The 72,089-nt window shown below is 37.4% G+C and overlaps 1 protein-coding gene and 1 long non-coding RNA gene across 3 annotated transcripts, besides 2 other annotated features; both read left to right on the top strand.

The window, feature by feature from the left end:
* The first annotated feature begins 33,875 nt into the window (after positions 1–33,875).
* On the top strand, positions 33,876–37,069 carry NLRP2B (NLR family pyrin domain containing 2B). Its single transcript, NM_001319967.1, has one exon. It carries the CDS (start codon positions 33,876–33,878, stop codon positions 34,011–34,013), a length of 138 nt encoding a protein of 45 aa, NP_001306896.1. The 3' UTR covers positions 34,014–37,069.
* A 9,116-nt stretch (positions 37,070–46,185) lies between these two features.
* On the top strand, positions 46,186–55,705 carry LOC107985708 (uncharacterized). Of its 2 annotated transcripts, XR_001755858.2 has the most exons (4): positions 46,186–46,631; positions 51,251–51,377; positions 51,936–52,122; positions 54,067–55,705. It is a non-coding gene; the product is annotated as an uncharacterized LOC107985708 (long non-coding RNA). The 2 variants fall into 2 exon arrangements; XR_001755859.2 differs by lacking the exon at positions 51,251–51,377.
* Positions 62,523–63,024: an enhancer, noted in NCBI's record as "NANOG hESC enhancer chrX:57677545-57678046 (GRCh37/hg19 assembly coordinates)". NCBI's record gives its function as "activates a minimal SCP1, AML or CMV promoter by ChIP-STARR-seq in primed H9 embryonic stem cells {active_cell/tissue: H9 hESC(primed)}" and the evidence as "EXISTENCE:reporter gene assay evidence [ECO:0000049][PMID:30033119]".
* Positions 66,592–67,312: an enhancer, noted in NCBI's record as "OCT4-NANOG hESC enhancer chrX:57673257-57673977 (GRCh37/hg19 assembly coordinates)". NCBI's record gives its function as "activates a minimal SCP1, AML or CMV promoter by ChIP-STARR-seq in naive H9 embryonic stem cells {active_cell/tissue: H9 hESC(naive)}" and the evidence as "EXISTENCE:reporter gene assay evidence [ECO:0000049][PMID:30033119]".

Raw genomic sequence — 72,089 nt, 5'->3', positions numbered from 1 at the left:
TGGGATGGCTGGGTCAGATGGTATTTCTAGTTTTAGATCCCTGAGGAATCGCCACACTGACTTCCACAATGGTTGAACTAGCTTACAGTACCACCAACAGTGAAAAAGTGTTCCTATTTCTCCGCATCCTCTCCAACACCTGTTGTTTCCTGACTGTTTAATGATTGCCATTCTAAGTGGTGTGAGATGGTATCTCATTGTGGTTTTGATTTGCATTTCTCTGATGGCCAGTGATGGTGAGCATTTTTTCATGTGTTTTTTGGCTGCATAAATGTCTTCTTTTGAGAAGTGTCTGTTCATGTCCTTTGCCCACTTTTTGATGGGGTTGTTTGTTTTTTTCTTGTAAATTTGTTTGAGTTCATTGTAGATTCTGGATATTAGCCCTTTGTCAGATGAGTAGGTTGTGAAAATTTTCTCCCATTTTGTAGGATGCCTGTTCACTCTGATGGTAGTTTCTTTTGCTGTGCAGAAGCTCTTTAGTTTAATTAGATCCCATTTGTCAATTTTGACTTTTGTTGCCATTGCTTTTGGTGTTGTAGACATGAAGTCCTTGCCCATGCCTATGTCCTGAATGGTAATGCCTAGGTTTTCTTCTAGGGTTTTTATGGTTTTAGGTCTAACGTTTAAGTCTTTAATCCGTAATGAATTAATTTTTGTATGAGGTGTAAGGAAGGGATCCAGTTTCAGCTTTCTACATATGTTTGGCCAGTTTTCCCAGCACCATTTATTAAATAGGGAATCCTTTCCCCATTGCTTGTTTTTGTCAGGTTTGTCAAAGATCAGATAGTTGTAGATATGTGGCGTTATTTCTGAGGGCTCCGTTCTGTTCCATTGATCTATATCTCTGTTTTGGTACCAGTACCATACTGTTTTGGTTACTATAGCCTTGTAGTATAGTTTGAAGTCAGGTAGCATGATGCCTCCAGCTTTGTTCTTTTGGCTTAGGATTGACTTGGCAATGTGGGCTCCTTTTTGGTTCCATATGAACTTTAAAGTAGTTTTCTCCAATTCTGTGAAGAAAGGCATTGGTAGCTTGATGGGGATGGCATTGAATCTATAATTTACCTTGGGCAGTATGGCCATTTTCATGATATTGATTCTTCCTACCCATGAGCATGGAATGTTCTTCCATTTGTTTGTATCCTCTTTTATTTCATTGAGCAGTGGTTTTTAGTTCTCCTTGAAGAGGTCTTTCTCATCCCTTGTAAGTTGGATTCCTAGGTATTTTATTCTTTTTGAAGCAATTGTAAATGGGAGTTCACTCATGATTTGGCTCTCTGTCTGTGATTGGTGTATAAGAATGCTTGTGATTTTTGTACATCGATTTTGTATCCTGAGACTTTGCTGAAGTTGCTTATCAGCTTAAGGAGATTTTGGGCTGAGACAATGGGGTTTTCTAGATATACAATCATGTCATCTGCAAACAGGGACAATTTGACTTCCTCTTTTCCTAATTGAATACCCTTTATTTCCTTCTCCTGCCTGATTGCCCTGGCCACAACTTCCAACACTATGTTGAATAGGAGTGGTGAGAGAGGGCATCCCTGTCTTGTGCCAGTTTTCAAAGGGAATGCTTCCAGTTTTTGCCCATTCAGTATGATATTGGCTGTGGGTTTGTCATAGATAGCTCTTATCATTTTGAGATACGTCCCATCAATACCTAATTTATTAAGAGTTTTTAGCATGAAGGGTTGTTGAATTTTGTCAAAGGCCTTTTCTGCTTCTATTGAGATAATCATGTGGTTTTTGTCTTTGGTTCTGTTTATATGCTGGATTACATTTATTGATCTGTATATATTAAACCAGCCTTGCATCCCACGGATGAAGTCACCTTGATCCTGGTGGATAAGCTTTTTGATGTGTTGCTGGATTTGGTTTGGCAGTATTTTACTGAGGATTTCTGCATCAATGTTTATCAAGGTTATTGGTCTAAAATTCTCTTTTTTGGTTGTGTCTTTGCCCGACTTTGGTATCAGGATGATGCTGGCCTCATTCCCTCTTTTTCTATTGATTGGAATAGTTTCAAAGGAATGGTACCAGTTCCTCCTTCTACCTCTGGTCGAATTCAGCTGTGAATCCATCTGGTCCTGGACTCTTTTTGGTTGGTAAGCTATTGATTATTGCCACAATTTCAGAGCCTGTTATTGGTCTATTCAGAGATTCAACTTCTTCCTTGTTTAGTCTTGGGAGGGTGTGTGTGTCGAGAAATTTATCCATTTCTTCTAGATTTTCTAGTTCATTTGCGTAGAGATGTTTGTAATGTTCTCTGATGGTAGTTTGTATTTCTGTGGGATCGGTGGTAATATCCCCTTTATCATTTTTTGTTGCATCTATTTGATTCTTCTCTCTTTTCTTCTTTATTAGTCTTGCTAGTGGTCTATCAATTTTGTTGATCCTTTCAAAAAACCAGCTCCTGGATTCATTGATTTTTTGAAGGGTTTTTTGTGTCTCTATTTCCTTCAGTTCTGCTCTGATTTTAGTTTATCTCTTGCCTTCTGCTAGCTTTTGAATGTGTTTGCTCTTGCTTTTCTAGTTCTTTTAATTGTGATGTTAAGGTGTCAATTTTGGATCTTTCCTGCTTTCTCTTGTGGGCATTTAGTGCTACAAATTTCCCTCTACACACTGCTTTGAATGTGTCCCAGAGATTCTGGTATGTTGTGTCTTTGTTCTCCTTATTTTAAAGAACATCTTTATTTCTGCCTTCATTTCATTATGTATCCAGTAGTGATTCAGGAGCAGGTTGTTCAGTTTCCATGTAGTTGAGCAGTTCTGAGTGAGTTTCTTAATCCTGAGTTCTGCTTTGATTGCACTGTAGTCTGAGAGAGAGTTTGTTATAATTTCTGTTCTTTTACATTTGCTGAGGAGAGCTTTACTTCCAACTATGTGGTCAATTTTGGAATAGGTGTGGTGTGGTGCTGAAAAAAATGTATATTCTGTTGATTTGGGGTGGAGAGTTCTGTAGATGTCTATTAGGTCTGCTTGGTGCAGAGCTGAGTTCAATTCCTGGGTATCCTTGTTAACTTTCTGTCTCATTGATCTGCCTAATGTTGACAGTGGGGTGTCAAAGTCTCCCATTATTATTGTGTGGGAGTCTAAGTCTCGTTGTAGGTCACTCAGGACTTGCTTTATGAATCTGGGTGCTCCTGTATTGGGTGCATATATATTTAGGATATTTAGCTCTTCTTGTTGAATTGATCCCATTACCATTATGCAATGGCCTTCTTTGTCTCTTTTGATCTTTGTTGGTTTAAAGTCTGTTTTATCAGAGACTAGGATTGCAACCTCTGCTTTTTTTTGTTTTCCATTTGCTTTGTAGATCTTCCTCCATCCCTTTAATTTGACCCTATGTGTGTCTCTGCACATGAGATGGGTTTCTTGAATACAGCACACTGATGGGTCTTGACTCTTTATCCAATTTGCCAGTCTGTCTTTTAATTGGCGCATTTAGTCCATTTACATTTAATGTTGATATTGTTATGTGTGAATTTGATCCCGTCATTATGATTTTAGCTGGTTATTTTGCTCGTTAGTTGATGCAGTTTCTTCCTAGCCTCGATGGTCTTCACAATTTGGTATGATTTTGCAGTGGCTGGTACCAGTTGTTCCTTTCCATGTTTAGTGTTTCCTTCAGGAGCTCTTGTAGGGCAGGCCTGGTGGTGACAAAATCTCTCAGCATTTGCTTCTCTGTAAAGTATTTTATTTCTCCTTCACTTATGAAGCTCAGTTTGGCTAGATATGAAATTCTGGGTTGAAAATTCTTTTCTTTAAGCGTGTTAAATATTGGTCCCCACTCTCTTCTGGCTTGTAGAGTTTCTGCCATGAGATCCACTGTTAGTCTGATGGGCTTCCCTTTGTGTGTAACCCGACCTTTCTCTCTGACTGCCCTTAACATTTTTTCCTTCATTTCAACTTTGGTGAATCTGACAATTATGTGTCTTGGAGTTGCTCTTCTCGAGGAGCATCCTTGTGGCGTTCTCTGTATTTCCTGAATGTGAATGTTGGCTTGCGTTGCTAGATTGGGGAAGTTCTCCTGGATAATATCCTGCAGAGTGTTTTCCAACTTGGTTCCATTCTCCCCGTCACTTTCAGGTACACCAATCAGATGTAGATTTGGTCTTTTCACATAGTTCCATATTTCTTGGAGGCTTTGTTCATTTCTTTTTATTCTTTTTTCTCTAAACTTCCCTTCTCGCTTCATTTCATTCATTTCGTCTTGCATCACTGATACCCTTTCTTCCAGTTGATTGCATCGGCTCCTGAGGATTCGGCATTCTTCACGTAGTTCTTGAGCCTTGGCTTTCAGCTCCATCAGCTCCTTTAAGCACTTCTCTGTTCTGGTTATTCCAGTTATACATTCGTCTAAATTTTTTTCAAATTTTTAACTTCTTTGCCTTTGCTTTGAATTTCCTCCTGTAGCTCAGAGTAGTTTGATTGTGTGAAGCCTTCTTCTCTCAACTCGTCAGGCATTCTCCGTCTAGCCTTGTTCCATTGCTGGTGAGGAGCTGCATTCCTTTGGAGGAGGAGAGGTGCTCTGATTTTTAGAGTTTCCCGTTTTTCTGTTCTGTTTTTTCCCCATCTTTGTGTTTTTATCTACTTTTGGTCTTTGATGATGGTGATGTACAGATGGGATTTTGGTGTGGATGTCCTTTCTGTTTGTTAGTTTTCCTTCTAACAGACAGGACCCTCAGCTGCAGGTCTGTTGGAGTTTGCTAGAGGTCCACTCCAGACCCTGTTTGCCTGGGTATCAGCAGCAGTGGCTGCAGAACAGCTGATTTTCGTGAACTGCGAATGCTGCTGTCTGATCGTTCATCTGGAACTTTTGTCTCAGAGGAGTACCTGGCCGTGTGAGGTGTCAGTCTGCCCCTACTGGTGGGTGTCTCCCAGTTAGGCTGCTTGGTTGTCAGGGGTCAGAGGCCCACTTGAGAAGGCAGTCTGCCCGTTCTCAGATCTCCAGCTGCATGCTGGGAGAACCACTGCTCCCTTCAAAGCTGTCAGGGACATTTAAGTCTGCAGAGGTTACTGCTGTCTTTTTGTTTGTCTGTGCCCTGCCCCCAGAGGTGGAGCCTACAGAGGCGGGCAGGCCTCCTTGAGCTGTGTTGGGCTCCACCCAGTTCGAGCTTCCAGGCAGCTTTGTTTGCCTAATCAAACAACTAACTCGGCAATGGCTGGCACCCCTTCCCCAGCCTCTCTGCCGCCTTGCAGTTTGATCTCAGACTGCTGTGCTAGCAATCAGCGAGACTCCGTGGGCGTAGGACCCTCCAAGCCAGATGCGGGATATAATCTCCTGGTGCGCTGTTTTTTAAGCCCATCGGAAAAGCACAGTATTGGGGCAGGAGTGACCCGATTTTCCAGGTGCCGTCTGTCACCCCTTTCTTTGACTAGGAAATGGAACTCCCTGACCCCTTGCAATTCCTGAGTGAGGCAATGCCTCACCCTGCTTCGGCTCACACATGGTGCACTGCACCCACTGTCCTGTGCCCACTGTCTGGCACTCCCTAGTGAGGTGAACCCGGTACCTCGGATGGAAATGCAGAAATCACCTGTCTTCTGCGTCGCTCACACTGTGAGCTGTAGACCAGAGCTGTTCGTATTCGGCCACCTTGGCTGCCAGCCACCCTATATACCAACCTTTTATCAAGTTTCTTATCTTCCTTGCATTGGGTTAGAACATGTTCCTTTAGCTCAGAGGAGTTTATGATTACCCACTTGCTGAAGCCTACTTCTGTCAATTCATCCAACTCATTCTCCATCCAGTTTTGTTCCCTTGCTGGAGAGTAGTTGAGATAATTTGGAGGAAAAGAGCATTCTGGTTTTTGGAATTTTCAGCACTTTTGTGCTGGTTTTCCCTCATCTTCATGGATTTATCTACCTTTGATCTTTGATGCCAATGACCTCTGAATGGGGTTATTGTGTGGGCATCCTTTTTGTTGATGTTGATGTTATTGGTTTTTGTTTGTTAGTTTTCCTTCTACCGGTCAGGCTCCTCTTCTGCCAGTCTGCTGCAGTTTGCTTGGGGTGCACTCCAGACCCTGTTCCCCTGACTATCACCTGTGGAGGCTGAAGAACAGCAAAGATTTCTGCCTGCTCATTCCTCTGGAAGCTTCATCCTAGAGGGGCAGTGGCCTGATGCCAGCCAGAGCTCTCCTATATAGTTTATTTTGACACCTGTTGGGAAGTTTTCCCAGTCAGGAGGCTCACAGGCCAGGGACCCACTTGAGGAGGCAGTCAGTCCTGTAACAGAGCTAGCTTGCTGTGCTGGGAAAATCCTGCTTGTCAGGATCAGCTGCTCTCTTCAGAGCAGGCAGGAATGATTAAATCTGCTGAATTGGTGCCCACAGCTGCCCCTTCCCCCAGGTGTTCTGTCCTAGGAAGAAGGGAGGTTTGTCTGTAAGCCCCAGACTGGGGCTGTTACCTTTCCTTTGGAGATGTGCTGCCCAGTGAGGAAGAATCTAGAGAAGCAGTCTGGCCACAGCTGCTTTGCTGCACACAGCCCAGACCTCCCCTCTTTTTTCTTATTTTGAAAAAATAAATAATTTTTACTAAAATATATCTCAATATTAGCCCTTCTGATTCAATCTCCCAAGTACATGGTATTCCTATATAGTATATATCATAAAATTTGCTTTTTTTACAGGAAAACTTTTCAGAATAGTAATTTTAGCTTTGGATTAAGAGAAGAGTGTTAACATCTTCTATTATAACTGTCTACTTACTTACTATATTATGCTGACTGTCTTTATAATTACTGTGCATAGTACTGAATTTTAATATAAAATATTCATAATCAATATCTTGATTTTATATAAAGATGCTCTGAGTTTTCTTTTTTTCTAGTTTAATTTATTTTATTATTTTTTATTATTTATTTTTCTGCAGGTATCAACCCATCATCTAGGTTTTAAGCCCCACATACATTAGGTATTTCTCCTAATGCTTACCCCCCACCCCTTGACAGGCCCCGGTGTGTGATTATTTCCTCCCTGTGTCCATGTGTTCTCATTGTTCAGCTCCCACTTATGAATGAGAACATGTGGTGTTTGGTTTTCTGTTCCTGTGTTAGTTTGCTAATGATGATGGTTTCCAGCTTCACCTATGTCCCTGCAAAGGACATGAACTGATTCTTTTTTATGACTGCATAGTATTCCATGGTGTACATGTGCCACATTTTCTTTATCCAGTCTATCACTGATGGACATTTGGTTTGGTTCCAAGTCTTTGTTATTGTAAATAGTACTGCAATAAACATTCATGTGTATATGTATTTATAGTAGATTGATTTATAATCTTTTGGGTACATATGCAGTAATGGGATTGCTGGGTCAAATGGTATTTCTTGTTCTATATCCTTGAGGAATCACCCCACTGTCTTCCACAATGGGTAAACTAATTTAAACTCCCACCAACTGTGTAAAAGTGTTCCTATTTCTCCACATCCTCTCCAGAATTTGTTGTTTCCTGACTTTTTAATGATCGCCATTCTAACTGATGTGAGATGGTATCTCATTGTGGTTTTGATTTGCATTTCTCTAGTAACCAGTGATGATTTTTTTTTTCATGAATTTGTTGGCCTCATAAATATCTTCTTTTGAGAAGTGTCTGTTCCTATCCTTCTCCCATTTTTTTGATGGGGTTGTTTGGTTTTTTTTCTTGTAAATTTGTTTAAGTTCCTTGTAGATTCTGGCCCTTTGTCAGATGGATAGATTGCAAAAATTTCCTCCCATTGTATAGGTTGTCTGTTCACTCTGATGATTGTTCATTTTCTGTGCAGAAGCTCTTTAGTTGAATTAGATCCCATTTGCCAATTTTGGCTTTCGTTGCAATTGCTTTTGGTGTTTTAATCATGAAGTCTTTGCTCATGCTTATGTCCTGAATGGTACTGCCTAGGTTTTCTTCTAGGGTTTTTATGGTTTCAGGTTTTATGCTTAAGTCTTTAATCCATCTTGAGTTAATTTTTGTATAACGTGCAAGGAAGGGGTCCAGTTTTAGTTTTCTGCATATGGCTAGCCAGTTTTCCCATCATCATTTATTAAATAGGGAATCATTTGCCACATTGTGGTGAGTTCTGCCTAGCCTGAACTTCCCAGCAGCTTCCTTAACACTGAGCGGGGAAAACCACATACTGAAGCCTCAGTTATGGTGGATGTCCCTCCCCACACCAAGCTCGATCATCCCAGTTCAACTTCAGACTGCTGTGGCTTGCAGTGAGAATTTTAAGCCAGTTGTTCTTAGCTTGCTGGGTTCCATGGGAGTGGGACCCTCTGAGTGAGACCACTTGGCTCCCTGGCTTCAGCCCCTTTCCAGGGGACTGAACAGTTCTGTCTCACTGGGGTTCCAGGGGCCATTGAGGAAGGGGGAGGGGGGAAACTCCTGCAGCTAGCTCAGTGTCTGCCCAAACAGCCGCCAAGTTTTGTGCTTGAAACCCAGGGCCCTGGTCATTTAGGCACACAAGGGAATCTCCTGGTCTGCGAGTTGCAAAAATCATGGGAGAAACATAGTATCTGGGCCTGATAGCATGGTCCCTCATGGCTTCCCTTAGCTAGGGGAGGGAGGTCCTTGGCCCCTTGCACTTCCTGGGTGAGTCAATGCCCCACCCTGCTTCTGCTTGCCCACCGTGGGCTGCACCCACTGTCTCACCAGTCCCAATGAGATGAATCAGGTACCTCAGTTGGAAATGCAGAAATCACCTGCCTTCTGCATTGGTCTGACTAGGAGCTGCAGACTAGAGCTGTTCCTATTTGGCCATCTTCGCTCTGAGTTTTTCTAACTATGCCCTCTGTAGAAGCCTAAAAATAATGACTAAACCAATAGTAGACCAGGTTGTGATCTTAAATACCAATTCTTACCATAAAGAACAAGGTATTTTTGAATAAATAACTAAATTCATGATGGTGTATGTAACATATAAGATAAGCCTGGGACATCTTTTCAAACATGTAATTAAAAAACTATAAAAGACTATAACAGAAATTGAGAGCCAACTTGGAGAAACACCCAGTCTCCAAACTGTCTGAGGCTGGGCCTATTTATTAGCATTTCTCACCCTCAGCGTAAATACCTTCTGAAGCAGTGTTTCTCAAAATGGGGCTAATGAGAATCACTAGGTGTGCTAGTTGAAAACAGATTATCACACTCCATCCTAAACCTCAAGAATCAGAAACTCCACAGGTGAGACCTTGGCATAACTATCTTTATTAAGTGCCGCTGGGTGAGCTAGGTAATCTGCAAAGTTTAGGAAACATTGGCTTAGAAAAATCCGGCTACTGCTTGAGTTCAAGAGCATGAAATGAACCAAGATGTTTTATTTTTTTAAATAAACATTATTTCCTTGAGCAGTTTTACATTTACAGAGAAGCTGAGTAGATAATAAAGATTTCCCAAATATTTCACACCGATTTTTCTATTTTCCCTTATTTTTAGCTTCCTACATAAGTATGGTGTATTTGTTACAATTAGTGAACTGATGTTAATTTCTTGTTCTAATTAAGTGTATAGTTTATTCACATTTCCTCAGTTTTTGACCAAATGTTCCTTAGCTTCAGGAACACATCTTAGATACCACATTGCATTTAGAAGTCACATTTCCTTAGGCTGTTGTTGGCTGTGACACTTTTCCAGAGTTTCCTTGTTTATGATGACCTTGAAAGTTTTGTGGAGGAGGCAGAGCAAGATGGCCAAATAGAACACTCCAGTTATTATTCCCCTGACAGGAACACAAAATTGAATATTCACTCAAGAAAGCAGCTTCATAAGACCTAAAAATCAGGTGATTGGTCACAGTAATGGTTTTAGCATTCTATCAAGGAAAGAGGCACTGAATAGCGTAGAAAAGACAGTCTTGAATTGGTAATACCACTCCTCCCCCATCTTCCAGCAATACAGTGTGGCACAGAGAAGGAATATGTTTGTAGGAGGGAGAGTAAGGCTACTGTGGGACTTAACATTGGAACTTAGTGCTGCCCTGTCATAGTGAAAAGCAAAACAGGGCAGAATTAAGCTGGCACCAAGGGATGGAGCATTTAAATCAGCCCTAACCGGAAGTGAATTGTCCCTCCTAGCATTCGGAACCAAAATTCCAGCTAGCTCCTCCAACATGGCCTAAAGCACTCTGGGGTCCTATCTAAACATAGACTGCCTAAAAAAGGCAGTCTAGGCCACAAAAACTGCCATTTCTGGGCAAATATTATTGCTGTGCTGGGCTCAGAGCCAGTGGACCTAGGTGCATATGGTCCAGGGAGCCACCAGCTCGGGAAGCCAAGGGAGTGCTTGCACCACCCCTTCCAAAACTCCAGGAGGAGTAGCTCACAGATCTGGGAGGAGAGGAAATAATAAAGAGAATTTTATCTTGCAACTTGGATGTCAGCTAAGCCACAGTAGAATATAGCACAAAGCAGAGTCCTAAAGTGCCCATTCCAGGCCATAGCTTCCAGATGACATTTCTAGATCGACCTTGGGCAAGAAGAGAACCCATTGCCCTGAAGGGAAAGATTCAGTCCTGGTAAAATTCAACTCCTGGTGACTGAAGAGCCCTTGGGCTTTGAATAAATATCAGCAGTAGCCAAGAAGCAGTTACCATGGGCCTTGAGCTAGACCCAGTATTGTGCTGGCTTCAGCTGGGAACCAGCACAGTCCCAGCTTTGTAGCCATAGGGAGAGACTTCTTCTGCTTGAGAAAACAAAAGGGAAGAGTAAAAAGAAATTTGTCTTGCAACTTGGGTACCAGCTTAGCCACAGTAAAACAAAGCACCAAGCAGACTCCTAAAGTCCCCATTTCCAGGCTTTACCCCCTAGCCCATTCTGGTTCAGAAGGGAACCCACTACCCTGAAAGGAGAGAATCAATCCTAGCAGGATTTGTCACTTGCTGACTAAAGAGCCATTGGGCCTTGAATAAGCATCAGTAGTAGCCAAGAGATAGTCACCACAGGTCTTAAGTGAGACATAGTACTGTGCTATTTTCAGGTGGGACCCAGCACAGTCTTAGCAGTGGTATGCACGGAAATGTGTCACCCTCCCCCATCTCCGGGCAACTCAGCTTGGAGAGAGAGACTCCATTTGCTTGAGGGAATGTTAGGGGAAGAAAACAAGAAAATCTGCCTGATAATCCAACGAGTTTTCCTGGATCTTACCCAAGACCACTGAGGTAGTATCTCTGCAAGTCTAGAGGAAACACAGCATTACTGGGTTTGGAGTGCCCCTAATGCACATATGGCTACAGTGACTAAAGGCTTACATCATAACACTCAACTTTTATTAAATACTTGGAAAGCCTTCTCAAGAAGGACAGGAAAAAACAAGCCCAGATGACAAGTATTAGAATAAATTCCTAACTCTTCAATGCCCAGGCATTGACATACGTCCACTAACATGAAGACCAACAAAGAAAACATGATCTCATGAAACAAACTAAATAAGGCACCAATGACCAGATTTGGAATGACAGAGATATGTGATATTGAAGAAAGAGAATTAAAGATGGATGTTTTGAGAAAGCTCAATGAAATTCAAGATAATGGAGAAATAATTCAGAATATTATCAGGTAAATTAAACAAAGAGCTAGAAATTATAAAAAATAAGCAAGGAAAAAAATTCTATAGCTGAAAAATTCAACTAACAAACAGATAAATGCATCAGAGTCTCTTAATAGCAGAATTGATCAAGCAGAAGAAAGAAATAATGATGTTGAAGACAGGGTATTTAAACATACATGGTCAGAGTAGTCAAAAGAAATAAGAATAAAAAATAATGAAGCATACCTATAGGGTCTGCAAAATAGCCTCAAACGTGCAAATCTAAGAGTTATTGGCCTTAAAAAGAAGGTAGAGAGAGATCTGGATAGAAAGTTTATTCGAACACATAACACAGAACTTTTCAAATTTAGAAGAATGTATCAACGTTAAAGTACAAGAAGATTATAGAACACCGAGCAAATTTAAACAAAATAAGATTACTCTAGGCCTTTATTAATCAAACTCCCAAAGATCAAGAATAAAAAAGGAACCTAAAAGCAGCAAGAAAATGGAAATAACATATAAAGGAGTTCCAACACATCTGGCAGCAGACATCTCAGTTGAAACCTTATAGTCCAGAAGGGAGTGACATGACATTTTGAAAGTGCTGAAGAAAAAAAAAAAAAAAAACTTATCATAGATTAGTATATCCAGAGAAAATATCCTTCAAACATGAAAAAAAAAATAAAGACTTCCCCAGACAAACAAAAGCTGAGAAATTTCATCAATACCAGACCTACAAGAAATGCTAAAGGGGGTTTTTCAAGCTGAAATAAAACAATGTTAATAAGCAATAATAAATTGTCTGAAAGTATAAAAGTCACTGGTAAGAGTAAGTACACAAATACAGACTATTATCACACTTTAATTTTGGTGTGAAAACTACTAGTATCTTGAGTAGGAAGACAAAGACAAACCTATCAAACAGAATAACTACAACATTTTAAGATATAGCATAATAAAAGATATATAGAGAAACAAAAAAATTAAAAATGGAGGGATGAAGTTAAAGTGCAGAGTTTTTATCAGTTTTCTCTTTGCTGGTTTGTTAATTTTTTGTTTCTTATTGCGATCAGAGATAAGTTGTCATCAGTGTAAAATAATGAGTTACAAGATGTTATTTCGAAGCCTTAGGTAACCTCAAATCAAAAAACCTACAACAGATACAAAAAATATATAAAGCAAGAAATTAAATATACCACCAGAGAAAAGCAACTTCACAAATAGGAAGACAGGAAAGAAAGAAGGAAGAGAAGACTACAAAACAATAAGAAAACAAATAACAAAATGGCAGGAGTAAGTTGTTACTCATCAATAATTACATTGATTGTAAATGGAATAAATTCACCAAGCAAAGCATGTTGAGTGGCTGAATGGACAAGAAAAATGAGACTCAAAAATCTGTTGCCTACAGGAAATACACTTCACCTTAAAAACACATATAGATTAAAAATAAAGAGATGGAAGATGACATTCCATGTAAATGGAAACTAAAAATGAGCAGGAGTACCTAAGCTTATATCAGACAAAATAAATTTTACCTGATAAAACTATAAAATGATCAAAAGAAGGTTACTATATAATGATAAAGAGATCAATTCAGCAAGAGAATGTAACAATCGTAAATGTATATGGACCCAACGCTGGAGCATTCATATATATAAATAAAATACAATTAGATTTATATATAAATTAAATACTATTAGAACTCAATAGAAAAAATCTAATAATCTGATTTCTAAATGAGCAAAAGATCTGAATAGGCATTTCTGAAAAGAAGACATGCAAATGGCAAACAGGTATAAGGAAAGGTGCTCAACATGATTGATCATCAGAAAGATGCAAATCAGAACTACAATGAGATACTATCTCACTCCAGTTAAAATGGCTTTTTTCCTAAAGACAGGCAATAATGAATGCTGGTGATGGTGTGGAGAAAGGAGAATACTTGTACACTGTTGGTGAGAATGTCAATTAGTACAGCCATTATGGAGAATATTATGGAGATTCCTTTAAAAACTCAAAATGGAACTACCCTATGGTGCAGCAATTCCACTGCTAGGTATATACTCAAAGAAAGTAAATTAGTATATTGAAGAGATATCTGCATTACCTTGTGTATTGCACCACTATTCACAATATCCGAGATTTTGTATCAACCTAAATATCCATCAACAGAGGAATGGATTAAAGAAACATGGTACACATACACAATGGACTACTATTCATCCATAAAAAGGAATGAGATTCTGTAATTTGCAATAACATGGATGAAACTGGGCAGACATTTTTAATTTAAGTAAATTCCAACTTATTAATTAATTAATTTTTTAAAATTGTGCTTTATATCGTATTAAGTGATACAAGCCATGCACAGAAGGACCAGCTTTGCAAGTTCTCACTCATTTGTGGGAGGAAGAATTAAAATAATTGAGCTAATGGAGACAGAGAGTAGAATGATGTTTAAAAGAGGCTGGAAAGGGAAGTATGTGTATGTGGTGGAAGGGGCAGAAAATGGTGATGGTTAATGGGTACAAAAATACAGTTAGGTAGATTGAATAATAATATATAATATATAATAACATATAATAGTATTTGGTAGCACAACAGGGTGACTACAGTCAGCAGTAATTTGTTGTACATTTTAGAATAACTGAGTTCAAATGGAATGTTTGTAACACAAAGAAATGATGAATGCTTGAGATGATGAACACCCCATTTAACCTAAAGTGATTATTTACTGTACACCTGTACTAAAATATCTCTGGTATCATATAAATATGTACAACTTCTATGTACCCATAAACATTAAAAATTTAAAAATGTTAAAAAGAAAGTTTTAAGGAACAATTTTATAATTTCCCTCAATTAAGACTCGATGTTTTCCTTATGATTATACTGGGCTAATGAGTTTTGAGGAGGAAGAACACACATGTAAACTGCTATTTTCAAACATTATATCAAGGGTGCATACCACCTACTTGACTTATGAATGTTGAGGTCAATCTTGATCACCTGGCTGAGGTGCAGCTTTTCAGGCTTCTTCTAAAATCACTGTTTTTTACTCCTCTTTTCCATACTCAGCCAAATTGGGCTCAGTATCCATGTACACTATTTGAAAATCTTCTGCTTGGGATATTTGACTCTTCTCCCTTATTTATTTTTTATATCAGTATTGACTCATGGATATTCATTTTATATTTTGTGTTACAAGCCATTGCTACTTTATTTTGTTGCATAAATCATCCCGAGTTTGGCCAAAGGTAGCTCCTTTAGTTGGTTCCTCCGTCCCCTCGATATACAACCAATCAATGAGAGTCTTGTTGATGTTGTTGTTGAGCATTTCCTTACTTTCTGGCACTATGAGATTCTCCAGGCTGATCCTGAATAATGCCTGCCCTGGTCCATGGAATCAGCCACTTCTTTTAAGGTTCCTTTTATTGGGGAATTGTATTAGAAAGCAAGATCTAAGTGCTGGTGTACTCATTACTACTGGAGTGTTGTTGCTTTTAGAACCATATAGCTGACAGAAAACAGAAAGGGATTTGTGCACACTAATTTGTGTATATAAAAAATATTTGAATATTTTATTTGTAACCATCGGTAACCATATAATAAACTGATCTAAACAAGTGTTAATATTGATGTCTCAAAATTTATTCCATTACAACATAGAAAATTCTAGCCTCCTTCTTTGGTTTATCTATAATTTTTATGCCAAGGGTGAGAAACGTGGGTTTGTCATTTGCCATTCATTTAATAAATTGCTCAATCCCAATATAAAACTATAGTGGTATCAGAATTGTTAACCCATTCCTTCTGTGGGAAAAGATTTTGTCAACTACAATGTAATTTTTATGTGTAGCTCTTTTTACCTTTAATCTTATAGTATTCACTTATATCCAAAGTTGCTTAGGTCTGCAAATTTTTATCCTCCAACTCTTTCAATTCTATATATATTATAATATATATATTATATATATAATATATAATTTATATATAATATATATCATATAGAATTTATATATAATCTATAATATATAATTTATATATAATATATATCATATATAATTTATATATAATATATAATATATAATTTATATAATATATAATATATATAATATATAATTTATATATTATATAATATATATAATATATAAATTATATATATTATATAATATACATTATATATAAATTATACATATTATATAATATACATTATATATAAATTATATATATTATATAATATACATTATATATAAATTATATATATTATATAATATACATTATATATAAATTATATATATTATATAATATACATTATATATAATTTATATATCTTATATAATATATATAACATATAATTTATATATATTATATAATATATATAACATATAATTTATATATATTATATAATATATATATTATATAATTTATATATATTATATAATATATATAATATATAATTTATATATATATCATATAATATATATATTATATATATTATATATTATATATATTATATATAATATATATAATATATAATATATAATTTATATATATTATATATAATATATAATATATAATTTATACATATTTTCTATATAATATACATAATGTATAATTTATATGTATTTTTTATATAATATACATAATATATAATTTATATATTTTATATATAATATACATAATATATAATTTATATATATTTTATATATAATATACATAACATATCATTTATATATATTTTATATATAATATATATTACATATAATATACATGTTATATTATATAATATATGTAATATATAATTTATATATATATTATATATAATATATAATATATAATTTATATATTATATTATATACTATATATTATATATATTTTTATATTATATTATATATAATTTATATATGTTATATTATATACAATTTATATATGTTATATTATATATAATTCATATATGGTATATTATATATAATTTATATATAATATTCTATATAATTTATATATAATATTATATAAATTATATATAATATTATATATAATTTATATATGTTATATTATATATAAATTATATAATATTATATTATATATAATTTATATATGTTTTATTATATATAATTTATAATTATATTATATTTAATTTATATATGTTATATTATATATTTTTTATATATATTATATTATATATAATTTATATATGTTATATTATATATAATTTATATATATTATTATATATAATTTATATATTATATATAATTTATCTATGTTATATATAATTTATATATGTTATATATAATTTATATATATTGTATATAATTTATATATTGTACATAATTTATATATAGTGTATAATTTATATATAGTATATAATTTATATATATTATATTATATATAATTTATATATATTATAAAAAATTTATTTATATTATATTATATATAATTTATATGTATAATACTATATATAATATATAATTTACATGTATAATACTATATAAAATATATATTTTATATAATTTATATATATTATATTATATATTATATATATTATATATTATATATAATATATATTATATATTTTATATATTTTATATATATTTTATATATTTTATATATAATTTATATATATATAATTATATATATGAGTTAATGTTTCTCATCACAGACTGCATTTCTTACTGGGATCCTCCACATAACTCGATGATTACTTAAAGTTTGCATGCATTAATAAATATCCTTTGTGATATCAAGTTCTACAGATTTTGACAGATGTATAATGACATAATAATATCCACCATTACAGTACCATACAGAATATTTGTAACATCCCAAAATGCTTATTTTGCCTCATCTATTTAACCTATTATTCCTCCTCTTGAACCCCTGACAGCCACCGATATTTTCTTTCTTTAGTTACTAGTTTTGCCTTTTCTAGAATGACATATAATTCGAATCATGCAGCGTGTAGGCTTCCAGACTGTTTTTCTCACTTAGCAATACGAATTTAAGGCCTACACATTTTTTTCATGATTTCATAGCTCAAGATTTGTTTTTATCAAAAGAATTCAAGTGTATAATTATAGCATATTTTGTTTATCTATTCACCTACTGGAAGACACGTTGGTTGCTTCCAGTTCTTGGTAACTAATAATAAAGTGGGCATAAAACATTAACATATAGGTTTTTGCATGGACATATTTTTCAAATCGATTAGTAAAAACTCAGGAGAATGATGGATTGTATGGTAAGACTGTGATTAGGTTTGTAAGAAACTGAAAAACTCACTTCCAAAGTAGCTGTACTATTTTGCATTTCCACCAGCAATGGATGAGTGTTCCTGTTTCTCTGCATTCTCACCAGCATTTGAGATTGTCAGCTTTTAAATTGTAGTAATTTTAATAGGTGTGTAGTGGTACTTGGTAGTTTGAAGTTACAATTATTTAAAGACAAATAATATTGAACTTCATTTCTGCTTATTGGAAATCTGTATACATTTCTTGGTGAGGTGCCTATTTGAGTCTTTTGCCAAGTTATTATTTGCATTGTGTATTTTCTTATTGTTGAGTTTCAAGAGTTATTTGTATATTTTGCCCACAAGTCCTTTATCAGGTAAGTCTTTTATAAATATTTTCTCCTAGTCTGTGCCTTGTCTTTTCATCCTGCTAACAATGACTTCCACAGGGCAGATGTTTTTAATTTCAGTAAAGTCCAACTTATTAATTTTTTTCTTTCTTGAAATGTACCTTAGTGTTGTATCTAACACTCATCACCAAACCTATGGCCAATCATATTTTTGCTTGTTTGTATTCTGTAGTTTTATAATTTTGCATTTAACATTTAAGTATATGATTTATTTTAACATAATTTGTGTGAACATTGTAATGTATCTGTTGAAATTCATTTTTTTGTAACATGAATGTCCAGTTCTTTCAACACCACTTGTTGAAAAAACTATTCTTTCTTTATTAAGTTTTCTTTTCTTTTCTGTCATAGATTGGTTTACCCTGCTCGTGTGAGTCCACATGTATATCTGAGCTCTGTATTATGTTCCATGGATCTATGTATTTACTCCTTCACCAATACCACAGTTTGTTAATTACTTTAGTTTTATAGTAATTCTAGAAGTTGAGAAGCTTGAGTCTTCTAAATTAGGCTTCCTTTAGTATTCTGTTGACTGTCTAGGTCTTTGACGTTTCCCTACAAACTTTAGAATAAGTCTGATAACATCTACAAAATACCTTGCTGAATTTTGATTGAAATTTTGTTCACTATAAAATAAAGTGGGAAAACCTAGCAACTAGCTATATTGAATCTTTCAATATATAAACATGGCTCCATAAAAGAAGACATTTATGCAATCAAAAGACACATGAAAAAATGCTCATCATCACTGGCCATCAGAGAAATGCAAATCAAAACCACAATGAGATACCATCTCACACCAGTTAGAATGGTGATCATTAAAAAGTCAGGAAACAACAGGTGCTGGAGAGGATGTGGAGAAATAGGAGCACTTTTACACTGTTGGTGGGACTGTAAACTAGTTCAACCATTGTGGAAGTCAGTGTGGCGATTCCTCAGGGATGTAGAACTAGAAATACCATTTGACCCAGCCATCCCATTACTGGGTATATACCCAAAGGATTATAAATCATGCTGCTATAAAGACACATGCACACATATGTTTATTGTGGCACTATTCATAATAGCAATGACTTGGAACCAAGCCAAATGTCCAACAATGATAGACTGGATTAAGAACATGTGGCACATATACACCATGGAATACTATGCAGCCATAAAAAATGGTGACTTCATGTCCTTTGTAGGGACGTGGGTGAAGCTGGAAACCATCATTCTCAGCAAACTATCACAAGGACAAAAAAAACCAAACACCGCATGTTCTCACTCATAGGTGGGAATTGAACAATGAGAACACATGGACACAGGAAGGGGAACATCACACACCGGGGCCTGTTTTTGGGTTGGGGTAGGGGTGAGGGATAGCATTAGGAGATATACCTAATGTTAAATGACGAGTTAATGGGTGCAGCACACCAACATGGCACACGTATACATATGTAACTAACCTGCAGGTTGTGCACATGTAACCTGAAACTTAAATTATAAAAAAAAAAAAACAGTCAGGAAACAACAGATGTTGGAGAGGGTGTGGAGAAATAGGGATGCTTTTACACTGTTGGTGGGAGTGTAAATTAGTTCAACCATTGTGGAAGACAGTTTGGTGATTCCTCAAGGATGTAGAACTAGAATTACCATTTGACCCAGCCATCCCATTACTGGGTATATACCCAAAGGATTATAAATCATGCTACTATAAAGACACACGCACACGTATGTTTACTGCGGCACTATTCACAATAGCAAAGACTTGGAACCAACCCGAATGTCCATCAATGATAGACTGGATTAAGAAAATGTGGCACATATACACCATGGAATACTATGCAGCCATAAAAAAGGATGAGTTTGTGTCCTTTGCAGGGACATGGATGAAGCTGGAAACCATCATTCTCAGCAAACTATCACAACAACAGAAAACCAAACACCGCATGTTCTCACTCATAGGTGGGAATTGAACATTGAGGTCACTTGGACACAGGTTGGGGAACATCACACAATGGGGCCCGTTGTGGGGTTGGGGTCTGGGGGAGGGATAGCATTAGGAGAAATACCTGATGTAAATGATGAGTTGATGGGTATTGGGAGAAATATCTAATGTAAATGATGAGTTGATGGGTGCAGCAAACCGACATGGCACATGTATACTTATGTATCAAACCTGCACATTATGCACATGTACCCTAGAACTTAAAGCATAATAATAAAAAAAATCTGACCTGCCAACCAATGATGAATATGTATAAAGGGTGAAAAATAAATTTTTATTTGGTGTTAATCAAAAAAATATTATTTTTGATTGATAAATCATAATTGTATACATATTTGTAGTACAATGTGATGTTATATGTATACAATGTACAATAACAAAATCAAACTAATTAACATAATCACCTCACTTACCTATCCTTTTTGTTTTATGGTGAGGCATTTGAAATTTACTGTCTTAGTAATTTTAAAATACGCAACACAATATTTTTTACTATAGTCACAATGATATGCAATATATCTCAAAACTTTTCCACTTATCTGAATCTTTGTACCTTTGGTTCAAAAGCCCCCTATTATGTCACTCCCCATGCACTCTCTCAACACCCTCAATGTCAACCACTAACAGGTATGTAGTTATATCTCATTGTCATTTTAGTTTACATTTCTCTGGTAATTAGTAATTCTGAGCATTTATTAATATGTCTGTTGGACATTTGCTTGTCTTTTAAAAAAGTTGTATTCAAGTCTTTTGTCTATGATTTAGTCAATTACTTTCTTGCTAATCAAAGTTTTTTATGCATTCTGGATAAAATAACTCATTGTTGGATGTATAGTTTGCAAATATGTTTTCTCATTCTCTGAGTTGTCTTTTAACTTTGTTCATTATTTCCTTTGCTGTGCAGAAGCTTTGTATAGTGACATAATTCTATGTGTCTATTTTTCTTTTGTTGTCTATGCTTTTGGGGTCATATAAAAAAGTTATTGCCTAGACCAATATCATGGGGTTTTTTCCTATGTTTTCTCCTAGTAGTTTTTTACCATTTCAAATCTTATGTTTAAGTATTTACTCCATTTTGAGCTGGTTTTTCTATATGATGTGAGACAAGTTTCCAATTTTATACTTCTGCATGTGGACATCCAGTTTTTCCAACACAATTTATTGAAGAGACTATTTTCTCCATTGTGTGATATTGGTAGCTTCATTAAAAATTAACTGACTGTAAATATGTGGGTTTGTTCCTGGGCTCTCTCTTCTCTTTCTATGATCAACGTGTTTGTTTTTAATGCCAATATCATGCTTTTTTTATTACAACTGTTTTAAAATATGTCTTGAAATCAGGAAGTGTGAAACCTTCATCTTTGCTCCCTTTGCTCAAGATTGTTTTGGCTACTCTGGCTCTTTTGTGAGTTCCATATAAATAGAATAATTATTTTTGCTATTTCTGTGAAAAAATGACATTAGGATTTTGATACTGATTGCAATGAATCTGTAGGTTAATTGGTTAGTATGGACACTTTAACAATATTCATTCTTCCAATTCATTAATATGTGATATATTTTTATTTACTTGTATTTTGTTCAGTTTCTTTCACCCTTGTTTTATAGTTTTCAGTATATGTGTGTTTTATATCCTTGGTATATTTACACCTAGGTATGTATTTCTTGTGAGTATTTTAAATTTGATTGTTTTCTTAATTTCCTTTTTGGATGATTCATTACCTCTATACAGAAATGACACTGATGTTTGTTTGTTGAATTTGTACTGTGCAACTTTACTGAATTTTCTTATCAATTCAAACAAGATTTTTTTGGTTGAGTCCTTATGGCATTCTTTATATAAGATCATGTTGACAGAAAATAGAGACAATTTACTTCTTCATATTTTATTACAATGAATTTTATTTCTGATACCAGAGAAATACAAATTATCTTAAGAAACTACTATAAGCAATTATATGCCAATAAATTGTATAACCTAGAAAAAAATGATGTATTTCTAAAAACATAAAACCTACCAAGACTAAATCATGAACAAATAGAAACTCTAAATAGATCAATAATGAGTAAAAAGATTGAATTAGTCTCATCAAAGAAAAGCCTTGGACTGGCTGAATTCTATAAAACATTTATTTGGGTTGTATTTATTTATTTATTTATTTATTTGAGATGGAGTCTCACTCTGTCACCCAGGCTGGAGTGCACTGGCATGATCTCAGCTCACTGCAACTTCCATCTCCTCGGGTTCAAGATATCCTCCTGTCTCAGCCTCCTGAATAGCTGGGATGCACCACCACACTCGGATTGCTTTTGTATTTTTTGTAGAGATGGGGTTTCACCATGTTGGCCAGGCTGGTCTCAAACTTCTGAACTCAGGTGGTCCACCTGCCTTGGCCTCCCAAAGTGCTGGGATTACAGGCATGAGCCACTCACGTGGCCCTTTTTTGTTTATTTGTCTATTTGTTTGGTGGGAATTCTACAAAACATTTAAAGAAGAACTAATATCAATTCTTCTCAAACTCTTCCAAAAAAGTAAAGTTGGAAGAATCCTCCCAAACTTGGTTTATGAGACCAGAATTACCCTGATACTAAAACCAGACAAGGATGCTACAGGAAGATAAAATTACAGGATAATATCCCTGATAGACATAGTTGGAAAAATCCTCAATAAAATACTCACACACCAAATTCTACAACACATTAAAAGGGTTATGCAACATGATCAAGTAGGAATTTTTTCTCTAGAATGCAGGGTTAGTTGAGCATAGGCAAATCAATAAATGTGGTGCACACCACATTAACAGAATGAAGGACAAACATTTTATGATCATCTCCATAGATACAGAAAAAGCATTTGACGAAATTCAATATCACATTTGACAAAATTCAATATCCTTTCATGATAAAAAAAAAAAACTCTCAACAAATTTGGTACAGAAAAAATTTTCCTCAACACAATAAAGGCCATATATGACAAGTCCATAGTGAGCATCTATCTCAACAGTGAAAAGTTGAAAGCTTTTCCTCTAACGTCACAGACAAGACAAGGATGTCCACACTCACCACTTTTTGACATAGTATTGAAAATCCTAGCCAGAGCAATTAGGCAAGAGAAATAAATAAAAGGACTCATGTATTTTGATCCTCTGTTAAGAATACAAATAGTTGAATTATTATGTCTTATCAGATAATTGATCATTTTATCATTAGGTCATGTTGCTTTTTATTACCAATAATTTTCCTTATTGTGACATCTGCTTTGTTTGAAATTACTATATCTCTTCTGGGTTTTTGTAAACTGTGTTAGCATAATGTATCTTTCTCCATTGTTTTACTTTTAATCTCTCTAAATATTCATATTTAATGTGAATTTTTCATAGATCACATATTGTTGAGTTTGTTTTTGTTAATCCAATAGGAAAATTTTATTCTTTTTATTTGTGTATTTGGAACATTCACATAGAGAGAGACTATTTTTATAGTTGGATTGATATTAACTATGTTTGATACTGTTTTCTGCACTTTGCACTTCTTTTCTTCTCTCCTGTTTTTTTCTTTTACTGGTTTAATTGAAATTTTTTTTTTAATTTTATTATTATACTTTAAGTTTTATGGTACATGTGCACAAGGTGCAGGTTTGTTACATATTTATACATGTGCCATGTTGGTGTGCTGCACCCATTAACTCATCATTTAGCATTAGGTATATATCCTAATGCTATCCAACCCCCTCCCCCCACCCCACAACAGTCCCCAGTGTGTGATGTTCCCCTTCCTATGTCCATGTGTCCTCACTGTTCAATTCCCACCTATGAGTGAGGACATGAGGTGTTGGTTTTTTTGTCCTTGTGATAGTTTGCTGAGAATGATGGTTTCCAGCTTCATCCATGTCCCTACAAAGGACATGAACTCATCATTTTTTATGACTGCATAGTATTCCATGGTGTATATGTGCCACATTTTCTTAATCCAGTCTATCATTGTTGGACATTTGGGTTGGTTCCAAGTCTTTGCTATTGTGAATAGTGCTGCAGTAAATGTACGTGTGCATGTGTCTTTATAGCAGCATGATTTATAATCCTTTGGGTATATACCCAGTAATGGGATTGCTGGGTCAGATGGTATTTCTAGTTCTACATCCCTGAGGAATTGCCACACTGACTTCCACAATGGTTGAACTAGTTTACAGTCCCACCAACAGTGTAAAAGTGTTCCCATTTCTCCACATCCTCTCTAGCACCTGTTGTTTCCTGACTTTTTAATGATTGCCATTCTAACTGGTGTGAGATGGTATCTAATTGTGGTTTTCATTTGCATTTCTCTGACGGCCAGGGTTGATGAGCAATTTTTCATGTGTTTTTTGGCTGCATAAATGTCTTCTTTTGAGAAGTGCCTGTTCATATCCTTCACCCACTTTTTGATGGGGTTGTTTGTCTTTTTCTTATAAATTTGCTGGAGTTCATTGTAGATTCTGGATATTAGCCCTTTGTCAGATGAGTAGGCTGCAAAAATTTTCTCCCATTCTGTAGATTGCCTGTTTACTCTGATGGTGGTTTCTTTTGCTGTGCAGAAGCTCTTTAGTTTAATTAGATTCCATTTCTCAATTTTGGCTTTTGTTGCCATTGCTTTTGGTGTTTTAGAAATGAAGTCTTTGCACATGTCTATGTCCTGAAAGGTGTTGCCTAGGTTTTCTTCTAGGGTTTTTGTTGTTTTAGATCTAACATGTAAGTATTTAATCGATCTTGAATTAATTTTTGTATAAGGTGTAACAAAGGGACCCAGTTTCAGCTTTCTACATATGTCTAGCCAGTTTTCCCAGCACCATTTATTAAATAGGGAATCCTTTCCCCATTGCTTGTTTTTGTCAGGTTTGTCAAAGATCAGATAGCTGTAGATGTGTGGTATTATTTCTGAGGGCTCTGTTCTGTTCCATTGGTCTGTGTGTCTGTTTTGCTACCAGTACCATGCTGTTTTGGTTACTGTAGCCTTGTAGTATAGTTTGAAGTCAGGTAGCGTGATGCCTCCAGCTTTGTTCTTTTGGCTTATGATTGACTTGGTGATGTGGGCTCTTTTTTGGTTCCATATGAACTTGAAAGTAGTTTTTTCCAATTCTGTGAAGAAAGTCATTGGTAGCTTGATGGGGATGGCATTGAATCTGTAAATTGCCTTGGGCAATATGGCCATTTTCACGACATTGATTCTTCCTACCCATGAGCATGAAATGTTCTTCCGTTTGTTTGTATCCTCTTTTATTTCATTGAGCAGTGGTTTGTAGTTCTCCTTGAAGAGGTCCTTCACTTCCCTTGTAAGTTGGATTCCTAAGTATTTTATTCCCTTTGAAGCAATTGTGAATGGGAGTTCAGTCATGATTTGGCTCTCTCTTTGTCTGTTATTGGTGTATAAGAATGCTTGTGATTTTTGTATATTGACTTTGTATCCTGAGACTTTGCTGAAGTTGCTTATCAGGTTGAGGAGATTTTGGGCTGAGATGATGGGGTTTTCTAGATATACAATCATGTCATTTGCGAACAGGGACAATTTGACTTCCTCTTTTCCTAATAGAATACCCTTTATTTCCTTCTCCTGCCTGATTGCCCTGGCCAGAACTTCCAACACTATGTGGAATAGGAGTGGTGAGAGAGGGTATCCCTGTCTTGTGCCCGTTTTCAAAGGGAATGCTTCCAGTTTTTGCCCATTCAGTATGATATTGGCTGTGGGTTTGTCATAGATAGCTCTTATTATTTTGAGATATGTCCCATCAATACCTAATTTCTTGAGAGTTTTTAGCATGAAGGGTTGTTGAATTTTGCAAAGACCTTTTCTGCATCTATTGAGAAAATCATGTGGTTTTTGTCTTTGGTTCTGTTTATATGTTGGATTACATTTATTGATTTTCATATGTTGAACCAGGCTTGCATCCCAGGGATGAAGCCCACTTGATCATGTTGGATAAGCTTTTTGATTTGCTGCTGGATTTGGTTCACCAGTATTTTATTGAGGATTTTTTCATTGATGTTCATCAAGGTTATCGGTCTAAATTCTCTTTTTTTGTTGTGTCTCTGCCATGCTTTGGTATTAGGATGATGCAGGCCTCATAAAATGAGTTAGGGAGGATTCCCACTTTTTCTATTGGTCGGAATAGTCTCAGAAGGAATGGTAACAGCTCCTCTTTGTACCTCTGGTAGAATTCGGCTGTGAATCCATCTGGTCCTGGACTTTTCTTGTTTGCTAAGCTATTGATTATTGCCTCAATTTCAGAGCCTGTTATTGGTCTATTCAGAGATTCAACTTCTTCCTGGTTTAGTCTTGGGAGGATGTATGTGTCCAGGAATTTATCCCTTTCTTCTAGGTTTTCTAGTTTATTTGCGTAGAGATGTTTATAGCATTCTCTGATGTTAGTTTGTATTTCTGTGGGATTGGTAGTGATATCCCCTTTATCGTTTTTTATTGCATCTATTTGATTCTTCTCTCTTTTCTTCTTTATTAGTCTTGCTAGCAATCTATCAATTTTGTTGATCTTTTCAAAAAACCAGCTCCTGGATTCATTGATTTTTTGAAGGGTTTTTTTGTGTCTCTATTTCCTTCCGTTGCACTCTGATCTTAGTTATTTCTTGCCTTCTGCTAGCTTTTGAATGTGTTTGCTCTTGCTTTTCTAGTTCTTTTAATTGTGATGTTAGGGTGTCAATTTTAGATCTTTCCTGCTTTCTCTTGTGGGCATTTATTGCTATAAATTTCCCTCTACACACTGCTTTGAATGTGTCCCAGAGATGCTGGTATGTTGTGTCTTTGTTCTCCTTGGTTTCAAAGAACATCTTTATTTCTGCCTTCATTTCGTTATTTACCCAGTAGTCATTCAGGAACAGGTTGTTCAGTTTCCATGTAGTTGAGCAGTTTTGAGTGAGTTTCTTAATCCTGAGTTCTAGTTTGATTGCACTGTGGTCTGAGAGGCAGTTTGTTATAATTTCTGTTCTTTTGCATTTGTTGAGGAGTGCTTTACTTCTAACTGTGTGGTCAGTTTTGGGGTAGGTGTGATGTGGTGCTGAAAAGAATGTATATTCTGTTGAATTGAGGTGGAGAGTTCTGTAGATGTCTATTAGGTCTGCTTGGTGCAGAGCTGAGTTCAATTCCTGGGTATCCTTCTTAACTTTCTGTCTCGTTGATCTGTCTAATGTTGACAGTGGTGTGTTAAATTCTCCCATTATTATTGTGTGGGAGTCTAAGTCTCTTTGTAGGTCACTAAGGACTTGCTTTATGAATCTGGGTGCTTCTGTATTGGGTGCTTATCTATTTAGGATATTTAGCTCTTCTTGTTGAATTGATCCCTTTACCGTTATGTAATGGCCTTCTTTGTCTCTTTTGATCTTTGTTGGTTCAAAGTCTGTTTTATCAGAGACTAGGATTGAAACACCTGCTTTTTTTTTGTTTTCCATTTGCTTGGTAGATCTTCCTCCATCCCTTTATTTTGAGCCTATGTGTGTCTCTGCACATGAGATGAGTTTCCTGAATACAACATTCTGATGGGTCTTGTTTCTTTATCCAATTTGCCAGTCTATGTCTTTTAATTGGAGCATTTAGCCCATTTACATTTAAAGTTAATATTGTTATATGTGAATTTGATCCCGTCATTATGATGTTAGCTGGTTATTTTGCTCGTTAGTTGATTCTGTTTCTTCCTAGCCTTTATGGTCTTTACAATTTGGCATTTTTTTTTTTTTTTTTTGCAGTGGCTGTTACCGGTTGTTCCTTTCCATGTTTAGTGCCTCCTTCAGGAGCTCTTTTAGGGCAGGCCCGGTGGTGATGAAATCTCTCAGCATTTGCTTGTCTGTAAGGTATTTTATTTCTCCTTCACGTATGAAGCTTGGTTTGGCTGGATATGAGATTCTGGTTTGAAAATTGTTTCCTTTAAAAATGTTGAATATTGGTCCCCACTCTCTTCTGCAGAGAGATCAGCTGTTAGTCTGATGGGCTTCCCTTTGTGGGTAACCCGACCTTTCTCTCTGGCTGCCCTTAACATTTTTTCCTTCATTTCAGCTTTGGCGAATCTGACAATTATTTGTCTTGGTGTTGCTCTTCTCAAGGAGTATCTTTGTGTCATGCTCTGTATTTCCTGAATTTGAATGTTGGCCTTCCTTGCTTGGTTGGGGAAGTTCTCCTGGATAATATCCTGCAGAGTGTTTTCCTACTTGGTTCCATTCTCCCCGTCACTTTCATGTACACCAATCAGACGTAGATTTGGTCTTTTCACATAGTCCCATATTGCTTGGAGGCTTTGTTCATTTCTTTTTATTCTTTTTCTTTAAACTTCTCTTCTCACTTCATTTCATTCATTTCATCTTCCATCACTGACACCTTTTCTTCCAGTTGATCACATCAGCTACTGAGGCTTCTGCATTCGCCACGTAGCTCTTGTTCCTTGATTTTCAGCTCCATCAGGTCCTTTAAGGACTTCTCTGCATTGGTTATTCTAGTTATCCATTCGTCTAATTTTTTTTCAAAGCTTTTAACTTCCTTGCCATTGGTTTGAATTTCCTCCTGTAGCTCGGAGTAGTTTGATCATCTGAAGCCTTCTTCTCTCAACTCGTCAAAGTCATTCTCCATCCAGCTTTGTTCTGTTGCTGGTGAGGAGCTGCATTCCTTTGGAGGAGGAGAGACACTTTGATTTTTAGAGTTTCCAGTTTTTCTGCTCTGTTTTTTCCCATCTTTGTGGTTTTATCTACCTTTGGTCTTTGAGGATGGTGATGTACAGATGGGTTTTTGGCGTGGATGTCCTTTCTCTTTGTTAGTTTTCCTTCTAAAAGACAGGACCCTCAGCTGCAGGTCTGTTGGAATTTGCTAGAGGTCCACTCCAGACGCTGTTTGCCTGGGTATCAGCAGCGGTGGCTGCAGAACAGTGGATATTGGTGAACCGCAGATGCTGCTGCCTGATCATTCCACTGGAAGTTTTGTCTCAGAGGAGTACCTGGCCATGTGAGGTGTCAGTCTGGCCCTACTGGGGGGTGCCTCCCAGTTAGGCTACTCGGGGGTGAGGGATCCACTTGAGGAGGCAGTCTTCCCATTCTCAGATCTCAAGCTGTGTGCTGGGAGAGCCACTACTCTCTTCAAAGCTGTCAGAGAGGGACATTTAAGTCTGCAGAGGTTACTGCTGTCTTTTTCTTTGTCTGTGCCCTGCCCCCAGAAGGGGAGCCTACAGAAGCAGGCATGCCTCCTTGCGCTGTGGTGGGCTCCACCCATTTCAAGCTTCCTGGCTGCTTTTTTTTACCTAATCAAACAACTAACTCAGCAATGGTGGGAACCCCTCCCCCAGCGTCGCTGCCACCTTGTAGTTTGATCTCGGACTGCTATGCTAGCAATGAGCAAGAGTCCATGGGCGTAAGACCCTCTGAGCCAGGTACAGGATATGATCTCCTAGTGTGCCGTTTTTTAAGCCTGTTGAAAAAGGGCAGTATTAGGGTGGGAGTGACCCGATTTTCCAGGTGCTGTCTGTCACTGCTTTCTTTGACTAGGAAAGGGAATTCCCTGACCCCTTGTGCTTCCCGTGTGAGGGGATGCCTCACCCTGCTTTGGCTCACACACGGTGTGCTGTACCCACTGTCCTGCACCTACTGTCTGGCACTCCCCAGTGAGATGTACCCAATACATTTTTATGACTCCTTTGTTTATCTTCTTTTACCATATCGATCATATTTATTTGTAAGGTTTTTAGAGTCTGTTTCTGAAGTTTGCATTTTCCTTCAGACTTTAATTGTTGTTACATTTTTGCATGCCTTGTAATGTTTTGGTTGAATGTTGTACATTATTTATTGGGTAATAGAAACTGAGGAATGCATACACAAATTATTTGTTTTTGTATTCAGTAAGAGTGAACAATCCAAAACAAATTTTTTAATCCCATTTACAAAAGTAATAAAAATACTTAGAAGCAAATTACACCAAGGAGGTACAAGACCTTTATACTGAAAACTATAAATATTGCTGAAAGAAATTGATGGAGGTGCAAATAAATCAAAAGATATCCAGTGTTCATGAATTAGACGATTATTATTTTTAAAATGTCCATGCTACAAAAGTTACATACAAACTGAATGCAATCCCTATAAAAATTCCAATAGAATATTTCACAGAAATAGAAGACAAAATTCTAAAGTTAGTATAAAACTTCAAAATACCGTGAGTAGCCAAATAATTCTTGAGAAAAAGAAGAATTCTTGAAGGCAGTACACTTCCTGGTCTCAAAATATGTAACAAAGCTTCTGCAATCTGAAAGTGAAGTGCCACCACAAAAACAGAGAAATAGACAAATGAAACAGAATAGAAAAACCAGAAATAAACTGACACATATAGAGACCACTAACTCTGACAAGGGTTCCAAGAACACACAATGGGTAAAACAAACTCTCTTCAACAAATTGTCTTGGGAAAACCAGATCTCCACAAACAACATAATTGAATTAGATTATTATCTTATACCATGTATAAAATACCTTTAATGAACTAAAGACTTAAATATAAAACCTAAAACTGACAAAATCCAAGGGGAAGCCTGGGACATTGGTCAATGATATTTGTTAGTGCAACCCCAACAGCAAAGAAGACAAAAGCAAAATTAACAAGTTGGACTACATTAAACTAAAAAGCTTCTGCACATAAAAAGAAACAATCAACAGATAAAAAAGACAATCTCCATATTGGGATAATATATTTTTAAAGCATATATATGATAAGAAGTGAATATCCAGAATATATAAGGAACACATACAATTCAATAACAATAAAGTTAAATAACCCAGTGAAAAAATGAACATAGGATCTAAAAAACATTTTTCCAAAGAAGACATAGAAGTAACTCATACCTAAGGTTATTTGAGTGTGAGTCTTCTGGGCTGCTCTTCTTACTTTGGCCTAAGTAAACTCAAAATAATATTTTGGGCCTCAGTCTCTTCCTTTTAGGTTTACATTTCTGGCCCTGTGAGCAGGATTCAGAGTAACTTCACCCAACCACCGAGTGTTTCTCTCTGAAAGTGATACTCAGTATCAGCATAAACACATTGCATTCTCTCCATCTTCAGAAGTCCCATCAAGTATTTCAAGTGAGTGCTCCTGAATTTAGATCTCCCACTCGGTGATTGAAGGTCTAGACTTTATTTGGGATATTTTCCAACTCCTTTTTTTCCACCCTCAAGAGTGAAAACTTCTGTCTTTGTCTTTGGACAAAAGATTTGGGTAAGGAGATCTGCAGAGAACTGCCTTTTTCTGCCTCTGTCTCACAGCAGGAGGCTGAGGTCAAAGGATTGATACTTAGGCACTGTTGGTTTTGTTTCACATAGGATGCTTTTTACATTGCAGCTGTTTCCTATTACTTAAAAATTTAGACTTAGTTTTTTTATTTGTGACTAATTCCTATTAGTTCCTAATTGAAACATGGTAAGTTCTCTTGCCCCAAAGAAAGCAGGGTGAATTCTCTTTCCCCAAAGAAAAGAGGTGATTTGCTCACTCTGACCCATTTGAGTGCTCCAAGTGACTGCAGACTTTACAGACGTATCTAAGTCATTACCCATGATGTGACACAGCCTCATAGGGACCTTACCACCAGAAGAACATTTTTAAGGGACAGCTTTTCTGTTCCTCCAGATGGGTATGAGGAATTGACCCACAACCCCCATAATATGAGCACTCTGCTGTCACTTGGCACTTAGAGGCAGTCCAAGACACATATGCAAGTGATTTATGATGCTTGGGTAAAACCTAGAAGAGTGACACTCATAAGCAGCACACTTTTTACCCACACATATTCCTGGGTTTGGCCACTTTTGAAAAGCTCCTAGATTATAAAAAAAAAAAAAAAAAAAAAAAAAAAAAAAAAAAAATCAAGCTTCAAAATTCGAGCAGTCTTTTACAAAACAACCACCATTAGAAACACCAGCTAGATTTATGCATGACACTTATGGGACAACTCCTTGTAAATATCTAGAAGAGTGGACTCACCTAACCCAAAATAGTCATAAGCAACAATGACCAAAATTATGATCTTTTGAAATGACTAACAATTTATTTACTGGCACAATTGGAAAAAGACAGTTTGAATAGGAAAGTTACTTCTAATGGCACTTAAAAACTTCTAAAAGAAATCTTGAGAGAAAAAAATTACATTCAAGGCATAAGTAAAAGGATATTTGAAAGTATTTAAACATATTTTCAAGACTTTCTTTTTATTGCCTCCAACTGCTCCTTCTTCTTCTATCCTTGTGATCTGAACTCATTCCTTTCTGCTTGCTCCTTTGGCTCTCATATATATCTTAGGCAGATTTTTTTTCCTTTTGGAATTTCACAATGCACACGTTTTCTTCTTTTAGAAAGAAACTCTAAAAGAATTTGGAATAAGTAAACAAATGAAAAAACTATAGAATGAGAATAACACCACTGAGATTAAAAAAATGCAGATCCAACAAATTGTTTTCTAAGCCAGAGGTAATGAATGGAATTGATGATTTATTGGCCATTTATCAGACAATACCCTTTAAATGCCCTGCACTCCTTTGGAAATGTAAATCTTTTAATGTACTTGAAATGCTAACATCCAGGGAATTAGCTAAGCCGCATTCCATCTTAAATAAGATTTGAAACAAGTTAAAATATGTCAAATGCTCAAAAGGCCTGCTTTGGATTTCCTGCAGGATTAAAAACAACAACAACAACAGCAAGGACAAAACGGCAGATCACTTGAGGTCAGGAGTTTGAGACCAGCCTGGTCAACATGGTGAAACCCCATCTCTATTAAAAATACAAAAATTAGCCGGGCATGGTGGCACAGGCCTGTAATCCCAGCTACTGGGGAGGCTGAGGCAGGAAAATCGCTTGAACCCGGGAGGCAGAGGTTGCAATGAGCTGAGATTGTGCTACTGCACTCCAGCCTGGGCGACAGAGTGAGACTCTGTATAAAAAATAAAAATAAAAATAAAAACTATATTATTTGTAATCCAATCTATGTAAAGTGTCAGGTGGTAACTTTTTGTCCATTGTCACTGCCATGTGTACTTGCTGAGCTATTCTTTATTTTTTATTGCAATTATGTTATCTGTTAATTTATAAAGGCCAGGCACGGTGGCACAAGCCTGTAATCCCAGCACTTTGGGATGCCAAGGCGGGCAGATCACTTCAAGTCAGGAGTTTGAGACCAGCCTGGCCAGCGTGGTGAAACCCCATCTCTACTAAAAATACAAAAATTAGCCAGGCATGATGGCAGGTGCCCGTGGTCCCAGCTGCTCGGGAGGCTGAGGCAGGAGAATTGCTTGGACCTGGGAGGAGGATGTTACAGTGAGCAGAGATCACACCACTGCACTCCAGCCTGGACAGCGGAGTGAAACTGTCTCAAAAATAAATAAGTAAATAAGGATAAAGTGAGATGAGGTCTCTCTCTGTTGCCCAGATGGGAGTGCAGTGGCACAATCAAGACTCACTGAAGCGTCAACCTCCCAGGCTCAAGCCATCCTCTCGTCTCAGCCTCTTGGGTGGCTGGGACTGTGGGTGCACACCACCACCCTCTGCTAACTTATTTTTTATGGAGATAGAGATCTCACTATGTTGCCCAGGCTGGGAATTTGTTCTTGAAGAAGCAAGGTAGATGGTGAGAGTATCCTTGTTCATGGCACAGAGGGGACTCGGTTGAGACAGGATTGCTGACTCACCATCCCTTTCCATTCCTCCCTTAATTCTCATCAGAGTTCCCACGTCAGACGAGATGGTGTCTTCTGCACAGCTGGACTTCAACCTGCAGGCTCTTCTGGGACAGCTCAGCCAGGATGACTTGTGCAAGTTCAAGTCTCTGATCAGGACCGTCTCCCTGGGAAATGAGCTGCAAAAGATCCCCCAGACATAGGTAGACAAGGCTGATGGGAAGCAACTGGCAGAAATCATCACCAGCCATTGCCACAGCTACTGGATGAAGATAGAGACCATCCAGGTCTTTGAAAAGATGCACCGAGCGGATCTGTCTGAGAAAGTAAAGGATGAACTCAGAGAAGACACTTTGAAATCAAGCCTGTATCATTAGGGAAAACAGGGAAAGAAGAGCCAAAACCTATAGACCTGAAACAAATGCTGGGGCGTTTCGAAGCAGAAGCACTAGAGTTTATAGAAACGGAGGAAGATGTCACCAGCCTAAGAGAAGCTAAAGAAGTCTTGAAAGGAGAAAAGCCAGGTAAAGAGGATAGGTACAGGAGTATATTGAAGACGAAGTTCTGGCAAATGTGGAAAACCTGGCCTGGAGACCTCAAAGTGGTCCATATTATGGCTCAGAGATACAAGATGCTGATCCCGTTCAGCAACCCCAGGGTGCTTCCCGGGCCCTGCCCACACACGGTGGTGCTGCATGGTCCTGCGGGCCTTGGGAAAACCACGCTGGCCAAGAAATTAATGCTGGACTGGGCAGAGGACAACCTCAGCCAGAAATTTAGATAGGCTTTCTACCTCACCTGCAAGGAGCTCATCTGCCTGGGCCCGTGCAGTTTTGCAGAGCTGGTCTTCAGGAACTGGCCTGAATTGCAGGATGACATTCCAAACATCCTAGCCCAAGCACAGAAAATCCTGTTCGTGGTCGACGGCTTTGATGAGCTGGGAGCCCCACCTGGGGCACTGATCTAGGACATCTGTGGGGACTGGGAGAAGCAGAAGCCGGTGCCGGTCTTCTTGGGGAGGTTACTGAAGAGGAAGATTTTACCCAGGGCCGCCGTGCTGGTCACCACGTGGCCTGCGGGCCCTGAGAGACCTCCGGCTGTTGGTGGAGCGGCCGATCTATGTAAGGGTGGAGGAGTTCCTGGAGAAGGACAGGAGGGCATATTTCCTGAGACACTTTGGAGACGAGGACCAAGCCATGTGTGCCTTTGAGCTGATGAGAAGAAACGCGGCCCTGTTCCAGCCTGTCTCGGCACCCATGGTGTGCTGGATCATGTGCATGAGTCTGAAGCTGCAGAGGTTAGAAGGGGAAGGACCCGCCCCACCCGCACGGGGCTGTTCCTGCGCTTCCTTTGCGGCCGGTTCCCGCAGGGCGCACAGCTCTGGGGCGTGCTGCGGGCGCTGAGCCTCCTGGCGGCACAGGGCCTGTGGGCGCAGATGTCAGTGTTCCGTGGAGAGGACTTGGCGAGGCTCGGGGTGCAGGAGTTCAACATCCGCCCGTCCCTGGACAGAGACATCCTCCGCCAGGACATAGTCTCTAAAGGCTGCTATTCCTACATCCACCTCAGCTTCCAGCAGTTTTTCACTGTGCTGTTCCACGCCCTGGAGAAGGAGGAGGAGGAGGAGGAGGAGGACAAGGACGGCCACGCCTGGGACAATGGAGACGTGCAGAAGCTGTTTTCTAGAGAAGAAAGACTCAAGAACCCCGACCTGATCCAAGCAAGACACTTCTTATTCGGCTTCGCCAACGAGAAGAAAGCCAAGGAGTTGGAGACCACTTTGGGCTGCCTGATGTCACCGGAGATCAAAAAGGAATTACTGTGATGAGAGATAAATTGTGAAAAGGTTGGACACTCAACAATGATGAACCCGAAGGAGCTCTTGTGCTGTCTGTACGAGTCTCAGGAGGAGGAGCTGGTGAAGGGAGTGATGGCTCCGTTCAAAGAAATATCCCTGCACTTAAATGCAGTAGACATTATGCTGTTTTCAATCTGCCTCAAGCATTGTCGAAACTTGCAGAAAATGCCACTGCAGGCAGCAAAGGCAAAGCTCCCAGAGAATGTCACTGTGTCTGAATCAGATGCTGAAGTTGAGAGATCCCAGGATGATCAACACATGCTTCCTTTCTGGACCGACCTTTGTTCCATATTTGGCTCAAATAAGGATCTGATCATTCTAGAAATCAATAATAGCTTTCTTGGTGCCACATTAGTAAGGATCCTGTGTGAACAAATAGCTTCTGACACCTGTCGTCTCCAGAGAGTGATGTTCAAAAACATTTCACCAGCTGATGCTTATCGGAACCTCTGCCTAGCTCTTTGAGGTCACAAGACTGTAAGATATCTGACCCTTCAAGGCAATGACCAGAATGATATGCTTCCTGCATTGTGTAAGGTCTTGAGACACTCAAAATGTAACCTGCAATATCTCGGGTTGGTGTCTTTTTCCACCACCACTTAGCAATGGGCTGATCTCTCCTTGGCCCTTGAAGTCAACCAGTCCCTGACATGTGTAAACCTCTCTCACAATGAGCTCTTGGATGAGGGTGCCAAGTTGCTGTACACAACTTTGAGACACCCAAAATGCTTCCTGCCGAGGTTGTTGTTGGAAAACTGTCACTTTATAGAAGGCAATTGCAAGAACTTTGCTGCTGTTTTGGTTGTCAGCGGGGAGCTGACACACCTGTGCTTGGCCAAGAACCCCCCACTCGGGGATACATGGGTGATGTTTCTGTGTAAGGGTTTGAGTTACCCCCATTGTAAACTACAGACCCTGGTGCTGTGGGACTGCGACATAACTAGCAATGGCTGCTGTTATCTCGCAGAGCTTCTCCAAGAAAAATCAAGCCTAATGTGCTTGGATCTGGGACTGAATCACATAGGAGTTACTGGAGTGAAGCTCCTATGTGAGGCTTTGAAGAAACCACTGTGTAACTTGAGATGTCTGTGGTTGTGGGGGTGTTCCATCCCTCTGTTCAGTTGTGAGGACCTCTGCTCTGTGCTCAGCTGCAACCACAGCCTCGTCGTTCTGGACCTGAGCCAGAATCCCTTGGGGTCTAGTGGAGTAAAGATGCTGTTTGAAACCTTGACACATCCAAATTGCACCCTCCAGACACTCAGGTTGAAAATAGATGACTTTAATGTTGAACTCGATAAGCTGCTGGAAGAAATAGAAGAAAACAACCCACAACTGCCTGCTGATAACTGAGAAACATGATCCTTTGGGGGGGAAAAAAGGCTTTCTTTTCATTACTTCATTATCTGAATCCCCCCAGAGTCATTCATTCTCAATGAAGTCATGGATTTTCCAGGTGTTGGTGAACAGCCTGTGACTCTTCCCCTCCCCTATCCCCACTTCTCAGGGATAATGAGTTGATTGCTGGGCTAGGTGTTTTAGCCATGGTTCTGCCTCTGTTTTACATAGAATGTGCGCATGTCCTTAACCTTGTTATGTATGAAATATACGTATCACGGGTATATTGAGAGAAATAAAGGTGAGAGCATTCACAAAAAAGAAAAAAAAAAAAAAAAAAAAAAGAAAAGAAAAAAAAGCAACTCTATCTTTTGGCTAGAATTCCGTACTTTCATTGCCAACACCCAGAATCCATTTCTGGTCAGAAAACCAATCCCATTTGTATAATTTTTGAACTTTTGGGATACTCATTTGTTATTGATTATTTTCCCTTCCATTGATCCTTTTTGATTTCCTGGCTTTTTTCATCTATGGGGCATATGGAGAGTTTGGACCTTCATACTTGGGTGCTCACTGAGAAGCATAGGTGCTAGAAGATATGACCAGATGGAAATGTGAGTTGTAATCCACTTAGAGCTGGTGAAACTTCCCTTTTTTGAGCTATCTTATCAGTGGTTCTGAATCTTGTGAAGGCTGCTTTGCACTTCTTTGGAATGTGAAAGGAAAATAAATTTTGAAACCCCAAACTCACTAAGCAAAAGGGAAACGTCAAGCAGGGAACTGGGTCATGCAAACATGCCTCCAACTTTTGTTCCTAGATGAGATGGATACAAAGATGAAAAGGTACATACCTCCTTCACATTTTGCCCACAAGGAAATTTTTTTGTGAGCCCCAAGATCTTTAGCCTAAAGCATTTCTGATAAAGTTCACCATGGCAATGTAAATTGATAGCTTATTTTCACAGGTATGGAGGACATAGGACAGAACTAAAAGTCGTCCCTCTACCCACCTAAGACAAACACATATCTTATTATTTTTCTCTATTCTATTGTCTATGTTATCTTATGTAAAAAGGCAGATTCACTGAGCCAGACAAATACATAAATGACTATTTTCCCCTCCTACCCTCTCACATGAAAATTGTGTATTTCTCAATATTCCACCCTTTCCCCTTTAAATTTGAAGCCCTCATAATCATCTTGGAAGAAAGGCATATACCAGTGTCCCAGGCATACATACTTAACTTTGGGAAATAAACCTCTTTGAGGTTATTTCTTTGATTGACATCTGGTAACAACAGAGGGATCCTGAGTGAAGGTTGCCAAGTCCTGCAGCAGCTTTCCTATTGAGGCAGAAGAATAGGGGCTGGGGACAGGGAACCTAAGGACTTCCTAGAACTAAATCAAGCAGAAAAACCACAACTTTCTAAGACCAAGTAAATAACTTTGTAGCTCAACTTCAGCTATGGCAGGAAACATCCGCTTCATTTGCATAGGGTGTACATCAAGTATATAAGTTTATAAGCTCACTTCATCCTCTTAATTTGTATAGGGTGTACACCAAGTAAATAACTTTGAAACTTCACTGCAGCCTCTTCATTTACATAGGGTGTATACCAAGTTAAAAATGGGAAACCTATAAAGGATATTTAAATGTCAGAAAATTCCATAACTGGGTCCTTGAGCCACTTGCTCGGGCCACTCCCACCCTGTAAAGTGTTCTTTGGTTTTCAATAAATCTCTGCTTTTGTTTCTCATTTTTTCCAAGATTTCTTTGTACATTTTGTCCAATTCTTTGTTCAAAACACCAGGAACCTGGACACCCCCGACTGGTAACATATTTTGGTGAGCCAGCCAGGCAGTAAGCCCAAAGTTTAGGGTTTATTTTTCTCCTTTTTCTTTCTCCTCCATACAGGGGAATCTCTGTCTCTCTTTTCCTTTCCAACTCAGGACCCTTGGTGGGCAGCACCTAAACATGGAGGTAACTGCCGGTTTCTGGCCAGGGCCATGCTCCTGTGTTGCCTGAAGGCCGAGGAGTGAATGGAGAAGTTGCTCTGCCCAGAAAGGGGAAGAACTCTTTTCTATCTTTTCTGTTTGTGGTTCCTGATCTCTACATGTGGCACAGCTCTTCGGGGTGAACCTGCATGCATTTCAGGTCATTTAAATCTTCTCATGTTATGCTAAATTCTTCCCTTCCTCTACTTGACTGGCTAAGTGTTGCGGGAAGTCAGGGACCCCAAATGGAGGGACTGGCTGGAGCCACGGCAGGGGAACATAAATTGTGAAGATTTCACCTTAATATGGACATTTATCAGTTCCCAAATAATACTTTTATAATTTCTTATGCCTGTCTTTACTTTAATGTCTTAATCCTGTTATCTTCGTAAGCTGAGGATGTATGTCACCTCAGGACCACTGTGATAATTGTGTTAACTGTACAAATTGACTGTAAAACATGTGTGTTTGAACAATATGAAATCAGTGCACCTTGAAAAAGAACAGAATAACAGCGATTTTTATGGAACAAGGGAAGACAACCATAAGGTCTGACTGCCTGCAGGGTCGGGCAAAAAGAGCCATATTTTTCTTCTTGCAGAAAGCCTATAAACGAATGTGCAAGTAGGAAAGATATGGCTAAATTCTTTTCCTAGCAAGGAATATTAGTATTAATACCCTGGGAAAGGAATGCATTCCTGGGGGGAGGTCTATAAACAGCTGCTCTGGGAATGTCTGTCTTGTGCAATTGAGATAAGGACTGAGATACACCCTGGTCTCCTGCAGAACCCTCAGGTTTACTATGGTGGGGAAAAACTCTGCCTTGGTAAATTTGTGGTCAGACTGGTTCTCTGTTCTTGAACCCTGTTTTCTGTTGTTTTAGATGTTTATCAAGACAATACGTGCACTGCTGAACATAGACCCTTATCAGTGGTTCTGCTTTTGCCCTTTGCCCTGTGATCTTTGTTGGACCCTTATCAGTGGTTCTGCTTTTGACCTTTGTCCTGTTCCCTCAGAAGCATGTGATCTTTGTTAGACCCTTATTAGTGGTTCTTCTTTCTGCCCTTTGAAGCATGCGATCTTTGTACCTACTCCTTGTTCTTACACGCCCTCCCCTTTTAAACCCTTAATAAAAACTTGCTGGTCTGAGACTCAGGTGGGCATCACGGGGGTGTGATATCACCCCCAGTGGCCCAGCTGTAAAATTCCTCTCTTTGTACTGTCTCCTTTTATTTCTCTGCTGGCCAACACTTATGGAAAATAGAAAGAACCTATGTTGAAATATTGGGAGCGGGTTCCCCCAATAGCTAAGAAAAAAAAAACCCACTCAGCCTCCAGTTCCTATCATTACAGTTCATGGCTATCACTGTAGTCAAACGGGATTCATGGGAAAGCATGGTCTTATCAAATTATAAGGATGCTAAAAGTCAGGGATGATACCCAGGAACCAAAGGAAAGCTCATAGAAAGTCATTGCCTCTGAAGGGAAAACAAAAGAAGTGGTACCGGTGCCCACATAAAGTCAGAGATTTCTGACACTGTAATACTGGACCCCAAAAGGGGATGCCCCCGGGGGATCAAACTCCAGACCTTCACCTCTCCAAAGGGGATGCCCTAGGTAGAGATTCTGAGGTCCAATACTAAGCCCTTTCTAAAATTTTCTCTCACAGATCACAATGGCAACTTTGGTAATGCTGTTTGGCACCAATACTGTTTGGAATCTGGAGTTTGCTGTTGAATGGAAAAGTGAGATGAAGTTGCATGTATCTAGGCTTTTGTGCTGCTCTTCTAAGCAAAGGACTGACCTCAGTGTTCTTTGGAGTCTGAGGAGGTTTGGCCTTTAAAATTAAAACTGCCATGGGAACTGCTTTACCCAAAACTTTGGTTCACAGCCTTCATTGGATTAGCTATTGGGGCAAACAAAGTAAAAGCAGTGAGCTTGTATTACTATCTCATGGCTAGAGTTACGAGGTAAAAGCTGTTAGATCTTCATCTGTGTGTGTGTATACATGTCTAGATGTGTTTACTTGTAAGTATACTTATTTTTATATATTGCATCTACCAAATTGGCTTGTAAGTAAAAGAGCACTCATAAATGAAATAAGTCTAGGCAATTTTCAAGTTCATGTGACTTAAGTATAACTTTACTAAATGAGCTGGTTTCAAAATTATTGGTAAAATTAAAATAGAAATGCCTTGAGAATTGGCAGCATAAATTTTTTTCTGTATTTTATATTGGTCTCTGCCAGATATTTTGAGGTGTTAGGGTTTAGCATAGAAGGTTATAAAACTCTAAATCTAACCAAAACAAAATGATCTTGGTTTGCATGCCTTCATTTTTTTTTTTTTTTTTTGACAAATGAGAGTAATTTAATGTTTTTAGCTAAATCTTCTGAGTTACTGGCAAAAATACCTATGTATTTAACTCTGAGCCTCTTAGGTTTAGGTGAGCATCTGATGTTCTTTGGCTATTAATAACATGGTTAACAAGAAAATAACTTTAAATGATAGTGTCTAATATCTCAGTTTACAGAAGCAATCTAGATAAACTGTTAAAAATAAAATAATTGAGTACAGTGAATGGGATAAAAGTTTTAGGTAAACTTTTTCTGTAAATTAAAATCTTAAAATTATTTTTGATGCTCATTTAATATCTGGATCATTTCCAATTAAGAAAGGGCTCTGATATGAGGAACAATGTTTCTAAAATTGTAAAATTGTTCTTATCTATAAATGCTTATATCTAATAGTTCAGGATTTCTTGCTTTTTAGGGTTTCACTAAAGTTTTAGGTTACTAATGATAAGAATTCTAGTTAACACACAATTCTGTATGCAAAATGTGCCATAAAGTGTTGTGTTATTAGTGAGAAAAAGAATATTTTTTCTAATTCAGAAATTATTTAAAAGTTAGTTCAAATTACAGATTTGAAAAGGTTATTTATGAAACAATGTAGTAAGGAACCAGTAAGTAAGGGAGAAAGATGTGGAAAAACTTTAGATAATAAAATATTCTTTAAAATCTGATAGAGTTGGAGAAATTTGGCTAATTAACATTTTCATAGTTAAAGCTTTTAGTCTTGATTAAAGTCAAATAAAAAATACTGTAAGGAAATGTATTAGCAGTTTTTTAATACAGTTAAGCATAAAGCCAGATAGAGTGTGGAGTCAAATTTCACATATGTGCTTGCATTCTTTCACACTATGTTCACTGTTTTTTTTTTGTTGTTGTTTTGTTTTGTTTTTGAGATGGAGTCTTGCTCTGTCACCCAAGCTGGAGTGCAGTGGCGTGATCTCGGCTCACTGCAAGCTGAGCCTCCCAGGTTCGTGCCATTCTCCTGACTCAGCTTCCCCAGCAGCAGGGACTACAGGTGCACGCTGCCATGTCTGACTAATTTTTTTGTATTTTTAGTAGAGACGGGGTTTCACCATATTAGCCAGGATGGTCTCGATCTCCTGACCTTGTGATCTGCCTGCCTCAGCCTCCCAAAGTGCTGGGATTACAGGCATGAGCCAACATGTCCAGCCTATGTTCACTGTTTTGCACAGATAATGCTGACACTGGAGTACTTATTGGTCACATGCCCAGAGTGAATTTCTTGATTTCACAGGATGTATGGTGATATTGGTCGACTTAAGAATATTGAATTGTGTATCAGGAATAAAATATTCATTATGTGGGTTTGAGGGGCCCTGGGTAACAGTGTAAGCCCCAAGGTAGATTGAGTAAAAAAAAAAAATTAGGATTGGTTTCCTGTTTATTTGTTTTTGCTTCTGACTTTTATTCATTTGTTCCTTATTCTCCTCTGGGTTTTGCTTGTGTATCCATATATATAAAACAATGGGTTTTTTGTTTTGTTTTTTTGTTTTGTTTTGTTTTGTTTTGTTTTTTGTTTCTGGTGGAAGGCTTCTCTTTGGTTCTGTGAATAGTTATTTTCTTTCTTATTCATTTCTAGCAAGTCATCATTTGTTCCATTTATCTGGAATTCCTAGGCTACCTTTGTCATGCCTGCTGGAATTGATGGAGCACATCAGCTTTTTAACCTTAAAGTAACTCTTTGGATAATAGGCTCCCTGATACTTTAAGTGTATTGAGTATACTTTCACAAAGAGAATTTGAGTCATGTATCTTTCTCTGTGCCTAATTTCTCCAAAATTTTAGAACTATTTGTGAATGTTCTTAATACATGGCAATGTGTTTGTTTGCATAGTGTCAAGCAGGATCATTAGGGCTGCTCAAGGAAGGAGAACCCAGAAACCTGACATGCTGGCAAAGAGGTAAGAATTTCTTACCAGTTGGACTTCTGGCCTCCTCTCTCTCTATGTGAACTGGTCGAATGAATGGTAAAAATTACTGTTTATCTCCTCCGTAAAGTTTTGATTAATGTGAAAAGAAATTCTGAGGCTAGTCTTAAGCTGCAGCAAATTTGGTATATCTTGTGCTATAAATTTGTCTTTATGTGTTGTTCTGTCATGAAGAGGAGTACCTTAGGAGAGAATACGGTCTTAGGACCCCATAAGCTCACTGCTCAATATGACACAGCAGGCTAGTCAGTAACAAACTTTGCTGCAGTTTGCTGAAACAAAAATAACTGGATGAGGTCTCCATCTTGCTTTATGTCCCTGGGAGCTTGACCCTGTAACCATGTGGAAGTACTTTCTCTTAGTCTCTGCCATCCAGAAGAAGAATTTTGGGGTTCATGTCATAACTCTAAAAATTTTCTTGAGTATTTGGAAGCCTTTACAAGCTTATAATGAACTACTCTAGACTCCTTCTCTGAAGGGCAGTGGAGAATGCCCAATGTTGCCGATCTGCAGCTGGGGCTTTGCCATTTTATAGTGGTGGCCCAGATTCAATCCTGGCTTGGGGAATGAGTCCTTTCTGGTTTGATATCTGTGTGACCTTTACCATTTGTTTGTTCTCTTCCCCTCCATGAACTATCTTGAAATTGTCTTTCTCTGAGCACCTTGGACAGTACCTTAGGTAACATTCAAAAGACAGAAGTATTGGCCACTTAGTGTGGCTAAAGTTGGGAAATAAGAGACTTAAAAGAGTTCTTTTTTTTAGAGTGCCATGGTTAAAATCAGCTTAATTAAAAGTGGATATCCAAGCTACAGGTATATTTAAAAAGGTTTTTTCTCTTCTTGGATCTTGTTTTTCTGGAAAATTTTTTTCTCAGTCAACGGAATTACTTTCTTCCATTTTGTCTTGTCACTCTTAATGCACACATTTGAGGCCCTGAGATAACTTCTGGTAGCCTGGGACTCCTTGAGAAAAACAGATGAGGTGCCATAAGACCTCATTTTGGAAAAACCTCTGTTTTCTCTGTTTTCCTCATGAAACTCTAGTATTTAAAAGTGGATAGATCCCTCTCAAAATCTAAGGCTCTGTCCTGTTTTGCATTGTGTTATCAGATGATCTTGAGTTTGTTGGGGAGTATCCGAAATTACTTCTCATTATGAGAGAGCTTTGGTGTGTAATAATTAGGTAGGAAATACACTTTTGAGGATGGCTAATGGCAGTTATCTGGGTGATACTCAGCTCTTTGCACATTTGGATTAGAGAAGCATGATCTTGACCACCTAGAAATTATGGAAATTTCTCCAATCCCCTCTGAGAGAGAAGACTCCCAGGGAAGATGGCTGATTCCCTCTTTTTGTGATCCAGTATCTGGTATAAAAATGGGACCCTTAATTTTGGGGATCTGTATTTTACTTCCAGCTGTGCCTTCTTATTAAACCCTAGAAACTACATGTTTTCCTAGCCCTGTTTTTTGAAGGGCTCTACCCTGAGGCCAGTAATCCAATCAAAAAACAGGCAAATGAAAAATCTTACAACTATTAGATCTTCTGTCTGTGTAGTTATAGGTGTGTTATGTGTGTAATGTTTATATAAAAGAGCTCTAATTAATTGGCTTAAAGAAAAATAAGCATATTTGATCTAAATCAAATATTTTGAAAGAAAAATAAAAGCTGTAATGACTTTTAGTTCACATGATTTTAGTAATCTTTGGGAATTAAAAACAGCTTTAAAACTTACTGGTAAAATAAAGACATTTGATCTAAAGTAGGCTGGTCGAATATTAAGTTTGCTAAATGCTTTAAGGTCATAAACTGCTTCTTTGGGCTTTTAAAAATTGTTTGACTTGCCTGCTTTACAGCTACATAAGGACTGAAGACATGTGAACTTGGCCACGCCCCTAGCTATGATGGAAATAGTGAGAACTTATAGGCACCTAGTACATATTTAAAATGACTTACCAGGTTTTTCACCAAAATTAAAAGATAATGAAAGATTTTTCTTTGCCTTTTGAATAAACTACCAAAAAAAAAAAAAAAGCAGGGTGGGGGGGAAGATAAGAGACAGATTGTTTGGAAAACTAAGTCTTCCCTCTATCAATTAGTAAAGGTTTTGACCTTTTAAAATTTTTGAGTCATCATTTTGGCTAAATGAATGACTTATTGTAATATGAAATTCAATGTCATAATATCAAGTGTTTTAAACATTTAACATATTTGATAGTCTTCCCAAAATCAAATTTCAGCTTCAAAATTGTCTTTTCTGACCTCTAACTTTGAGATGCTACAGAAGTCCCCTGAGCATGAAAAAAGAGTTAAACAAGATTATTTGACACTTTTAATTATGTGGAAACATTGTTAAAATAAAAAAATAATGTTTAATTTTCTTCAGGTTATATTTTTGTGAATGATATTAATATTGAATACCAAGAAAATACTTTGCCAGATTTTCAATGAAATCAACTGATACTGAAATTTTTGGTTATATAATTTGAATAAACTTCATGGCCCCTCTAAGTCAAATTACTTATGCTAACTCATTAGTTATCAGTGCTATGTACCTAAATTGGAGAAAACACTAGTATTCAAGAGGACATAGTCCAATGTTATGGGGAACAGTTCTCATGGGGAACCAGGATGTCCTCATCTTTTCTAAGTCTTAAAAGCTTTTTTTTATTAAAGGTAATGCATTCCATGACTCACTATGGAAAGATAAAATGATCCAAATTAAATATATTTTGGTGTGCGTACTGATAAATTGCTAAAATAGCTTATAATCAATGTTTACCTTGTCAAATCCATATTTCTGGGTAGATGATCAAAGCTCTGGGTACATTTGACTACCTGATGGGCCATTTGAACATTTCAATTTTCATTTTCACTGCATGTTTTCTGGTTGTATAAAAGCTTTCTCATGCAAGAGCTTTTATGCACAAGTGAGAACCTGACCAGAAAGGGAGAAATTTTTTAAACAAAATTATGAGAGGCCATTGTTTTAGACTGAGCTCATGTGCTAGGCCCCAACAGACCAAACCAAACTGAAATGGAGTCATTCATGCTAAGACATTAAGGAAACACATAGATCTCAGAACAGACCAGGATTTTTCTCCTGCAAATCTCTATAAGAAACATTCCTGACAGCATAGGTATCCACCCCCTGAAGTTTCCCTTAAATATTTTAACCAAATTCATTTCCTGTCACCTAGAGACCATCAAGCTTCAGATGATCATGTGATGAGGGTTACAGCCAGTTCCAAGTAAAGATATCACCCCTGGTTATCAAGAAGCTACCCTGTCTTCACTAGAAAGAGCAGGACAAGAGTTCCATGATCCCCAATAGGTAAGGACTATGCTCCAAGCCAGCATGAAGCAGTTCCAGAATAAAGACCATTGGTCCCTCTTCCTCACATAATTGTAGGCATCATGTCTTTCCAGGGGGAAGATGAGGCAGGATATTAGGGTCTCAAAGCAGGGAACCTAAGGACTTCCTAGAACAAAATCAAATGGAAAACCCCAAACTTTATAAGACCAAGTATATAACTTTGTAACTCTACTTCAGATATGAAAGGAAACATCCTCTTCATTTGCATAGGATGTGCACCAAGTAAATAACTTTGTAACCTTACTTCATCCTCGTCATTTGCATAGGGTGTACACAAAGTGAATAACTTTGTAAATTCACTTCAGCCTCTTCATTTACACAGGGAGTGCACCAAATAACCAGTGGGAAACCTTTAGAGGATATTTAAGCCCCCCAAAATTCCATAACTGGACCCTTGTGGCACTTGTTCAGGCTCACTCCCACTCTGTGGAGTGTGCTTTCATTTTCAATAAATCGCTGCTTTTTTTGCCTCATTCTTTCCTTGCTTTGTTTGTGTGTTTGGCTTAATTCTTTGTTCAAAACAGCAAGAAGCTGAACGTCCTCCATCAGTAACACTATCGGTGCTTGGTACTGGCTTTGGGCTCTTTATAGCTCAAAATGATAAAACAATTTGCTGAGGTCTGGGACCTCCTTTCTCCAAAGATCCCTGAACTTTCAAAATTTTTTAGTTGGGGACTGAGGTTTAATTTGCTGCTAAAAAAATTTCTGTTTTCCTGAGAGTTTCTGCTTGCTTCTGTTGATGAAAATAGTTAAACTCTGTAAAATATTTAAAGAGATTATTTCTGAAACATATATCAGTGACCATGGCCCTCAGGAGGTCCTGGAAACATGTGCCTAATGTGGTCAAATGTATTTTAAAAATACTTTGGTTTAGTCCAGAAATGTGGGACACCTCAAAATGGAAGGAGGAGTGCTTCCAGGTTATAGGTAGATTTAGAAGTTTTCTGGCTGACAACTGTTTGAGTTTATCCAAACACCTGGGATCAACAGAAAAAAATTTCTGGGTTGTTATAAGTGATTGTGGAGACCACAGTTTTATCATGCAGATAAAGCCTCTAGGTAGCATTTTAAAAAGGAGATGAAAAGGAGACAGAGTGAGAAGTTAATATTCCCCTGAAGTCTAGCAATCTCTGGCCAAATTTTTCTCTAAAGTTATGCCATTAAGCTGTCCCTCTGAAGTCAAGCTGCTTCTCTCTGACATCCAGCCATAGTCTCTGATGTCCAGCTGCTTCTCATTTCTCTGCTGGCTGACCCTGAGGTTTTTATAGGTAGAAAATGGGAGGTGAGGTGGGCCATGGGTGGTTTTGGAAAAGGCAAAATTCAAGCAGATGTTAAGTTCTCACTTAGGCCCTGGTTTCAGGCTATTCAGCTGAAAGCTTCTTAAACTAATAAGGACCTTCAGCAAAGTGTCAAAATACAAAATCAATGTGCAAAAATTACAAGTATTACAACAGGAGGCTCTGCCTCCTGTTCATATCACTGATACACTGTGCCAGGTAGCTGCAACATGGGTGGACAAAACAAGTTCAGGGAGTAATGGCCGTAAAAAGCTAGGTCTGCAAGCAGCACACTTTGGGCCCAACACACTCCCTGACTTGGTCAAATCTGAAGGAGAACTCTAAATTATGGAGAACTGGGCCTCTAAGCTAGCTAAAACCCCTGCATCTTGGAAACATAAAGTTCCACTCTTAGAAACTCTGGTAGGATATATGCAAAATACTTCTGGTGAATTGTCATGTAAATATTTAATTAAGTAGACCATTATAACATAACCAAAGCAGATCCTAAGTTATAATGGCCTAGATGAGGATTTTTTTGAGATGCCCAGATAAGTGTACCTGAGAACTAGAATGGAAAATGCTGACACAAAAGCTAAACAAACAAAATGTGAGAACTACTTTCAATGGTACCTATAGAGTAGCAAAAAACGGGGGAGAAAGACCGCCTCATCATCAAGAGGCCAACAAACAACTTAGAAATGCTAACCAATAACTCTCAAATGTTTTATCTCTCTAAAAGAAATCTTCAGAATTTCCTTTTTTTCTAATTTAATTTTTTTTTTTTTAAGTTCCAGGACACAAGTGCAGGATGTGCACTTTTGTTACATAGGTAAATTTGTGCCATGGCGATTTGGTGCACCTATCAACCCATCACCTAGATATTAAGCCCAGCATGCATTAGCTATTTGTCCTGATGTTCTGCCTTCCCCCACCCTCCCAGCAGGCACCAGTGTGTGTCATTCCCTTCCCTGTGTCCATGTGTTCTCATTGTTCAGCTCCCACTTATAAGTGAGAATATGCAGTGTTTGGTTTTCTGCTCCTGTGTTAGCTTGCTGAGGATAATGGCTTCCAGTTCCATGCATGTTTCTGCAAAGGACATGATCTTGTTCCTTTTTATGGCTGCATGGTATTCCGTGGTATTCCATAGTATTCCATGGTGTATATATGAATGGGAGTTAATTCATGGTTTGGCTCTCTGCTTGTCTATTGTTGGTGTATAGGAATACTTGTAATTTTTGCACATTGATTTTGTATCTTGAGACTTTGCTGAAGTTCCTTATTAGTTTAAGAAGCTTTTGGGCTGAGTCAGTGGGATTTTCTAGATATAGGATTAGGTCATCTGCATCTGCATATGTACCACATTTTTTTTACCAGTCTATTGATTGGCATTTGTGTTGATTCTATGTCTTTGCTATTGTGAATAGTGTTGCAATGAACATACATGTGCATGTATTTTCACAATTGAATGATTTATATTCCTTTGGGTATATACCCAGTAATAGGACTGCTAGGTTAAATGGTATTTCTGGTTTTAGGTCTTTAAGAAAGCACCACACTATCTTCCACACTGGCTAAACTAATTTACATTCCCACCAACCGGGTAAAAGCATTTCGATATCGCCACAGCCTCACCAGCATCGGTTTTTTTTTGGCTTTTTGACAATGGCCATTCTGACTGGCATGACATGGTATCTCATCATGGTTTTGATTTGCATTTCTCTAATGATCAGTGAGGTTGAGCTTTTTATAATATGTTTCTTGAATGCATAAATGTGTTGTTCTGAGAAGGGTCTGTTCATGACCTTTGCCTACTTTTTGATGGGGTTGTATTTTCCTTGTAAATTTGTTTAGGTTTCTTGTAGACTCTGGATATTAGACCTTTGCCAGATGGATAGATTGCAAAATTTTTTTCCCATTCTGTAGGCTTTCTCTTTGCTCTGATGATAGTTCCTTTTGCTGTGCAGGAGCTCTTTAGTTTAATTAGATTCCATTTGTCAATTTTTGCTTTTGTTGCAATTGCTTTTGACATTTTCATCATAAAATACGTGGCTGTACCTATTTCCTGAATGGTATTGCCTCGATTTTCTTCTAGGGTTTTTATAGTTTTGGTTTGTAAGTTTAAGTCTTTGATTTATCTTGAGTTAATTTTTGTATAAGATGTAAGGAAGGGGTCCAGTTTCAATTTTCTGCATATGGCTAGCCAGTTTTCCCAGCCCTATTTATTAACTAAGAAATCATTTTCTTGTTGCTTGTTTCTGTCAGGTTTGTTGAAGATCAGATGGTCGTAGATGTGTGGTCTTATTTCTGAGATCTCTATTCTGTTCCATTGGCCTACGTTTCTGGTTTTGTACCAGTACCATGCTGTTTTGGTTACTCTAACCGGGTAGTATAGTTTGAAGTCAAGTAGTGTGATGCCTCCAGCTTTGTTCTTTTTGGTTAAGATTGTTTTGGCTATACAGGCTCTCTTTTGGTTCCATATAAATTTTAAATTAATTTGTTTCTGATCCTATGAAGAATGTCAATGTTAGTTTAATGAGATTACCATTGAATCTATAAACTACTTTGGACAGTATGTCCATTTGCATGATATTGATTCTTCCTATCCATGAGCATAAAATGTTTGGTTTGTGTCCTCTCTGATTTCCTTGAGTAGTGGTTTGTAGGTCTCCTTGAAGAGGTTTTTCACTTTCCTTGTTATCTGTATTTGTATCTTATTTTCTTTGTGGCAATTCTGAATGGGACTTGATTCATGATATAGCTCTCTGCTGGTCTATTGTTGGTGTATAGGAATACTTGTAATTTTTGCACATTGATTTTGTATCCTGAGACTTTGCTGAAGTTCCTTATTAGTTTAAGAAGGATTTGGGCTGGGTTGATGGGATTGTCTAGATACAGGATTATGTCATCTGCAAAAAGAGAAAATTTTACTTTCTTTCTTCCTATTTGAATACTATTTATTTCCTTCTCTTGCCTGATTGCCCTGGCCAGAATTTTCAATACCATTTTAAATAGGAGTGGTGAGAGAGGGGATCCTTGTCTTGTGCTAGTTTTCAAAGGCAATGCTTCCAGCTTTTGCACATTCAGTATGATACTGGCTATTGGTTTGTCATAAATGGCTCTTATTATTTTGAAATATGTTCCATCAATACTTAGTTTATTGAGAGTTTTTAACATGAAGGGATGTTGAATTTTTTATCAAATGTTTTTTCTACATCTATTGAGATAATCATGTAATTTTAGACTTCAGTTCTGTTTATGTGATGAATTACATTCATTGATTTGTGTATGTTGCACCAGCTTGCATCCCACAGAAGAAGCCGACTGGATTGTGGTGGATAAGCTCTTTGATTTGCTGCTGGATTTGGTTTGCCTGCATTTTATTGAAGATTTTTGAATCAATGTCCATCATGCATAATGGCCTGAAGTATCCTTTATTCGTTATATCTCTGCCAGGTTCTGGTATCAGGATAATGCTGGCCTCATAAAATGAGTTAGGAAAGATTCCCTCCTTTTCAACTGTTTGAAATAGTTTTAGAGGAAATGGTACCAGTTCCTCTTTGTACCTCTGGTAGAATTCAGTTGTAAATTTGTCTGCTCCTGGGCCTCTTTTTGTTGTTGTTGTTGGTAGGCTACTCATTACTGCCTCCATTTTAGAACTTGTTATTGGTCTATTCAGGGATTCAAATTCTTTCTGCTTCAGTCTTGGGGGGTGTATGTGTCCAGGAATTTATCCATTTCTTCTAGATTTTCTAATTTATTTGCATAGAGCTGTTTATAGTATTTTCTGATTGTTGTTTGTATTTCTGTGAGGTCAGTGGGGATATCTTTTTTATTATGTTTTATTGTGTCTATTTGAAAATTCTCAGAATTTCTTACTTCCCATTTGGTGCCCCCCACACCTCCACCTCCACCCTCACTTTACTCTGATCTTTCTGAACTTCCTTGACCAGATCTCTTTTCTCTTTCTCCTGCTTGTTCCAAGCTACCATCTTTCCCTCTGTCTGCCACTCACTCAACAGAAGTCAGAAGAGAGACTAACTTCCAAGACTCTACCTCCTGCCTATTCCCTGATATCCCTGCTGGCAACTTCTCATCTGGAAGATGAAGGAAAGGGGGACCCTGCAAGAACATCTTATATGATTATTCTTTTTCAGGAACAACTGGTGCAGGTAAGGAAACCTCATTGATTGTCTATCAACCCTGGTCTCATTACCAGAACCTGTGACCTATGTCATTCAGACCTTTAGCAGCTGTTCTGCATTTTGGTCTCAGAATTAATACTAAGAAACAGCTAGAAAAAGCACACCAGTCAAGCCCTATAGCTCACTTAGTCCCTGAAGGCCCAATAGTGCCACAATAACCAGCCCCCAAACATCCAGAAGACAAGCACAAAGATACATGGAAATGAGTGACTGCTCTGTTAAATATCATTCTATCATTATTCTAAAGAGTTGTGGGTTGGAATAAAATCCAGTAATGTTGCCAGAACCCAAGTGAATCAGCTTTAGTTTATTGTACACATTTTAATAAAACTTTGAGACAATATTGTGGGATGTCAACTGATTGCTTTGAAAATAATAAAAATGATACATTATTAAACACAAGTTTCTTAAACAGATTAGAAGACAATTTAGCTAGCCTTGTAAAATGCCATATGACAAAGTGGGGCACAACCAGAACTAATGAACTAGTTAACTTAGCTGACCAATTATCTCGTACTATGATAAAAAAGGAAAACCAAAAGACTGTTTGAATCATGCATTTACAGTTAAAGCAATTAACTTCTCTAACCTCTCAGCCTCAAAAAAATATTAAGCCCTCTTAATCTGAGGACTCTTCCTTTCCAGTCTGTTACTGCTGTACCTCAGAAGGGACTGCCTGAGACTGAAATGGAAGCAACAGCAGGAAGGTGCAACTCAGGAAGACTAGGGGTGCTCTGAGAAAGTTAAAGGGTTTCATCTCTGCAAATATTCTACCCTGACAAATTGAGAGAGATTAATATAATAAACCATGAGTGTTCATCTGCCTTAATTGACATGGGAGCAACTATAACTTTTATAAATCGTACCTTATTTAGAAACCCCATTTCACAGAGTGATAAAAGGTTTAACATGGTTGATGTGTCTGATCAAACTATCTCATGTTTTAAGTCCATATCTATAACTTACACTTTAATTGGATTGAGCTTTCCCCTTGAAGGCTCTAAATGTGACACACTTAGTTTGTCCCATGTGTTTCTAATAAACTGTGGGACCTTCATCAATGTTCTGGGCTATGATATCCTCAAGATCCATAATGCCCATATCTCTTTTTCATCAAACGATAAACTTTTTTTAAGAATTCGAGACAGGAGATAAAAAATTCCAAATTAAAAAACATCCAGATAATGTACCAGGATTTAGTACTAATGATGTTAAAACACTACCTTGTGACTGGGAATATGAAATAGAAACAGAAAATAAAATATTACAGGAGAAGAGAGAACATTGGAATAAAGGGCAGAGAATGGTAAATTTATTTTAGCCTCCCCAATCTTTCTGTTAACTTCAGAAGCAGAGCATTTGCTTAAGAGTATACCATCCCAGTCAAATACAGACATAAAGAAAATATTCTCAAGCACACCAATAAAGGTTGAGATACACTCTAATAAACCACTACCCAACTGTAAACAATATCCTCTGTGACAGAAAGCCATAGATGGAATTGCCCCATCATACAATATTAACTCAAAAGGGGGCTCATTATTCTTTGTACTTGTCCCTGAAAAAGCCCTATATTCTCTGTAAAACAAAAACAAAACAAGTGGGAGAGGATGATAATTCATACAGGACTTGAGGGCAGTAAACAATATCATAATACCCAGACACCCAGTAGTCCCCAATCCTCATACCCTTCTATCAGCTGTACTGACTGCCAGCCAACATTTCTGTTATGGATCTCTGCAATGCCTCCTTTAGAATTCCTGTAGATCCAGAGAGCCAATATTTGCTTGCCTTTACCTGGAAAGAATGACAATATACGTGGACTGTAAATCCCCAAGGGTATGCAGAAAATACCACTTATTTTTCTCAAATATTAAAGGCTGATTTACAGGATTTATTTTTTTTCCCCAGGGTGCAACAGTCATCCAGCATGTGGATGACCTTCTCACTTGTTCAGACACATATCTACTTTTCAGGAAGATATCTAGATTTACTCAAACAGCCACCGAGAGATACAAAGCGTCTAAAGACAGACTTCAGCTATGCCTGCCACAAGTTAAGTATTTGGGGCATATTATCTCAGTGAAAGGACTTAGTATTAACCCTGATAGAGTGAAAGAAATTTAATGTTTTCCAATACCTATTACTGAAAAACAACTTAGAGAATTTTTGGAACTGGCTGGCTACTGCAGGAATTAGATTCTGCATTTCTCTCTTATGGCTCAACCTTTGTATGCATACCTATAAAAATGAACAATCTGACTCCATCATGTGGACTCCAGAGAGACAATCAACTGTACAACAATTAAAGAAAACCCTTCTAAAGTTTCATCATATTCAAAGCCTGTCTGCCAGCTAGCTGGCCTCTTATAAAGTTTCATTTTTCATCTCCAAATATTACCATTTCCTTCTGTAACAATCTTAATCTGGGCACTCTCTTGCTGGGCCCTTTTGACAAAACCTCTCATGACTGTGTTCTTATGACTGCCCAACTTCCTACCCCAAAGACAGACCTACAGGAGATGCTACTGGATAAAGCTGTGATAGGTTGGGTATCTATCTATAAATGGGTCTTATTTAAGAGAAGAGCATGGAAATTTTAGAACAGGATATGCTACGGTTTTCTTACTAGAGGTAATTCAAAGCCAGTCATCTTTCCTAAGCGAGATCAGCTCAAATTACCAAATTGACAGCCCTGACCTGAGCTTGTCAATTGGCAAAAGACAAGGCTGAGAACATATCCACTGACTGTCGCTATGCATTTGGGGTTGCTCATGACAATCAGATGCTATGGAAGAAGAGGGAATATTTAACCTAAAGAAAACCCATTAAAAAAAAAAACAGAAAACAAGTATCAGTATCAGAGCTGTTAGGAACTATTCTAAACCCAGACTTTTGGCAATTCTAAAAATCCCAGGTCACTCTAAATTGGACATCACTGAAAGTTGGGGTAACCAATTTACTGAAGCTAACCTGAAAGAGCAGCATTCGAGCCACCAGTCTCAATCTGGGAAATGGCCATAAAATCGAAAGCAGTTAAGAACATGTTGAAGGAAACTCAAAGCATTGCCCCAACTAAAGAGATATCTACTTGGAAACAGAAGGAAGCCTATCTTCTGAAACTGAAATATGGTGTAGACCTAATAATAATCCCATTACTCCAATGGGATGTCAAATGCCCCTTATGGAATATGTTCATAATCTGACCCATTGGAATCCATATAAAATGATATTCTGGTGTAAACAATATTACTGAAAACTGAAACTGAAATACAGTATAGACCTAATAATAACCACATTATTCCAATGGGATGTCAAGTGCCCCTTATGAAATATGTTCATAATCTGACCCTTTGGAATCCATATAAAATTATATCCTGGTGTAAACAATATTACTGAAAACCATCCTCTATGACAGCACAAAATGTTTACTCCCAATGTGTTAGTTTTCCCAGATATAACCCATGGAATTTCCTCCATGGGGCCCAGGGTCATTTTCCTCTTCCAGCTGACCTTTTGAGGTATGGCAGCTTGATTTTACTCAGCTGACATTATCTCAGGGTTACAGATATGTTTTAGTAATGGTCTGCATATTTTCCCATCAGGTTGAAGATTTTCCCTGCAGGCAAGCAACAATAATGACAGTTAGAAAATTCTATTAGAAAAAAGTTATTCCATTATGGGGAGTCCTCTGTAAACTTCACAGTGTTACTGTGAAGTTTTACGGGCAAGATTATTCAAAATATTTGTAAAATTGGGTCCGTATTTTAACACTTTCATTGTGCCTTTATCCCAGTCCTCATGGCTGGTGGAAAGGACCAATGGAATAATTAAAACACAACTGGCTAAGTTCATAGAGGCATTTCACCTCCCCTGGCCCAAAGCACTCCCTGCGGTGCTGCTTATATTCCAATCCACCCCTTTTAGAAAACATCAGCGATCCTCTTATGAAATTATAAGGGGAAGGCCTTTGTGTATGGGAAGCAAAATAACCAACCCAACTTTTTAAAATGGAGGTATATATATTGCAATATTGTAAGGGAGTCATTCATCATAGTTTTTTAAAAAGCCAAGATTTGGCTTATTTGAATTTGTCAATTCCTTTCACAGTTGACTATCTGAAGACAGGGTACCTGGTCATAATCAGTAGCATGGAGACCTTGGCTTTTAGAAAAAAAACATTTAATAAAGGACTCCCTTCAACCCCAATGGAAGGGCCCATACCAGACACTATTGACTAATCCATGTGCCACGAAAATAGTGGGTATAGGCTCATGGAATCACTGCTCTCATCTTAAAAAGGCTAAATCTCCTGAGTGGACTGTAACTTTCAGCAAAGATCTTCAACTCCAATTTACTAAACACTGATATTCTATCCAGGATGAGAATCAAATGACATGTTGTGGACTGCTTAAATCCAAGACACAGGACCGGGCCTATATACAAAAGAACATCTATGGTTATAGTATAATAGCCATTACAATTATTGTCCAAGAGATATTGGCAATTGCTATCTTATGCAAAATGGCACTTGCCTTTTCTTATTTAATATCCTTTTAGTAGTTAAAAAGAATTTCAAAACCTTGCTTCTACTTATCTTATGTTTCTATGCATTCTTGCCACTGCTACCCACTGTTGTCCATAAAAGAAACCTGTTTCTACAATGGGATCAGAATTATGCAGACAGATTACAAAAGGATGCCTGCTGGATATGTGGACTCATGACTCTTTCCAGTAGATCTAGCCTGCTATGGTGGGCATCTCCTTTTCAAGGTGAGGACTGGATAAAATACCATAAAGTTATTATATCACAGAAATGGTCTGGTATCCTTAGTGGCTAATATAAGAAAAGATGGTGTATATAATTGCCCATTCAAAACATTCTTAAGAGCAAGGCCTATGGAAAAAGTTTCTCAACAGAAAGGTTAAGTTCACTAACTCTAACTTTAGCAACACTGCTAGCAAAAAGAGAAGGAAATAACCATGCTGCACCTCAAACAATGGCCCATTTTCAAAATGGCATAATGAAACTTTGGAATCGGTTCATCTGGCTCACCCCTTCATTTGGCAAACTCGGCCAAAATGCTTCTTTATGCTGGGGAACAAAGAAACTACACCAAGGGCCAATTGCCAAAACACTTCAAGAGATATGGGGTGAATACCTGGAGAACTTTGTTATCTCATTATTATATTATAATACACTGACTGGCATGCCACTGATTGGGTACAGCAGCCAGGTATTTATTAGCTATTTCCAAATGGGACATTTTGGCTATGTGACACTAACCTATGGCCGTGGTTATTGCCAAGATGGTTCAGACAATGTTCTCTAGTTTATGCTTGGGCACAAGGACAAGTAATTCAGTCTCTGCCAAAACCAACAAACCTTTTTCATTTACAATCTCACTGCACATGATCTGTATTTCAATGGTATTGATGCAGAGTTTTTGCTGCTTAGTTCAGCTAAATTGAGGTTCTTTTATCATGATGAGGAAAAATTAGTCACATGGACACATTGAAGGATGAGGAGAGCAGAATTTATTGGGTAAAAAGGAAAAAAAAGAAAAATTCTCAGCAAAGTGAAAGTCCTGCCAATAGGCTCCCACTTCACATATTAAACACCAGACCACCACACATGAGCTGAAGAGGTCAGGCTGCTCCCCACTGCACAAAGCATGAACTTCCCATGATTCTACCCCATCCTCCCAGTGCACAGATTGGTCCCCAGTCCATTGCAGGCATGCACAGAGAAAACTACAGGCAGGTTCCCTCATCTGCACAAAAGCGTATGATACAAACACTGGTGGAGTGGATTGGAGATTCTCCAGTGACCTCCCTTCTCTGCCTCTTGTGTCTATTATTCCCCCTCTAAATAAGTACATCTAAGTGCCATTAGAATAAGGATAATGATGCGGATGAAAACCAATCTTAACTGCTTTCTGCTGACAGAGGGTGCTGCTTTTGAAAAACAGCAGTCCAATCTGCCTCCAAGGCCTATCTAAGGGTCTCTGGCAAAAGGGGCCATAATTCAAGGCTCCAGTTGCATGACCATTTGGAGTTTGATGGCCTAAAGGTGAGAACAGACAAACGAGGTTATTAGAAAACATGTATTTAAATGAAACTTTAAAAGGGGGGGCAGTAAGGACAGCTCAAAAATCCTGAGGCCTTTACTGGTTTGCACAGAGAGAGGGAGGCCAAAAGCCCAACTGGTAAAAAAATTTTTAGCCTTTTGCTGGCATGTCAGGCTTCTGGTTTCCCTTCCCCTGAGCCCAATCCTAAGCCAACCAGTTTAAGGTCTGGAAAATTAACTTTTCCCAGCTTGAAGGATGTATCCAAAGGGAGTGTCCCACAGTACAGAGACACACTTACCTATCAGTGAAGAGAGGACGGAGGAGGAAAAAAAAAAAAAGAAAGAAAAAAAGAAGCCATTTTTCAAAGGAGCCCCAGGGGTTCAGGATGCATTTGAAGGAGGTACAGACTAAAGATGAATGGCTACTCATTTAGAAAGAAGGAAGCAAAGTGTCCCAGTTTCCCTTCTCTTCCTAGTGAATATCCAGCATATGTGAGTGAGAGAAAGTGAGGTGTTTTTCTGTCTTCTTGTTCTTACATCCCCAATTCCCGGTGACCATGACAGGGTTCTGGCCATGTGTGTTAAAGCAGCTTTCACCCATGTTAACAGGGGTGCCTAGGGGTTGGGCATATTCACTCTTACCCATGTACGTCCTATATACCCTGCTGTCAGATGCCTTCAAATTTGCTAGACCTCATTTATGCTGTGGATACTACCATGACCTTTATCCATGAAACAAGAAACTTGAGTTAATCAGCAGGAATCAGTCATGCTCACCTGCACTCTGCCTTTTAACTTCCATTATTGTCTGCCTCTAGATTCCTCAGATCCAGCTTTCTTTTCTAGGACTTTGACCTGAAGCTTAGAATTCAGTTTAGGACAAAAAAAAATGTGTCTCATGGGGGCTTTCATGGGCTCCTTATTATAAGCCAACTGCTAAGGTGAAGCTGCAGAATTTCTCCAATTAGAAAGAGAAAAGAATGTTTTGTGGCATGCCCAGATAACTTGTGGCTATAGTTATACTTGCCAAGATTTGGGTGCATGGTGCTTGGGTTTGGTTAGCTCCCTTGGTTTTACTTACCCAATAAGGAAACCTCCAGGTGATAGGCATCCTATTTATTTCCATCACCTGGCAGGATCTGCAGATAATTGCTCAGAACTAGAATATTAATCCATATTTTTACATTACCCATCCTTTTTTCTTCCTTTTGAGCTGTAGCCAGAGATTGCTGGTTGGTTTACATAAATAAGCAAGGTTAGTCTAAAATGTAGGAAAAAACTTAAAAACAACTAATGAGTCTAGGCTTTAATGACAAATGTATGACAAATTTTGAAACATAAGTTCTCTTTCTCCAGTCCTCATTTTCATTAAAAACAAATCGTGATAGGACTGAGTTGTTTGCAAAACAGGATTTAGTCTTATACTTGGCCTGATTATTTGCATAAAGTGCAGCAAGAATAATTATTTTTACATAGGACTTTTAGGTTGACTTTGATAACACTTTGCTCCACCTGGAATCTCAGATAGGACTTTCTAAAGCCCAGCCCAGCCATGGGTTTGTACCTTCAAGTACCTGTGAGTTGAGTAAACTCCTCTGTTTTTGAGGCCCCGAGAACATGATGTTCCTGGGCCTGTTAGAAAATAACATTCTTTACTCGCTGCAGATTAGGAACCCTGTACAAGGACAGTATAGACAAGATATGAGGCCAGTTTTCCCAAGGAGTTTTTGTCAGCTCTGCAAGTCAAGCTTGATTCCTTAAAGGGAAGCATACCCTTCCAGTCAAAGCCTTGGTAAAACAGCCAGTTTCTCCAATTGCATCCTGTTGAAGAAGAAAACAGACTCTTAATGCACGGAGGCAAACAACTATATTGCCATAAGTTAAAATACTCACAATTAGTTTCCAGATTCTGGAGAAGCCAGGAAGAATGAGAGAGACAAATATACTTAAAATTTTATTCACAGAAGTATACGTTACTGAATTATTAAATGCTGTAAGTAGCTAAAAATTTGACTCTGAAAAACAAAACAAGAATCAATAATGTTCCAAGAAAAAGTTCAAAAAATTATTTCAGTTGTCTATTCATTCAGTCCATTCAGTTAACTGTTGTTTTCCTTGATATTTGTGAACATTTTAGCTCTTCATGAGTCCTGTACATTTTTTCTTTATTCCAATGTTACAATCTCCAAAGTTCTTAGCAACCTACATTTGAGAGCACCTGTCAAAGATTCTTTTTGTTTGTTTGTTTGTTTTTTGAGACAGAGTCTCACTCTGTCAACCAGGCTGGAGTGCAGCGGTACAATCTTGGCTCACTGCAACTTCCACGTCCTGGGTTCAAGTGGTTCTCCTGCTTCAGCTTCCCTGATAGCTGGGTCTACAAGAACGCACCACCATGCCCAGTTAATTTTTGTATTTTTTTAGTAGAGATGGGATTTCACCATGTTTGCCAGGCTGTTCTCAAACACCTGACATCAAGTGATCTGCCTGACTCAGCCTCCCAAAGTGCTGGGATTACAGGTGTGAGCAACCATGACTGGTCAAAATTTCTATAGTTGATTATAAACCATATTTTGAAAAGGATTAACACAAGACAACAATTGTCCATGAATACAGTCAGAAACATGATTGACAGAGAAATTTTATTATCTCCTTGGTTTACAATAACTTAACATAACCTTGATTGTGATTGATAGCATATACTCAGACATTAGAATTTTAGACATTCCAAACAATTTTAGAGCATATATTAATATTATTCCCTAAAATATAACCTGAAGATTAAACATTATTTTGGCAATCCCAGATACCTAGACATGTTAACTAATCCTGTTTACCTTCCTTCTGGATGCTCCAGGGGCCCTCTGTAGCATCCAAAAGCCAGGCATCACGAAAGACAATTTTTAAACTGAAGTTTGATTTTTAGAAACCTGTTAAATGTTGGAGATTTAAAACACTTGATGTTATGAAATGGAATTACAGATTACCATAAATTATTTATTTTGCCAAAATGATGACTCAGACATTTAAAAAGGCAAAAACCTTTTATAAACTTTTAAAAATATCACTGAAGAACAGATTAATGCCTTAAGTACCTTGTTGTGCTTTTATTTCAATGATCAATTTACAAAAAAAAACCCCACTTAATACCCTTTTGAATTTAGCCAATATGTTCAGATGAAGAATTTCTTTTGCAAGTATAATTTTTACAATCCTTCCACAACTTGTTTGAACTTTTAGCTTTACTTATCTAATTTAAAACAATCTCTTAATCCTAGGCAAAAATTTACATTTTGACTACATTTGCACTTTACCAGTAATTTTTAAGGCTTTTTTTTTTTTTAATCAAAGAATAAAGTCACATGAACTAAAAGGTACAACAGCTTTTATCTTCTCTTTTGAAAATATTTGATGCAAGTGCTTATTTCTTGAAGTTAATTAATCAGAGATCTTTTTTTATAGACATTACACACACAACACTTATATAACTACACGGTGAGGCAGAAAAGAATCCAGTAGCTATAAGAGTTTTCATTTGCCAAACTCCTAATTGGATTATTGGCCTTTGGGTGGAGCCCTTTAAGGGCAAGACCAGGAAATCCTATGGTTTCTATGGTATAATAAATAGGTATAGCTGGAAGACAAAAACAGATTTTGAAAGGGATTTATCTGCCTTTAATTCCTGGGGCTCCATAAGGAAAACAGAGGTCTCTTCCCTCTCAGGCTTGTATTAAGAGTGGCAAGGCAAAATGGAGAAAAATAATTCAGTCAACTGAGTAAAAGCCTTTTTCCAAAAAAACAAGATCCAAGAAGAGAAAAACATAAAGGTCTATTAATTAGGCCTATAACTTGGATATTAATTTTTAATTAAGCTGAGTGCTCTTTAAGAAAATCCTTTTAAATCCCTTGTTACCCCCACTTTAGCTGTGCCAAGCAGCCAATATTTCTGTCTTTCAAACTTTACTAAAAGCTCAGAAAAAGGACTATTCAAGGTGGTTCATGGAGGGGCAGAGAATCAACAAATGGCAAAGGTCACACAGATTTCAAACCAGAAAGAACTCATTCCCTATGCCAGGATTGAACCTGGGCCACCATTGTAAAATTATGGAGGCTAAAACAAAGCACTGCTATGTGCTTACAGATCACACTCCCAAGAATGTAAAACAAGATGGAAGCCCTTAGTAAAGTCTGCTACTGACCATATAGAAAGACATGCAAAGCACACCGGATTGGCTACAGCTTAAGACAAACCTCACAAATATTTTTTCATAAATAAAACCTTACAGAGAAAATAAACAGTGATAGTTGGGGTTGTGGCTTGGTAAAATGTTTGCTAAAAGTAAAACAAAACTATTGCTTAAAAGTTAACTCTTGATCTGATGGAGAAAAGAAAAATAGCTTAAACTGCACAGTTGTGCTGTAACTGCTGACAGGGTACAGAAAAGGGACAAAAAAAGCTTAAAATGCAGAGTTGGAAAGACGCCTGGGGAAAGAACCTCTTATTCTTATGCAAATAGATTCCTCCAATGGGGAGAGAAGCTTAATTGCTGTCAGATAGAGCTGGACCCCCTGACTGGGGGAGGGGAAGACTCTACGGATGTATGCGGGGAACTCTGGCCAGCCTGCCATGTAGGGCCCAGGGCAGTGGCTCATTCCCACCTTTCATGACCATTGGATGCCACACACACATGCAGCTGACATGGCCTTGTGCCCCAGCTGGGAGAGAAGAGGGGTGGGGATCTGCCATTTGCCTGTCCATTCCACACACATTTCTGTGGCTGTTGAGATGGGATTGTACTCAGTTTCCTCTACCCTCAGAAGTCTAAAGAAAAAAAGTCTCAAGAATGAGAGGGAAGAGGATTTTTTGGTTCACATCTTACCCTTTCTCATGTCCCCATATGGGCCACCAAAATGATGCAGAATTTTTGCTCCTTAGTTTAGCTAAACCCAGGTTCTTTTGTCACAACCAGGAAAAATTAGGCACATGAACACATTGAAGGATGAGGAGAGCAGAATTTATTGGGAGAAAATGAAAAAAAAAGAAACAGTAAATCTAGAGGAAGTCCTGCCAATGAGTTCCCACCTCACTAATTGAATACCAGGCCACCACTCATGAGCTGAAGAGGCCAGGATCCAACCCCTTGGCCAAGGCACAAACTTCCATGGCTCTACCCCATTGTCCCAGTGCACAGGTGGATCTCCAGTCTGTTGTGGGCATGCACAGACAAGACGCTGGGCAGTTTCCCTTATCTTCACAAAAGCATCTAATGTAAACTCTTGTGAGGTGGGTCAAAGATTCTCCAGTTCCCCACTTATCTGCCTCCTGCATCTATCATTATGATCGTTTAGCTTCAGTCTTCATACCACAAATAGATATTGAAGATGTTATATGGCATATATGGCATTAACAAATGATACACAAAAGGTATACACAAAATGATATCCACATGAGTATCACTTTGCTAAACAATGAGGTCTCACTCATGAGGAAAGCAGTGCTGCAAAATTTTATGGCCTTAGATATACTCACTGGAGCCCAAAAGAGAACCTGCACCATCATAAAAGCCAAATGTGTTTATTTTTAGGAGATCATGTCTTCTAAATTTGTATCTGATTGTTTTCTCTGCCCTATTGTCTACACTATTTTATGTTAAAAGGTAGATTCACTGAGCCAGACAAAGGCATAAATGACTATCTTCCCCTACTTCCCCTCACAAAAAAAAATGTGTATTTCTCAATATTCCACCCTTTCCCCTTTAAATTTGAAACCCTCAAAATCATCTTGGGAGAAAGGTATAGACCTGTGTCCCAGGCGTGCATCCTTAACTTTGGTAAATAAACCTTCTAAAATGATGGAGATTTGCCTTGGTCATTTCCCTTGACTGATAGGAGACACCTTGTTTATCCTTGGTTAAGTCATAATCTTAAGGATTACTGGTTTTGGTGATTAAGCCTTAATCAAGATAATGGGAGTGTACCTTTGGTAAAAAGAAGTTCAAAAGCTAAAAATATCAGCTGTTTGTTACAGCTAAAATCTAAGCGTAAAAAATTTCAAAAGATGTACTTTTTTAAACAATAAAGCTCTATGGTCAGAAGTTAGCTTCATTAAAACCTGATATTAAAGCTATTCCTTCCTCTTTTCTGTCTTCAGTACAACATAAAAGTGTTACAGGTAGTTAGGTCTGAGCAGTGCAGGAAAGGGCTCTCCCCCCACCCACTAGAAATGTTGGGTGATGGTACAACAATTATTGCATTGCCTCTATAAAAAATGATAATTTGGTAGTGCCAGGGAGAAACCATTTCCTGATGGTCCACACCTGTTAACAACAAAATGTTAATTGAATGGAGACCCCAGGAGAAGCAACTTCCTGGGCATGCATGTTAAGAGACAAAAATGATGAAGTATTATCTTCTGGGGGTATATTCCATCAGTAAAGGGAAGAAAGCCTCAGTTGGTGATGCTTATAACTTCCTAAACACACTCTCCAGGCTCAATTCCAAAGGGTAAGGAAAGCACTGAGCATGTGAAAAGCCCAACCTAAGGAAAGAATCTTGGGAAAGAGGTGAACTTATTAAAGTTCTAGGATCACGGTTAAATGAGGAACTTGACCTTCTCTCTTTAACCTTCATGTTCCCACTTGGGTTTCTTCCAAGTGCACCTTCCTCTTTTTCTTGTTCCAAGGTCTTTTTAAATAAACTTGCATTTCTGCTCTGGAACTTGTCTCCATCTCATTTTCTGCTTTATGCTCCTCAGTTGAATTCTTCTGAGGATGCACGGACTGAAGTTGCTATGGACCCATAAGGATAGGCCACTGGTAACTCGGGGTGACTCAGATCTCCTCCACCAGTAACAAAAGTATCTAGAGTGGACTTCTAATTACTCAGACCCCTTAAAAACACAGAAAAAGGCACTACTCACATACTTTTTCAGTCTTCCCTGTTGCTCTAGGGTATTAAAAGGTTTTCATGCTCTAGTCATGGAAACGTTCCTCTCAGGTCTAATACTCTGCTCTTTTTTGTATTCTGTTACATGATATATTTGGCTCTTGGTGGTACTGGAGGTTACTTTATACCATGAGAGAACACCTGACCTTTGTGTGTGTGATGGCTGGTGAGTTGATGTTGAGAGTTGCAGTTTTGGAGGTGGCTTACAGCAGTTGTTTATGGTGGATATTTATTATTACAGGGGACTACTCCTATCTTTATGTGTTAGGTTGAGGACTAAACTTTGACATATTTTCTTCTCTTGCCCAAATTTCCTCTATCTAATGGGTGTGGGGAGTTATGCCATACAAATCATAAAGTCCCACCAGAGGGCTTTTATTTATCCCTATATAACATGACTTACTTTCCAACCTGACACTGGCATAACATCACATGACATATATATATATATATATACACACACACACACACATACACACACACATACATATACATATATCATGACATATATATATACACACACACACACACACACACATACATATACATATATCATGACATATATATATATACACACATATATATGTATATATTAACCCAAAATATGTTTATTTGCCATATCTTGAAATAGCCCTGCCAAGTTGTCTCTCATGGGGAAAAATCTACATTCTGTAGAGATTCCTCTTTCCTTTTTTCAGTACTTCTTCCTGATCTAAGAATCAACTAAGAGTCTGACACCTTTTTAAGTTTGATAAGAAACATTTACAATCTATTTTCTCTGAAGCCTGCTACCTAAAGGCTTCATCTGGACAAGAACCTTGGTCTCCACAATCCCTTATCTTAACCCAGACATTGTCTTTCTATTAATTCCAAGTCTTTAGACAAATTTTTTCAACTAGTTGCCAATCAGAAAATCTTTGAATCTGCCTATAACCTGGAGACCCCTACTTCCAGTTGTCCTGCCTTGTCAGACTGAATCAATGTACCTCTTACATATATTGACTGATGTCTCATGGCCCCCTAAAATGCATAAAACCAAGTTGTTGCCTGGCCACCTTGGGCACATATTCTCAGGGTTTACCTAGGGCTGTATCATGGGCCATGTTCACTCATGTTTGACTCAGAATATACCTCTTGAGATGTTTTACAGAGTTTGACTCTTTTCACCAAAAAGTGAAGAAAGGCATAGTTTAAAAACTTAGAAAAATATTTTGTAGTGAGGTGTGTTGTGAAAGTTTGGCCTAATCTCATGGCACTTTTTTCCTTTGGGGGACCCAGGATTCAAAGTAAAAAGTGGGATCCTTGATTTTTAAAAATCTAGATTCTCTGCTTTCCAGTTGTACCTTCTCCTCAAACAATTAAATATTAGGCCCTGAAAACTGCAAATATTTTATTTATCCTGTTCTTTAAAGGCCTCCACCCAGAAGTATGTAATCTATTCAAGAAGCAAGCTAAGCTGAAAAGACCACAATTTAACTGTACTGGTCTCTAAAATATGACTTTCTGACATTAAGCTGTTATTTTGAAACTCTTTCTAAAAGAAGTTTACATCTACAGAGGAAATCTTCATTTGGAAGAGCATCTCCCTGCTCCCAAGCCACTGGAAACTACTTTTACAACAGGGAAGACATTGGCTTAAAGTTTACCTGACTAATTGTACCTTTAAGATGCTTGGCCAGCACTCTTGTCTTGACTAAGCCTACACCTATCCCTTTGTCTCAGCAAATAATGTTGTTTAGATTTAAGATCAGTGCCTTTGAGATGTAAATTTTCACTTAAGGATCATCCTTTTAGAGGTGCAAATTTAGAGTTGCCTAGTTAACCATTGTTTAAAACTTGATAGTCAAAGGGGGGAGAGAAATTATTTACACACTGGGAAGTGAAGAACCTTATAATGCTAAATAATCTGCTTCTGTGTGTCTGTATGCCTATACATTTATATATTACCCTTGTAAGTGTGTTTTACTGCACAAATATATAAAAGAGCTCTACTTAATTGCTTAAAGAAAAATTAAATGCCTAAATCAAATACTTGATCAGAAAAGTAGAAAGTAACTCAAATGTCTTTTAGTTCTCATGACTTGGGTAATTAACTAGACAACACTAGTTAATATTTTTGGTTTAATAAAAACAGCTGTGACTTATGAACAGCAAAACACTTAAGTACCCTTGACTTCTTGCTTAAATGGCTACAGCCTAACATTTATACAATGTAAATGGTTAACAGGAAAATAACTAAAGATGATGGCTAGCTTTGTTCAATATCTTATAAAATTCTATGAACAGTTCAAACATGATTGAATGAAATAAATTAGGCATAAATGTTTCATAAAATGTTGGTATGTGGTGAATTTTTTAAATTACTTACATTCTAGGTTTACACAAAAGCTAAGGTTACTGAAATTTTAAACTACATATGTTAAAATTCTAATTAATATGTAATTAAAACTACCAAATTAAAGAAAATAATTTTTTAAAACAATGTTGTGGGTACGTAGTAGGTATACATTTTTATGGTTTACATGAGATATTTTGACACAAGCATGCAATACTTAATAATTACATCAGAATAAATGTGGTATCCATCCACTCAAGCATTTATCCTTTGTGTTACAAACAATCCAATTATATTGTTTTAGTTATTTTAGAAATGTTCAATTAAATTATTTTTGACCATCAACATCTTGCTGTGTAAGAAGATACCAAGTCTTATTCATTCTTTCTTTTTTTTATTCACTAACCATCCCACTTTCCTCTCATCCCTCTACTACCCTTTTCAGCCTCTATTAACCACCCTCTGCTCTCTATCTCCATGAGTTAAATTTCTTTAATACTTAGCTCCCATAGTGAGAATATGTGATATTTGTCTTTCTGTACCTGGCTTATTTCATTTAATATAATGACATCCACTTCCATCCGAGTTATCGCAAGTGAAAGAATGTCATTCTTTTTATGACTTGCTAGCACTCCAATGTGTATATGTACATTTTCTTTATCCGTCTGTTGAAGAACACTTAGATTGCTTTCAAATTTTGCTATCGTGTAGTGCTGTAATAAACATTAAAAGTAGATATCTCTTCAATATACTAATTTTCTTTCATTTGGGTATATGGCTAGATCATATGGCAGCTCTAGTTATAGTTTTCTGAGGAACCGCCAAGTTTTTCTCCCTAGTAGCTATACTAATGTACATTCCCACCAACAGTGTACAAGGGTTCCATTTTCTCCACATTCTTTCAGCATTTGTTATTGCCTGACTTTTGAATGAAAGATATTTTTACTGGGGTGAGATGAGGTCTTATTATAGTTTTGATATATATTTATTTGATGATCAATGATGTTGAGCACCTTTTCACATATCTGTTCACCATTTGCATGTCTTTTTTTTGGAGAAATGTCTGTACAAATGTTTGGCCCATTTTTATTTTTATTTTTTACCAGATTATTATATTTTTTTCCTATACAGTTGTTTGAACCTCTTATATATTCGGGCTATTAATCTCTTGTCATATGGGTAGTGTTCAAAAGTTTTCTCTCATTCTATTGGTTGTCTCTTCACTTTGTTGTTTTCCTTTCTGTGCAACAGTTTTTTAACTTAATGTTATCCATTTGTCCATATTTGCTTTGGTTGCCTGTGCTTGTGTGGTATTACTCAGGAAATCTTTGCCCAGTCCAATGTCCTGGAGAGTTTCCCCAATGTTTTCTTTTAGTAGCTTCATAGTTTGAGGTCTTGGATTTAAATCCTTATTTCATTTTGATTTGATTTTGTGTATGGTGAGAGATAGGGGTCTAGTTTCATTCTTTTGCATATGGCTATCCAGTTTTCTCAACACTATCAATTAAACTGACTGTTCTTTTCACAATGTATTTTCATGGCAACATTGTCAAAAATGTGTTCACTGCCAATGTATGAATTTACTTCTACATTCTCTATTCTATTCCATTGTCTATGTGTCTGTTTTTATGATAATACCATGCTGTGTTAGTTACCATAGCTCTGTATTATTGTCCCATTGAGCTTGGAAGTATTTCTTACTGCCCTATTTTTTGACTTAGTTTGAGTAAAATTAGTATTAGTTTTTTTTTGTTTTGTTTTGTTTTTTTAATGTTTGGTAGAATTCAGCAGTGAAGCCATTGAGTCCCTGGCTTTTATTTCCTCCCCCCCCCCCCCCCCCGGAGACTTTTTATTAGGACTTCAGTCTTATTACTCTTTATTGGTCTGTTCAGGTTTTGGACTTACTCATGATTCAATCTGGATAGGTTGTATGTGTCTGGGAATTTATACATTTCTTCTAGATTTTCTAATTTATTGGCATATACTTGCTCATAGTAGCCACTAATCATTCTTTGAAGTAACAGTTGTAATGTCTCCTTTTTCATCTCTAATTTGGTTTATTTGATCTTTTTCTATTTTTCTTAGTCTAGCTAAAGTTCTGTCAATTTTTAATTTTTTCAAAAAATCAACTTTTTAATCCATTGATTTTTGTATAGTTTTTAAATTTCAATTTTTATTTATTCTGGTCTGATCTTTATTATTTCTTTTCTCCTACTAATTTTTGGTATGGTTTGTTCTTACTGTTTTACTTTTCAAAGATGCATCATTATGTTGTTTATTTGAATTTGTTGTTGTTGTTGTTTTTATGTAGGAACATATAGCTATAAACTTGCCTCTTAGGAATGCTTTTTCTGCGTCACATAGATTTGGGTATGCTGTGTTTCTATTATATATTTCACAAAATTTTTCAATTTCCTTCTTAATTTTCTCATTGACTCACTGGTCATTCAGGAGCACCTTGTTTAATTTCCTTGTGTTCATACAATTTCCAAAATTTCTCTCATATTTGATTTCTAGTTTTATTCCACTGTGGCCAGAGAAGATGCTTGATGTTATTTAAATTTTTTAAATGTTTTAAGACTTAAATGTTTTGTGACCTAACTTGTGTTTTAAATGTTTTGTGACCTCACCTATGATCTATGCTTGAGAATGATACATGTACTGAGGAAAAGAATGTGTACTTTGCAGTCTTTAGATAAAATGTTCTGTAAATATCTATTAGGTCCATTTGTTCTATAGTGCAGACTGAATCATTGTTGACTTTCTGTCTGGAAGATGTGCTCAATGCTGAAAGTGGAGTGTTGAAATCTCCAACTGTTATTGTGTTAAGATCTGGCTCTCTCTTTAGATCTAATAATATTTGCTTTATATAACTATGTGCTCCAGCGTTGGGTGCATATATATTTTAAATAGTTATATATTTTAAATAGATCTCTTTATTATTATATAGTAACCTTATTTTTATCTTCTTATAGTTTTGTCTTGAAATCTATTTTTTTCTGATATAAGTATAGCTACTCCTGCTTTTTTTGTTTGTTTGTTTTCATTGGCATGGAGTATCTTTTTCCATCCCTTTATATTTAGTTTATGTGTCTATTTACAGATGAAGTGCATATTTTATGAGCAACAAATCATTAAGTCTTATTTTTTTAATTATTCAGCCACTCTATGTCTTTTGGTTGAAAATTTTATTCTAATTACATTCAAAGTTTTTATTGATAAGTAAGGACTTACTCCTGCCATTTTGTTATCTTTTTTCTTGTTGTTTTGTGGTTTCTCTTTATTCTTTCCTTCCTTCCTATCTTCCTTTTAGTGATGGTAATTTACTCTGGTGGTGTAATTTAATTTCTTACTTTTAGTTTTTGTTTATCTGTTGTATGCTTTTGATTTGAGATTATCATGAGACTCAGAGATACTATCTTATAATCTTTTAAAAAATTTTTATAATCTATTATTTTAAGCTGATATCAACTTAACACTTTTTGCAAAAGCAACAAAATAAACCAGCAAAAAGAAAACTAATAAAAACTCTACATCTTTAACAACATTTCCCTGATGTAAACCTTTCTGTTGCTTTTATTTACATCTCATTGTACTATCTCTTCAAAAGTTGTTGTAGTTATTATTTTTGTTCGATTCGTCTTCTAGTGTTTCTACTAAAGAGTAGTTTACACACCACAGATACAGTATTATAGCAAATTGTTTTTTTCTGTATACTTACTATTATCAGTGAGTTTTGTACCTTCAAATTATTTCTTATTGCTCACTAATGTGCGTTTCTTTCTGATTGAAGTACTCTCTTTAGCATTTTTTAAGGACAGGCCTTGTATTGATGAAATTCCTCAACTTTTGTTTGTCTGGGAAAGTTTTATTTCTCGTTCATGTTTAAAGGGTATTCTTTTGTAAGATATACTATTATAGAGTAAAAGTTTTGTTTGTTTGTGTGTTTTGAAGAAAGGCCTCACTCCAATTTCCCAGGCTGGAGTGCAATGGTACAATCATGGCTCACTACAGCCTCAAACTCCCAGGCTCAGGTGATTCTCCATCTCAGCTACCTGAGTAGGTGAAACTACAAGCACTTGCCACCACCCCTGGCTACTTTTTAATATTTTCTGTAGGGATGGGGTTTAGCCATCTTGCTTAGGGTGGTCTTGAACTCCTGAAATCAAGCAATCTGCCCACTTCAGCCTCCCAAATGTTGGGATTACAGACATTAGCCACCACACCTGGCAGGGTAAAAATTGTTTTGTTTTCTTTTGTTTTGTTTTTTTCCTTCAGCACATTAAATATGTCATGCCACTCTCTCCATGCCTATGAGATTTCCAGTGAAAACTTTGCTGCCAGATGTATTAGAGATCCATTTTATGTTATTTATTTCTTTTTTTTTTTTTTCTATTTTTGGTATTATTTCTTTATCCTTGACCTTTGGGAGTGTGACTATTAAAGTCTTTGAGATAGACTTCTTTGGGTTAAATCTGCTTGAGATTCTATGATCTTCTTGTACTTAGATATTGATAGGTTTCTCTATGTTTAGGAGAAGTTCTCTGATGTTATTCCTTTTGAATAAACTTTTTCAAACCTATCTCT

Source organism: Homo sapiens, chromosome X, assembly GCF_000001405.40.
Source record: "Homo sapiens chromosome X, GRCh38.p14 Primary Assembly".
NCBI classification, from domain to species: domain Eukaryota; kingdom Metazoa; phylum Chordata; class Mammalia; order Primates; family Hominidae; genus Homo; species Homo sapiens.
This window is presented reverse-complemented; position numbering and strand designations above follow the sequence as displayed.

Bases quoted from the DNA above. Each gene is read 5' to 3' on its own strand.
- NLRP2B (NM_001319967.1), top strand. From the start codon at position 33,876: ATGGTGTCTTCTGCACAGCTGGACTTCAACCTGCAGGCTCTTCTGGGA.